This window comes from Carassius auratus, unplaced genomic scaffold, assembly GCF_003368295.1.
Source record: "Carassius auratus strain Wakin unplaced genomic scaffold, ASM336829v1 scaf_tig00043880, whole genome shotgun sequence".
NCBI classification, from domain to species: domain Eukaryota; kingdom Metazoa; phylum Chordata; class Actinopteri; order Cypriniformes; family Cyprinidae; genus Carassius; species Carassius auratus.
This window is the reverse complement of record NW_020526796.1, coordinates 20,424-92,379: the sequence shown is the minus strand read 5'-3', so window position 1 is coordinate 92,379 and position 71,956 is coordinate 20,424. Positions and strand designations below refer to the sequence as shown.

Below are 71,956 nucleotides of genomic sequence, written 5' to 3'. Positions count from 1 at the left end.
TTTGCCATCTAGTCATAGCCATATATAGCCAACACTTAAATAGCCTGTGCATACAGTAGCATTTAATCTATTATAAATGCGATTTTGGCCAAATGGAAAAACTGAGCGCTCCGTCTATATAGCTACAAAAACTAGTTTGTAACCTGTAGATGAAAATGTAATGTCATGCCGGCTGCGGCAGGCGCTGTCGCCGTTTTAATGACGGACAAAAAAATATTCACATTTGCACACATTTGCTGGTCAAAAACTATATATTGATAAGTAATACAAACAACATATAATTTTGTTTTTACCATCGGGAAATCATAACAGGTGCGCCCCCGCGCTGTTTCGTACTGGAACTTACACAAAGCGACGAGTGATCCCTCGTCACCTACATAACATATATTTCTGAGAAATTTCTTCTTTGATTTATGATTGCTGATACACTTAATTTATTAACATTTCGGCTAATCATGTTATGGTATACTCTCCGCTCGTCCTCACATGTATAAAATGTAGTAAAACATGGTTTTACTACAGTAATGTAGTAGTAACTAAAAAAAAAATTACAGAAGATCACTGTGAAATCTTTATATTTTATCATGCAGAATGTAATTCATGATTCATTCCAAGGCTTCATTTATTTGATCCAAAATACAGCAAAAACAGTAATATTGTGTAATATTTTTACAATTTTAAATAACTGTTTTCTATTTGAATATATTTTAAAATGTAATTTATTTTTGTGATCAAAGCTGAATTTTCAGCATCATTACGACAGTTCAGTACTCTTCAGTGTCACGTGATCCTTCAGAAATGCTTTTCACTGCAACTGTACTTTTCACACTATTTTTATTTATTTTTTCATTGCTGGCTTATTTTAGGGAAAGTGTAGTGAATAAGAGATCTTCAAGAGACCAACATCCCTGGTCCACCACAGTATCAAATTTTTGCCAGGTAGGCGGATACATGTTGAATATGTGTAGTGAATAAGAGATCTTCAAGAGACCAACATCCCTGGTCCACCACAGTATCAAATTTTTGCCAGGTAGGCGGATACAGGTAGGCGGATACATGTTGAATATGTTATAACATATTCAACATGTATCCGCCTACCTGGCAAAAATTTGATACTGTGGTGGACCAGGGATGTTGGTCTCTTGAAGATCTCTTATTCACTACACATATTCAACATGTATCCGCCTACCTGGCAAAAATTTGATACTGTGGTGGACCAGGGATGTTGGGTCTCTTGAAGATCTCTTATTCACTACACTTTCCCTAAAATAAGCCAGCAATGAAAAAATAAATAAAAATAGTGTGAAAAGTACAGTTGCAGTGAAAAGCATTTCTGAAGGATCACGTGACACTGAAGAGTACTGAACTGTCGTAATGATGCTGAAAATTCAGCTTTGATCACAAAAATAAATTACATTTTAAAATATATTCAAATAGAAAACAGTTATTTAAAATTGTAAAAATATTACACAATATTACTGTTTTTGCTGTATTTTGGATCAAATAAATGAAGCCTTGGAATGAATCATGAATTACATTCTGCATGATAAAATATAAAGATTTCACAGTGATCTTCTGTAATTTTTTTTTAGTTACTACTACATTACTGTAGTAAAACCATGTTTTACTACATTTTATACATGTGAGGACGAGCGGAGAGTATACCATAACATGATTAGCCGAAATGTTAATAAAAAAATTATATATATATATTCTATTTTTTAGCTATTCTGTTTGGTTTTATAAGCTAATTTGTATGTTTATGTATGAGTCAAGTATTTTTTTTCTCTATAAATGCAATTTAAAAAAAGAGGGAGTACACAAGAGCAATTCACAAACACAGGACCCTACAAATAATACTGACAAAAAAACTTACTAAATAATCTTGATATAAAACAAGGGTGGGGGGTGCCCTTTTTCAGTTTCAGCACATGCCCCTCAAAAGGTCTGTGCACGGCCCTGATGCCTGGTGTTAAAATTATGACTAGCACTACTATACAAAAGTTGACAGTACAATACACTTGGAACTCTCGACACTAAAATATTGCTTAATGTTCTCATTGCATTCTCAAAATATTAATCATTCTATTACAGTTCAGAGTAATTTGTGCAGCTCTATTCTGGACTAACTGTAATATTTCTAAGTCTTTATGTACTCGATCACACCACTGGACAGTAGTCTAAATAAGTAAGAACCATTAAGAACCATTGCATAATTTGAGAAATGCAATACTGTGGTTAAAAATTGTGCACATCTCTTAATAACTGATAGACCTCTTCCCATAGCTATTACCATATTTTATATCTGTTTTGACCACTTCAGCCTACTGTCTAAACATAACTCCAAGAACTCTGATTTCCTCTGCCAGTTCAAGTTAAATTAAGCTAACATAACCTGCTTTCTGGAATATCCCCCCAGGATTATTAGGAATGTGTTGAATGTGTATGTTGACTGGTCAGGGTTTATTCTGGCAAACTGTTATTTCTCAATTGGCAAAGCAATATGTGGTACACGCCTCTACCAACACGCGATGAGTGACTCGCGAAGCATTATGTTCCTCCGTGTTTTCTCAGCACATAGAAAATACGAGGTTTGAGAAGTAGAAGGCAGGGCAACAGTTAAAACATTTTAAAGTTCATGCAAACAGATTTTAATAGACAAGTTTCAGTCAAATATTTATGTTTTATGCCTATAACAAAACCCAGTGTTAAAGCAGAGCGCAAACAATTATATCTGGAACATTATATACTGTAGACTATCCAATATGCGCTCACTTCCGCGTATTCATCGGCATAGTTACAGGCATAGTTACAGTATGTCCAATAACAATACAACACGCTATAATAAAAATCAGAGATGGTTTAAATGTCCTTTGAAATCACGCTAACCACTTGTTATGGTATGTAGGACATTTTAAGTATATATTAATTAAAACATTTATATTAACAGATTATTTTATTACTAATGAGATCAATAAAAGCAGTCAAAACTAACAAAAGAGCAATAAAATGCAAATGCTATTATAAGTCTCGTTTAGCCCAATGCAGTTAAAGTAGCAAGATTTTTTTTATATATATAGATTATATAAATAAATTACAATATCACATTTTGGATTTAGGTTTTAGGACAGCTTTGATTAAAGGATTTGATCCACTTCAAACGTTGACTACTGTACACACACACACACACACACAAAGAAAACAAGTAGTTAGAATATAAATATATAGAATATGGAAAGAAAGTGTTTTTTTTTTTTTTTTTAATGAAAAACAAGTAGCCTAGATAGAAAACGATCAGAGAGCAGGTAGAGGGTCAATTGTTTTCTTTATTTAAATGCAAACATGTAAACAAATACGTACAGAATTATGTGAAGTTACATATTTACATTATTTTTAGTTACATTGTGTGACATAGGTAAGTATAGTTTTCAGATGTGAATGGGTGGGGGGTATTATATTGACGTCATCAAACCAAAGTCACAGTAAGCGTAGACTATTGAGAATGAGGAGTTGTCGTCATAGCACAAAGCCCCTCCCTCGATATCACGGTCTCCGCCATGTTGGAAGGATACCGGCGGCGAAACAGGATTGTTTACATGTGTTGTTAAGAGGAGGTTCTCGCAATTCTGCACTGTTTTACCATACCTGGAAGTTACTGCTCCGTTAAAACTGCTCCAGTACCTCACACGATACATATGGAAAACATAGGAACAATGGAGTACAGTTTTTTTAGGTTACACCAAGCGCAAAACAGCGGTATTTGGAGAAGCCCTCAAGCGGCACAGAGACCTGGACCATTTACCTCCATGCACACATATGGACATTGGGAATTATATTGTTTTTGGTTTAAGTTACTACACAATGCAGGAGTTTAAAAGCCACAAGTCTTTGGAAAGTTACGAGGCTTTCTGCTGCTGCGGTGATGAAAACAGTGTTGTACTGGCCAAAGTAAGTTTATTCACATGCGTTTCAGCGTGTTGTAATTACATTGCATTTAGAATGCACTTCTTGACCAAAACGACAAAGTAATTAACTGCGACTGAACACTAGATTGTAACGATATGTTCAATGTATACGAACGTTTCCAACATATTTTGATGTAGGCTAAAGCTGTGTATGTTTAGTTATAATTTGATTTTAACCCAATGACACATACTGTACCAGGTTTTTGTGTTGGGGGCTGCAAAGTGGACAAACCAGTTCTGGGTTGTCTAGGGTAGTTAAATGTGTGATTGCGAGATGTAAATGTCCGGGTTAGATTAAAGCCATTAACAGCGTGAATGCAAAGTGACTTACATCGTAAACAATATAATTCCCAATGTCCATATGTGTGCACAGAGGTAAATGGTACAGGTCTCTGTGCCGCTGCAGGGAGCTCGTATGGGTCGATATTTTGGATGCCTGAGAGCTTCTCCAAACACCGCTGTTTTGCGCTTGATGTGAGCTTGTTCCTGTAAGGTCCCCTTTCTTTCGCCTTATGTTTTTGCCTTGCTTTACTTTCTTCCTTTTCTTTCTCATATTCGTAGATCCGTCTTGATCTGTTCCGCCGACAAAATAAATGCGCAAAAATGAAAGCGCTCTGAAATGTTTAGTCGCGCCTCTGTGAAGTTCTGAAGACATTGCCCCTGGCAACAGATAGCGTATCCTGCCATCAGGGCCGACCAGCTCAGACCCCTCCCATATCAACCCAAATCGGCACGTGACTCCTCAATCTCAATAGAGTGATGTGCAAAGGATCACCAATTCCCCCAATGCTGTGGTGAAAAAAATAGTGGAGCAATATCAGAAAGGAGTTTCTCAGAGAAAAATTGCAAAGAGTTTGAAGTTATCAGCATCTACAGTGCATAATATCATCCAAAGATTCAGAGAATCTGGAACAATCTCTGTGCGAAAGGGTCAAGGCCGGAAAACCATACTGGATGCCCGTGATCTTCGGGCCCTTAGACGGCACTGCATCACATACAGGAATGATACTGTAATGGAAATCACTACATGGGCTCAAGAATACTTCCAGAAAACATTGTCGGTGACCACAATCAATCGTGCCATTCACCGTCGCTGGTTAAAACATGATCCAGAAGCGCAGGTGTTTTCTCTGGGCCAAGGCTCATTTAAAATGGACTGTGGCAAAGTGGAAAACTGTTCTGTGGTCGGACGCAGGGCTTAATTTGTGCCAGAACAAGCTGGATCCGGAACCCTTCTGAAATCCGATCCGGCACCTCATTTTGGCGGATCCCCCTCCTCCAGGGGCGGCGTTTCCTTATGGCAGACAGAGAATAGCCAGATATGTGCAGTGAAAAACTATCCAAAATTCAAAAATTTTTGCCATCTAGCCAATATACTTTTGTACGTTTAAAATATCCTGTGCATAAGTGTTTAATCGTTTATATCATGAGAATTTGGGCAAGTGTATTAAACAGCAAAAAATAAAAAATAAAAAAAATAAACGTTATATCCTAACCTGTAAACGGTGATAGTGGCATATAATGCGCTGCACTTGCCTCAGATGCAGACAAAACACAGATCTCCTCATTCGCCGGCCAAAAACCTTGTTAACTCCATTTGAGCTTGTTTTTCATATAGCCTGATGTTAATTGCAAGTGTCTGATACAACACTAACACTGACCCCCCCCCAAACCCCCCCCCCCCCCGCCCCCCCGCCCCCCGCCGCCCTGTATTTTAGTAGAGTGTGCCATGAAACGGTTTTATTTGTCAACACCCATCAGACATCATATTGTTTGTATTTGGTTGCTTAAACTCAACAAACTACGGAAATAACTCTTATATAATACTCGCGAGTAAGCTTTATACGCACAAGCATTGGATGTGACTGTGAGGATAATAATATAGCCTTTGGAGCGCGTGAGTAACAAATGGCTTAAAATTCTTAAAAAGGTGTGCAAATTACTATCCATTTTTTTTGACTATGCAACAATGACCCGATTAGTCAAGTGACAGTTCTGTCAGCTGTCCTGAAATGCGAGTGAGTCTTGTATCGCAGCGTGCAGGTCACTGATGCGCTGATGAGAAGCGCGCTCTGAGAGAGGTCATGGATTCAAATGAGTGATTTAATCTTAGACTTTGTGTGGATTTATTTTATTATTCAAACTTACAAGCTAGGTTGAATAAATGCAGGAATTTTCCTCATTCTAAACTTGAAAGCTGCGAGATTTATTAAAAACATGCGACACATAGTGCCCCTCAGAAAAGTTTTTAGGCCTGGAAATTGTTGTTTTAAAATCGCATGGCATTTCCATGTTATTCATAACATTACAGACCCTATAAAAGCAACTGATGCACGCTCTTATTGCGCGAGTGCTCCGTTACCTCTCCCTTCTGTAATCGCGTGCAGGATCCGTTGCCCTGTTTTGTGATCCGGTACCTCGCAATTTACAAATTAGGCACTGCAGAAAACTAACAAGAAGATAAGTCACTGGAACTAGCACGATCAGAAAACGAACATGATAAAAGCATTCGTTTGTTTGCATGCTTTGTTAAATAGGCTAAACTCTCGAGACGAGACTTATGACAGATAAAATATGTTACTAAATAAATGCAAGATTGTGATAGAGAAGCTGACGTCTGATTTATCCAAGCGGTCATATTTACCATGTTTACTATGGTAATGTTAATGCCTAGCGTGCATATAGTCTTTTGCATCGGTTATAAATATTTCTGCCTTGAATGGTGATCACATTGGATCAAGTTATTTCAAACACTCACTGCTGACTGAAAGTGAGTTTTGAGCTCAATTTATTTTAAAAGACTTTAAATCCTGCTGTTATAGCTGTTATCTTTCTGAAATGATCCGAGGCGCTGAGCTCTCCAGACGCAGAGAAACTCCTCTTTGTTCATAACCCCTCCTCTAGCCCCAGCTCGACCGCTTTGGCCCAAGGTTTTCGTCGGGCCAAAAAACCCTGGCCGTTGGCCCCGAGGAAGCCCCTACAACTTTATGTATTTACATACCTCTATGCATGGGCGTGGTAGTGGGGGGAAAAGTGGACCTGACTACTCAGGGCCCCGTCTAGGGAGAGAGCCTTTGAAATCCCATCAATTTCTTTTTTTTTTTTTTTTTTTATTATTATTATTATTTTTTTTTTGTAGCCTAATTCGAATTAATTGGGCCCTCCAATTGATGTCATTATTCATTTCAAAATATATTGATGATAACACCAACTGAGAGAATGAACTCAGTGCCAGACACTCTGGACCCCCCCCCCCCCCCCAACCCAATGGTTTAGTCCGCCCATAGACGGCAGCCGGCGGCAAACAAGTAACGCAGTGAGTCTAGAGCTTTGGAGCCTGATCATGCTGCGCAAAAAGCCCAAATCGGCCTTTCAAAAAAAGAAAGACAGGAAGGAAAAAGAAAGGAGGCAGAAAGAGGGGAAGCAGCTGATGACTGCTTTCTTTCCAAAAGGTGAACTGAGTTTGCTTGTTATGCACCTATATCCAATTAAAGTTAACGTAGTCAACTCCAGACAGCTGCTGCTAATGTATGTATGCTAATGTTAAATCTTTAGCTTAGTTTGTCAACCAGGCTGCTTGTTGCTGTAAGTATATTATGGGCCAGGCAAGCTAACGTCAGGTTGCCAACATTAACCAGTTTCAAAAACAAGCAGTGGTTCTGACACACCAGCAGAAGCAGAACTGGCCAGTCCTGGCTGCTGTTCTGGAGATGAGGCTGAGACTGAGAGCAGAAATGAGGAAAGACAAGGAGAGATCATTGCTCAAAGGGCGAGCTCCTCCCTTGCTTTCTAATTGTGAGTTGTTTACCTTAAATAAGTTAGCCTTTTGATTTAATGTGTGTGCTATTGCCTAGTGCTATTGGAGTGGCGGAAAGAGTGGCAGCACAGTGTAAAGTTACTAGCCCTACTATTGCTTATAATGTGTGATATATTCTCAAACTCCTTAATAAATTATCTGCCTATATTTCTGCACATGTAGATGTGCCTACCAATATAACTGTGTTCTCAAGTGCACACAGGTAATATTGATTTGAGCAATAAAGCAAATTATCATTTTTGTTTGGTGAAAAGCAAGTTAAAACTGGTAAAAAAAACTACCTGAGATCAACAATGGGCCAGGATAGACTAAACAGCCTCGCCATTCTGTCAATTGAAAGCCAATTGGCCAAACAGTTGGACTGATCTCATCACTGATGGAGATCATGCCTCTGTGCTCTACTGCTATTCCTGCAGCTCCCGGATGTGAAAGGGCGAATTATCTGCCGAATTTTAACCACTGAATTCGTGGAAGCGAATTTGGAAAGTGAAATAAAATGGACCGAAATTTGCCTGTCGAATATTATACATCGTATTTTTAAACCGATTGAATATTTTGGAAGTGAATTCTGGAACGTGAATATGAATTATTGATTTTTTTAATTATGAAAAGGTGTGTGAAATATTTTTAATAGAAATATTCACAGCTTAAACGAACAACTATGTTAAATTTCAGGACCTAAAAATGCAATCCTTGGAAATACAAGGCATTAAAATGCAAGTACTGTTAATGCAATGCATTATTTTTCAGTTAGTGCTATTCAGCATGCTTTTTTTGTTTCAAAGACATTTGTCATTATTTTACTTCCATATACAAGCTTTTTACAGACAGGAAGTCAGTAATCATACCTCAGAACTGGTCATTAACATTTAAGGTTGGTGCACACTTGTACACTGAAGCATGTATTTGTATCTGCCTGACACTGACATGTGTTACTCAGGAAGAAACATCAGAGACTGTATCAGGAGGATGCTGGACAGGTGAAAACTTGCCACATTAATCCAACACTGTGCTGTCCATACTCAATAACTCTTGTAAGTATTGTAATATTGTAAAAGTGTGTGTGTGTGTATATATATATATATATATATACAAAAAAACTTAATTTATGTCATGTCAGTATTTGTTACATATTGTACATCTTTTTATTACTATTATTATTATTATTATTTTATTTATTTTTTTAATGTTTTAAGGTTTTGCAAAACTGTTTCATGTCCTCTTTTAACATGAAGGGGTGGTGCACTGCAGAAGACCATTCTGTTCTCATCATTAACGGTATGTGCGTGTGTCAGAGAACATTATGTCTGTCTTTAAGCTTAAAGGTGATATATTATATCATTATTGTAATGATTTAATGTCTTTTCTTTATGACATCAGTCTGTGTTGATATAAACATATTTTCCAGATCAGTATATACTGAGACTGTATTTGTCAGCTCTATATTAGCGATTATCATCAAAGAAGAATAGAAAGACACTCCGTCAAAATTAATGTCATTAAAGTAAAACATGATGACATCCAAATAGCGTTTTATCAAGCTTATTTTATTTTCTTTTTTCTTGGCAGATTTTTTCTAAAGAAGTTAAAAGCTTACTTTTTTAAATGTAATTACATTGTTTATATTTTATTATTGTCACAAATATATTATTTCTTATGTTTTTCATTTTGTATTCAATATTGTTTAAAATAATGTTTCATGTTTTCATTATTAAAAATGTTGCTTTTATTAATAAAAGCTTTATATTTCATCTGTTTGTTTTAATTGCTATTTATGAGAAGAACATTTTATATTAAGTTAACAAAAAATATTTTAGGTATTGTTTTGTTATCTATTATGTAGGCATTCATAATCTGTCTATTAGATGATTATGGTTAGACATCTATTGTAATGTCTTGTTAATGTCAGTGAGTACCTGCAAAAAGTTGAAATGGACCTGTCACAAGCACATGAGTTCATTACATCACTGAGAGACTTCATCTCTGGCCTTCGTGATCAGTTTAGCATGTAAGAACTGTCACAAAGTGTCAAACATAACTACAAGGCAGACACGCAAGACAAGCAGATGAGTCAATGAGCCCAGATTGTGAAATTGCAATGTCAGGCAGACATACATTTGTTGTCAATGTTTGTAATGTTGTCATTGATAAGCTTGTTGCAGAGGTAAGCAAGAGAAGTGAGTCCTACAAAGGATGGACAACATGTTGGGATTTTTAAACAAGATTACTGAACTCTCGCCACAACAAATTCGCTCATTTGCTTTTTTTTTTACTTTGCCAGACACTAATGCCTCTGGAGAACATTCTTTTTCTAAACTGTCTTTAGTAAAAAAACAGACTGCGCTCAACAATGCAACAAGAAAGACTTAATCATCTGACACGCATGTCAATTGAAAGTGATGTTCTGAGGGAGTTGAACTTTTCATGCGTCATACAGTAAGTGATTTTTCTTCCCATAAGAGTAGAAGGAAACCTTTGTATTAAGGTAGTCCCCATGATCAAATGTTTAGCATCATAAGAAACATGTTCAGACAATAACATTATTTATAATTTAATTTAAACAATATACACAGAGTAAAATTGTATGAAAGTTTAGATACTTTATTGCATTATTTCTGAAAGACTAAAGGCTGATGTAGAGAGTTCTAATTCTGAATATGTCAGACTATGTGTTGTTCATGCAGTGATACCCAAGTGAAAAAGTACAGTTGTACACAAAGTTCTATATTTTTGTGCACTTTATACTCTTTACTTTATATACTAAAATTCTTCTTTAGTACTACGATAATCTTAAGAACATCTAAGTGTACTCAAGGTTCTCTGTATTTAAAAAAATGTAATTAAAAGCACATTTTAGTTCCTATTCATGGTGTCTTTAAGTGCATTATGGAAGTGTACTTTTTCACTTGGGTATATTTGTGTATTTTATATGACAGACCTATAGATTTGGATGTTTTTAATACCATTTATTCACGTAAAATAAAAGGCTTTGTAATTAAGAAGAGTGAGTTAAATTGAGAATGATTCCATGACAAATGCATTTTTAACAGTCACTTGTTGCCACCTGAGCCCCTTTCACACTGCACGTCGGACCCGCAATATTTCTGGAACATTGCCGGGTCGCCTTCTGTGTGAAAGCAACAGGGACGAGCGCTGTGTGAACAAAAGCCAGATCTAATGCCGTATCGAAGTGATGATGCGCGTTATCGCGCGACTCTTTTACCGGCTGTTTTGAAGGAAGATCAACGTTCACGACGAAAACATATGTGCAAACTGTAATGAAGCAGAGATCAGTAAGTTCCTCACTTTCCACGCTGACGCAGAGATCGTTTGCTTGCTTCAGTGAAAGTATGGTGGAACCATAACTTTTAACGATTAATTATGCAGTTCCAATGGATGAAGCCAGGTTACAACCCCGGTGGACAAAAAATGAATAAAAGTAAAAGACAAGAAAACGGGCCTATAAAACAAGCATAGATGTTGTTTTCATTGTCTTTGTTACATTTAACCTCAATAATAGGTTAATTACAGCAAACGCTACTAGATTAACTTATATTTTAAATATTGTTAGACAAATAAACAGTAAGTAATAAAATAGTTACAAATAATCAAATTACGAATAATAGCACAAATAAATACAACAGAACAAACATAAATGAAATACATTTTAAAGTTTTTAATGTAGGTTTAAACAAGATATTTTCAGGTACAGAAGTTGTAATCTAATGTATAACTATAGAATAGATTAAACTTTATACTGTGAAATTATATTTAAAAAATGAAGACACTTTAAAGCTGATATTAAACCCGCCAGTAGGTGGAAGGGAATCACTGTTAATGAGCAAATCATTGAGATTCAACCGATTCATTCAAGCGGCTGATTCACTCAGGAAGTGTTGCTCAGAGACGCAAAACAATTCTGTGGACTTTGGAACCATTTTCGTTGCGAAATACAGCGAAACAGACGATTTGGTGTCTAATAAGTCACTTGATATTAAGTTCTTGTTTATTAAACTGTACGCTGAATAAAATCATCACATTTGTAATCATGCTAATATTTGAAGAAAAACAGCACTCTTTGTGTAATATTGGTTAACATAGATATTAAATTATATATGAAATATATACAGGGGCATAATTGAATTCTGAGGCATTAAGACTAAATCACGTACACAAGTCTAACCTACTAGACTACGTCATGTAGTGCATGCGTGCACAGAATGGATGTGTTTTTGTGTGTTTTTTTGTAAAGTGAGATGCATACTCGATAATATCAGATCGTTAAATCAACAATTACGATATCATAGACTAGATATAACGCACACCCTACAGCACTGGCTTGATCGGGCAAGTGACTGTTCCATCTGCTGTCCCGAGCGTCATTCACATTAGCCTCGGGCAATCGCGCAGTCCTTATTGTCGAGCCCTGGAAGGGCCCCTCAAGAGGTAAAGCCCAGGGGCCCCTTATAGTCTTAATGCGGTCCTGGGCACCACTGCATGTAGGCTGCTAATAAAATCTGTGTATAGTACAGGGTTGAGCGAGAGGATTTAACATCAAACAGGGATTCTGTCCAGGCACGTGCACAGGTAGGGCTCAACCTGTGCAGAGCACATGCCCTTTTTGCCCTTACACTCCGAAGTGCCCTGTTTTTAGTGGTGTTTTTTTTTTTTTTTTTAATCAATGCTATTGGTCACCCTTTACGTCTGTCTGTCTGTTTAACTAATATTTAGCAAATGAAAGTTCTTAAAACGAGCTTGTGTAAATCTAATTCGATCCTCAAGCTGTCAGTAAGCTGATAACTCCGCCCCTCTATATTAATAGAATCAACTGAAGTTCCACAGCAGCCGCACAGTAGACAACAGCTGAGCTGAACAAAGTTTTGCGAAGGGTAAATAAATATCTTGTTGTTTGCATAAGTACTACTAAACACTATGTCTATAAAGGCTCATATTTTATTTATTGGATGTCTGTCTGACTCACTGACTGAGACATGTGGGACGTCGCCTGAGAGAGAGGGCTAGCATTTGCCATCTAGTCATAGCCAATATATAGCCAACACTTAAATAGCCTGTGCATACAGTAGCATTTCATCTTTTATAAAATGCGATTTTGGCCGAATGCATTTTACCACAGGAAAAACTGAGCGCTCCGTCTATATAGCTACAAAAACTCGTTTGTAACCTGTAGATGAAAATGTAATGTGATGCCGGCAGCGGCAGGCGCCGTCGCCGTTTTAATGACGAAAAAAAAAAAAATTCACATTTGCACACATTCGCTGGTCAAAAACTATATATTGATAAGTAATAGAACAACATATAATTAGTTTTTACCATCGGGAAATCATAACAGGTGCGCCCCCGCGCTGTTTCGTACTGGAACTTACACAAAGAGACGAGTGATCCTCGTCACCTAGATAACTATATTTCTAAGAAATTTCTTCTATGATTTATGATTGCTGATACACTCAATTTATTAACATTTAGGCTAATCATGTTATGGTATACTCTCCGATCGTCCTCACATGTATAAAATGTAGTAAAACATGGTTTTACTAGAAATGCTTTTCACTGCAACTGTACTTTTTACACCATTTTTATTTATTTTTTCATTGCTGGATTATTTTAGGGAAAGTGTAGTGAATAAGAGACCTTCAAGAGACCAACATCCCTGGTCCACCACAGTATAAATTTTTTGTCAGGTAGGCGGATACATGTTGGATATGTTATAGTAACGGTATGGCTATAGTTTCTTATAATCTGGAATTGAGTTGGACATAATTACTTAAATTATATTTAAAAAAAGTTTGTCAAAAATACTTGACTCATTGCTCACCTTCCCCTCTTCTCAATGTCATTCATAATCATGTTAACCAAATAATACAAATTAGCTTATAAAACCAAACAGAATAGCTAAAAAAGAGAATATATATAATTTTTTCTTTGCAAAGTTCATAAAAAAGTGCATAAAGTTCAATAAAAAAAGATTTTGGTTTTCTGTTTGGTTTTATAAGCTAATTTGTATTATTTGGTTAACATGTTTATGTATGAGCCAAGTATTGTTTTTCTCTATAAATGCAATTTAAAAAAAGAGGGAGTACACAAGAGCAATTCACAAACACAGGACCCTACAAATATTTATGTTTATCTATATTATCGAATTATCTAATATTATTATTATTGTTGTTATTAATCGTGAATAAATCTAAAGCTTTTAAGACTATTATTTTGTGTTATTGAATTTGTCATGAAGATTTGACCATTTCTTCCTTTTATGCAGGCTTACTAAACAGGGGCGGATCTAGAAAAATATTGATGGGGTGGCGAGAAGGGGGCAGGAATTTTTGAGGGGTGGCAACATATGGCAGACGTATATATACTGAATTTAGTCACAGTTATCACAGATTGATGATAAATATATGTGCACACTACAAAAGGGCACAGGCTATCATTTACAAACTTAATCTCATGCAATCAATGTCTTGCATTTGAAACAGTTCATATAAGGAATAAGTGACCATCCCCATAAGCACCACACACTCACTAATGCATACAGTATGCATCGACATGTAATTAAGAGCATTATAAAAGGTTCAGTGTTATCAATATGTCAATTTATTATAAGAAACACAAGATTTTAACAGCCAATGACATTTCCAGCTGGGGAGACTCAACTGATTTTCTACAGTTTAGTGTTAATCATCATCTAACTCAACCAGTCAAGAGATAGATTTAGCCTTAGATGTTATATGAATATGGTCCCTGAGGTATAGGTTTTATTAGCTGACAATAATAATAAATAAATAAACATTATAGGCACAAATACAAATGTACTTTTAGAAATTGTTTTTGAAAAATATGGTGTTATTGTTTTGGCAAGCTTAAATTAAAACTTCTATGAAAACTTGTGTGATATTTCTTTAAAATAATGTTTTATTATATCTTTTTTTAAGTATATTTTACTAAGCAATTTCTTACATAATTTCTTTGAGTTAGACAAAACTTTTATTTTGGTGGGTTGTAACCTGAGTTTCTGTGTTTTTTAATTAACTATTATTATTAGCTAATAGGAAGTATAGCATATCAAGTATGCTAATACTTTAAGTATAGCATACTCTACTGTGCAATAGTACTATATTTCTGTTTAAGTTTCTTCAAGTTATACCGAGATTTTATTTTGACAGGTTGTCATAAAGACATTGCCATTTCTGTCAGTCTGTGTAGACCAGTAATTCTCAAAGTGTGGTCCGCGGACCACTAGTGGTCCGCCATCGCCCCCTAGTGGTCCGCGAAACGATGACCTAAACTAGGCAAGTGTTTGGAGCCAGACATTGATGTGTGATAAGCAGCACCACCCGTCTCATTAATATTCACGTTAAGTTTTAGATGGAAATCTCAAAATCTAGAATCCACAGATCTATTAGTTTTGTAATGTACTACTTTTTGTTTCATGTGTAAAATCCCAGTAATTTCAGTGATATTGGACATTAAGGGGAACATTCTTTTCAGCATTTTATTGTTACCATAGTTACAACCATAGACTTCCTATACCCACCACCTCAGTTTTAAACTAATGGCTCTTTGGAATGGCATTAAGTGGGACCTAGGCTGTTACAGTATGTTTAATTGCAGTTTTTTTTCCACATGTGCAGTTTGTTGTTCATATTAAGCTGCAACTCATTTCACATTTACTTTTTCAAATTAAATAAAAATGTATATAATAATTTCTGATCATATTATTGCATTTGTGTTTGAATAATTAGTTTTTTACTTGAAACAGTTGCATATTAAACTTAAATTTAGCTTATCCTTCCTATTTTGTTGGTTTTTGGGGGCGTGTTAGAGTGGGATTCTGTTAGGTGGTCCTCAGAAAAAAATAGGAAGATAAAGTGGTCCTTGTGCTGAAAAAGTTTGAGAAACACTGGTGTAGACGATACGAATGAATGATGATAGTTTTATCAAATGAAATGGTGAAATCCTCTCATAGCGCACTGACGTGCACATGTGTAGCATACATCATGCATCAATATAGTGAAGAGCTGAAAACACCACGCGTGCTTCAGTGTGTGTGTGTGTGTGTGTGTGTGTGTGTGTGTGTGTGTGTAGTAGAGCACACATTCCCAGAGACGTGTATAACAACACCTTAAGGGTTCCCATAAGCAGGATTTATTGTTGTGCCCCCCTTCCTCAAATATGATGATGGAAAAAAACCTACTACAGGGGTGAAAAAATAACTTTAATCAAATAAAAAACTAAATGAATAAATTGTATTATTTACAAATCACAATTGTAGCTCTCGACATTTACCTGTGGCTATAACTTTATTATGACTCTAATTTATTGTATAGTCTCAAGCATTCAGAAATCATGCAAAAAGAAACTAAGCAGTTTTACTATGATAAAACCATGTTTTTTTTTTTTTTAGTAAGGGTTGTGATATGCACATTTTTGTTGAATAAATTATAAAGTCTGTGTCATCTATAGCAAAAAGGTGGCCAAAAATTAAACATTAAGTGAATATTTGAATGAAATGTTTGGTCAGTAGCCTAAACAAGGATTTGATTGTCCTGTAAGTGTAACAGCAGCAATCACATGGCATTTGTAATAACTGTACATAAATTGTTTATTTTGTATTTGCCTACATTATGTATTTTAACATTGTTATTATTAACCAATCATTATTGCCTCATTATTTTTTTATTTAATGCATTTTAAGCCATTTTAAAGATTATTGATGGCTTAGGTCTGTTTTTATAGCAACAACAACAACAACAACAAAAATATTACGGTATATTAATACTTTGTAAATTATTAGAGTTTGGGGATCGCAAATCATTGAATCAATTCGGGAGTTCGGAGCGGTTTCGCGAATCATTTGAGTCAGTTCGGGAGTTCAAAGCGGATTCGCGAATCATTTGAGTCAGTTATGGGGATCGCGAATCATTTGAGTCAGTTTGGGAGTTCGTAGCGGGATCGCGAATCATTTGAGTCAGTTATGGGGATCGCGAATCATTTGAGTCAGTTTGGGAGTTCGGGGCGGGATCGCGAATCATTTGAGTCAGTTTGGGAGTTCGTAGCGGGATTGCGAATCATTTGAGTCAGTTATGGGGATCGCGAATCATTTGAGTCCGTTTGGGAGTTCGGAGCGGTGTCGCGAATCATTTGAATCAGTTCGAGAGTTCGGAGCGGCTTCGCGGATCATTTGAATCAATTCGAGAGTTCAAAGCCGGTTCGCGAATCATTTGAGTCAGTTCGGGAGTTCGAAGCGGGTTCGCGAATCATTTGAGTCAGTTTGGGGATCGCAAATCATTTGAATCAGTTCGGGAGGTCGGAGCGGGATCACGAATCACAAAAGATTCGCGCTCGTAAAATTTTCAAATTGGCCATAACCTTTAGCCTAATTCGTTGCTGCCAACTGGGGTGGCAGCAGGGGTGGCAAGGCTTCACCCCAGTAGATCCGCCCCTGTTACTAAATAATCTTGATATAAAAAAGGGAGGGGGTGCCCCTTTTCAATTTCAGCACATGCCCCTCAAAAGGTCTGTGCACGGCCCTGATTCTGTCACTGATCTGGATTTGAGGAAACCAGGAAAGTGTTCTGGAGACACAGAGACAGATGAGACCCTGGGAATCTGATATAGGGAAGAGTTTCACATTTATGAAGAATTATAATCATTAATAATATTATCCCTCCTCCATACCTTTTTTTTTTTTTTTTTTTTTCTTCATGTTCATTTGGGAAGAATAGCTAATATGACTGCACAACACCAACGTAGGGTGACCACCCGTCCCGCGTAGCGCGTGCGCGCACAGCGTTTGAAGCCCAATTCATGCGTCCCGCAAATTGAGACTGTGTCACGCATAATCAATGCTTGCTCAAAAAAAGTTGATGGCTCTATATCCTCGAGCCCCAGGCAACCAAACGAACATTACTTGAAGTGCTACTGCGAGAGCGAGAGCGAGTGAGTTTGAATGAGAGATGAAGTTTACATCTTTATTATTTCTGTTTTAACGTTTTTCCTACATTATTTATATTAAAATATGTTATGTAGGCAATAACTCAGTTTACTATTTGACTAATTTACTGAGGTGGCATCGTTGTTAACTTACAAAAATGATGATAATTTGGTGGATAATTTACATTTTTCCGTTAATAACAGGTAGTGTATTCTGATGTAAAATTAACAGTCGCCTGAGGACGCTTTAACCATCTTATCTGAGCTCAAAACACTGCTTGAGTGGGTGTCAAGATACTAAAAATAATAAATACATAATTATGAACGTTTATGTGTGTTTATTTTTGTTCTCAGTACGTTATTTTAATAGCAATTAATGATTATGAACATAAAAACATTACAATATATATATATATATATATATATATATATATATATATATATATATATATATATATATATATATATATATATATATTTATTATTATTATTATTATTGCTATATAACATCGATGAAACCACAAAGCTGACGCGGGAGGTATGTATAACTGCAATATAAAGTAATCCGTTCACTTATTTATTTTTTTCACTCCTTCCTTATATAGTGAACTCAACTGCCATACACTATATAGGGATTAGTGAATGAGTGAATTCCCTTCCCTTGAGTTGTGATATTAGACTTTTTTTTTTTTAACTGTTCCTGTGGTGTTGAGCAACTACAATTCATTTTAATCCTATACATTTATATTATAATTTATTTAAAGTGAATAAATTGTAATGAAAAATAAATAAAATAGCTAAAGTAAATCGTAAGTGGAAGTGCATCTGTCAATTCTGTCATGAGCATACATCAGCAATTACACGTTTAGGGGAATAGGGCATTATTAATATACCATGTAAGGTGTTATGTGCTAGAAATGGGTAAACCACTATCAGTAAGTCTGCCCATGGGGTGTCCCACATTGTCCCTCAGAAACATACCCCTTGTCCCCCCTTGGGATTATTAGCAGGTGGTCACCCTACACCAACGTGATGTAGGTGGAGCTATACATTTCTATATTGTTATGCGCCAAAAAAAAAAAAAAAAAAACACGCTGCATGCGCGAATGAATGAATCACTCCCGAGACGACTCGTTCTTCCCGAGTCACTTCAAAGATTCGTTCAAAATGAACGAATCGTTCAAGTACGACCCATCACTGTCCAGCAGTGGGCGTGTCTGTTCATTATCTCGCTCGGTGTTCATCTTCAGTTCTCTCTTCACAGCAGTTCAGTGTACTGTTTGAGTAAATACTCCGGGATATTGGTTTGTTTGAACTCAGAAGTTAACAGCTTAAGTCATTTGTGGATTAATGCGTATTGGAGACGCGAACCGTTTAAAACGATTCAGTTCGATTTGGTGAACTGGTTCAACCGGTCCACTAAGAAGAACCGGTTAAATATAATGATTCGTTCGCAACCCGGATATCACTAGTTTCAAAAGCGGCCATCACTACTTGAAAAAATCGCCTCTTTTTAGAGCTGCGCAGTTGTTTTTCAACATGGCGTCTTCAAGCGCTTCAAAAGAAACAAAGGGTAACTTTTTGTCCTCATTTTAAGATTATTTTTGGTCATAATAATTATACGGACAATAATTTGTGTAATCTTTTTAGGGCACACAAGTGTTTAACCACGTAATCTCGTACTGTTTTGCTTTCGATTTGCAGCGTACGCGTTATGTAAAGCGTTTACTTCTGAAAACGGGCTACATTAAAGACATGGAGGCTAATTTATATCGTAGGTCATTTTATTTAAGATATCAGTGAGGGTCAAAGTACTTTAACGCACTTTGAACAAAAGAACACAGTGTGAAACTAAGCTGTTGAAATGGCAAAATGCAGGATTTAAATCTGCCCATTTCCCACTTGCTTCATGTTAAACCATAGTTTGAGTAGCGCCTAGTAAGGATCATCTTTTCAGGATTATTGATTTGCATGGCTTTATATGTTGCTAGATCAACAATATAACAACACATATTTTTAGACCTGGATCAATTTGCTTTGATGTAACAGCCATTACATTTGTTATGTAAAATGTTACTTTTACGAGCTAAAAAAAAACTGTTTTTAAAGTAAATGGGTGCCTCCACTCCTCCTGTGTTTCACTTTTCACAGTCTGGCAGAAATAATGGATGGTTCCAAATTATATGGTCACATGACAATAAAAGTGTACAGTTGCCAAAATAGAGAGGGTGGCTTAACTTACCCCTATCTATTCAACCTTTAGTCATCTCAAATGAGACCGCATCATTGCATTGCATTTGAAGTGTTTTGTAGATTTTAATTGAAAGAGTATGTATGCTATGCTGTGGATATGTGTGTGGATATGTGCATATGATGGTAAAAAATAACTAATATGTGTTATTACTGTTTTTAATACAAGTCAGACACAAACCTTTTTAGTATCCCTCAATCTTATTATAAAGAATATAACAAGACAGAAATATTAAACTCTAAAGCTTGTTTTGTAAGTAGTCTATAGGGTATCTATAGTGATCTGAGCTATGAAATGGTGTATGTATTTCTTTTTCCTCAAGCTGGCAATGTGTGTGTGAAGCACTATGATGGCATGGCGTTTCCCCAGTAATTACTGCAGGCATAAAACATGAAATGGTTCAGCGGTTTACTGCAGAGCAAGTTCTCAATGCAGTCAGATATCAGTGTCACCGATGGTGGATCTGAGCTCAATCTGATCAGAATTTGTCTTGCAATTTTTATCAAACACCCTTGCAAAACAGTCACTAAATTTTCCCAAGACATGTATGATATAAAAATAAAATCTAGATTAAAGTTTGATAAAATCTAAAATTGTTCCGCCAAACTACAAAACTAAAATATAGAAATAACTGAATATCTACTTTTTTGTACATCTATCTACATGAATATCTACATGTTTTGTTTTGTAGAAAGAAGGGGAAGCTTTGATTTAGGTCATCCAAATTGTGAGTATACATGCACAGATGTTTAAAATATATGCATTTGCTTAATTTATGACTGAAAATATTTTGCAGTCAATTAATCTGCTTGTTAGCTGGACTCTGTTTCATTTGAATGCACATGATCATATCCTCTCACTCTCTTTCAGTCTCCCAGACAAGGATGGTGTTGGTTGGCATCACTGGAGCAGGTAAAAGCTCTTCTGGAAACACCATCCTGGGCAGAAGTGTCTTCAGAGCTGCAGAAAGTGGTTCATCTGTAACCAAAGAGTGTAGTAAAGTGACTGAAAATGTGGCAGGGAGGGAAATCACTCTGGTAGATACACCAGGCATGTTTGACACAGATATTTCAGAGGAAGAGGTTCTAACACAGAAGATCAGTAAGTGTTTAAATATGACGGCACCTGGACCTCACGCCATCCTCCTGACCATTCAGATCGGTCCATTTACTGAAGAGGAGAAACTCTCTGTGGAGAAGATCAGAGCCATATTCGGAGAAGAAGCAGATAAACACACAATCGTCCTCTTCACTCACGGTGATAAACTGGAACGCTCTATTGAGGAACACATCAGTGAAGCCGGCGAGGACCTGAAAGAAATCCTGAGATGCTGTGGGGGAAGATATCACGTCTTCAACAATGAAGACATGGAGGATCGTAATCAGGTTGTGGAGCTGCTGGAGAAGGTAGACGCCATGGTCACAGCTAATGGAGGACAATATTACACCAATGAATCTTACCAGGATGTGGAGCGCATGCTGAAAACTAAAGAAGAGGAACAGAGACGAGAATATGAGAACAAATTACAAGAGAAAGAAAGAGTGCTGGAGGGCTTATTTCCTCAACAGAAGCCGAAGCGGTGGAAAAGATTGAACGAGTTCAAGCGTTATTATGAGGCAAAGCTTCGAGAGTTCAGACTGAAGGCAGAACAGACTTATACTAATGATAATATACTGATAAAGATCATTCAAAAGTTAAAAGGTCTCAAAGTCAAATTTTAGTCAAATGTGGGTTATATTTTCAGGCTTAAAAGGACTATGCAGAGTGTATAATATGTAAATAAACATTTGCTGAATTGAATTATGAAACTTAATTATGTACAAAATATTTGAATCCGGACCGTTGAATTATTAGAAAAATACTGCACACCCGAGGTGATGATACGGTCACGACGCGAAGCGGAGTTACACCTCAGGTGTGCATTATTTTTCTAATAATTCAACGGTCCGGATTCAATTATTCCGCTTATACTACGGTTACCACACCTCAAGACATCGATCTGATGATATATTTAAAGGGATTCGTCTGGTTTCTGTACTTAAATCGCTATTGTTAGTAGGACTATTTCTTCCGAATCTCATTCAGTGCCTCTTTTGCTAGTACCAAAATGTCATTTTAAAGCTGGTAATGGAGGCTTGAGCCGTTGATAGCAATCTAATGCAGTTATTAATTAAGTTATTAGAAAGAAAGCGAGAGCGACAGACACACACACACACACACACACAGAGAGAGAGAGAGAAAGAGAGAGAGAGAGAGAGAGAGAGAGAGAGCTTGTGTGAATTAAGCAAACGTACCGTGCGTCTCTAAACACTCTTCTGCTGCAGCGTCTGTAAACAGCGCTTTTATTACCCGCTAGTGAGAAATGTCATGTGTAATCTTTAAATTGCTGCACTATAAATGTATAACTGATAAAATCATCAGGGCAGTGCTGACGACACCTTCTTCCGCAAACTGCGTGACCGTTATTACTGTTAACTAAGCGAAGTGATATGTAATGCGGTCAACAGAGCTGCCTGGAACTACGTTCGCCGTGCGTTTCCCAGAAAATAATTGCACACCTCAGAACATTCATCAGCCAATCAGATTCAAGCATTCAACGGACCCGTAGTAATAAGTGAGAATATTTGATGTCTTTACAGATGGGAATCACTAATCAGTTTTATGATACTGTTATACAACTGAACATTACTGTTGTCATTTAAACAAGACAACACATTTTATATTCTTGTAGTGACAACAAATATCAAGTTTGAAATAAAATTTGTTTCATCTGTATTGTTTTTATAATAACGATTTGCTTTCATGAGTATTGTAACTATTGAAACAGGTCTGCGCAGTCATTTCCAGAAGCAGATTGCCAACAAATATTGTGCAGGCCTATGCTTCATCTGCTCCTGGCCAGGGTTTATATTTATCTACTGCTTTTTTCTTTCTCTCTTGCAATGTGCTAGTGAATTATCAGATTAATCTAAATGGACATGAAGATAATCATCAATATTGCACACCAGCTGGGAGAGGGGGAGAGAACAGAAGTTGGATAGCTATATGCACCAGAAACAGTTCAAAACCATATTTATTCATATCTGTGTCCTGAATCAGGACAGTACTAACACCAAGGACTAGTGTTCACTATACAGCACCACGTCTTAATATAATACTACCCTCTGTATTATGACTTTTATTATGATCCATCACATAGCTACATCAGCCTGAAGAAGATCAGCGTAACTGCTCGCTGCACATAATTAATTCATCCCTGTTTTATTATTGTAAATTCTTCTGATTTAATTATATAATTGTGTTGTAATTCTTCCCATTTTTCGGTACTCTTTAATTCTTAATCTTAACGATAAGTTATTTAGTTTCATCTCTGTACAGTCTCTTGCCAGGTACCCAATAGTCAACAGTTTGCAAAAATGACAATACCCAGTAGGATAGGGGACAATTAAGATAAAATTGATTTGGATTCCTGCTCAAAGAGGCATTGTGATATATATATGTATGTATGTATGTATGTATTTAAGATGCCATTCAAATTAAAGTCAGTGCTGTGAAGTATAAGGGAGATAAGAAATAGTCACGGCCAGAATAAGAATAGGACACACTACATTATACGGAAATGCTTCTTTCCAACTATAGATTGTGTTAATTAGACTTATTTGCTGATAATAAGAGCTACAGAGGAAAACATGATGGAAGAATCTGAAACATCATGTTTGTTTTGTTTTTGTCTTTTTTTTTTTTTTTACTTTCACTTTCTCAGTCTCCTGTCATTGGTTAACGCCACACCATGTGATTCTCGGTAGTCTGTTCAGCCATCTATTCTAAAAGAGGAAGAGATTTAGACATGTTTGCAGTCTTGCTTCCGCCATTTTACAATACTTGGAATTTCGAGTTCAAGATGTAAAACTTTTCTCGAGGGTTCTTTTTCGTGTAAGGTAAGTCTTTTGAGGTTTGTGTGTCCAATCTGTCCAAAAATAATTTCTTGTCGCAGGAAGTAACGATACTCTTTACTGTTAAGGTAAAATTATGCATAAAAGATTCGCATGCGCAGGGTAAGATTCGTGAAAGTGTAAATTGCGTTTCAAATGTAAGACACAAAATGTGTCTTTTAGTGATTTTGTTTGTGTAATTCAGTCGCTGACTCTCGATTTACTCTCATTTGATTGGTTCAATAATCACTACAGACACAAGAACACGTCGTTCTATTAATTTGGCTCAGCATCATTTTTTTTTAGCACACGAATACCTTTTTTTTTTTTTTTTACTTTCCAACTCAAGATTGTGTTTATTAGGCCTATTTGCTGATAATATGAAGTACAGTGGTAAAGCATGATGGAAGAATAATAATTTTTAGTTTTTCTTCTAGTCTTTTTGAGTCTTTCTTATATTTTTACTTTAACTTTCTCAGTGCCCTGCCATTGGCGCTATGAAACATTTTGATTGTAAAGTCTAAAATCAGTTCAGTGCTGTAAAAAGATTATACAATATCTAAAATGTCAATGAAATATGAAACAAATCACTCTAGATTAAAAATCAGTTTATGAGCACATGTTAGTCAGCCTTATGCTACACAGTTGATAAAGGATCATGCTTTTTATTTCTGTATTTTAATTTTTTAAGCACATATTGAGTTATTTGGGGAACTTTTTGTAAGAGTTTATTTTTTACACAATGGTTTTACACGGTCAATCCATTTAGCAGTTCTTGAAATTATTGTTTTAGCTTGTAAAAATCTGTTCACATGTTTGCAATGCATTTGGCCATACTTTGACAAAAGAAATATGCCAAAAGTGTATGCACTGAAAAATGGAAGTCAAAATGATTATATTTATTTTGTGTTAGCATGATGCTGCAGCTTCACCATACATGAATTACACTAACAAGAACAGTAAAATGTAGCAAATATCTCTCTTATGTTGCTTCTACCATCTGTTTATTGCTGTAGGTACAAATCAGAGATACTTATGCTACACTCTATTCTGAATACCAATATTACATTTTGCAAAAAGGGGCTTAATAAGTTCCCTTTGAATAGTAAATCAAAACAGTAGGCCAACTGCAACACCCTTATTATTGTGCTATAGCTATGGATGAACAATAATGACAAATGTCTGTGAAACAACAAAAACGTTTTTGAATTGCACTCATCTGAAATCATAATGCATTACATTAAAAGTGCTTCCATTTTCATGCTTTGTATGTTCAGGGCTTGCATTTTTAGGGACTGCAAAATGAAAATTTTGTCATTAATCACTTATCCCCATGTCGTTCAAAACCCGTAAAAGCTTAGTTCATCTTCGGAACACAGTTTAAGATATTTTGGATGAAAACCTGGAGGCCTGAGACTGTCCCATAAACTGCCAAGTAAATTACACTGTCAAGGTCCAGGAAAGTATGAAAAGGATCGCCAGAATAGTCCATCTGCCATCAGTGATTCAACTGGAACATTATGAAGCGACAGGAATACTTTTTGTACACAAAGAAAACAAAAATAACAACTTTATTCAACAATTCCTCTCCTCTGTGTCTCTCCAAATCAGCGTAGCCGCATTTTGGCAAAGCTGAGCTGTGCGTAGACCAGTGTTGTAGTCGAGTCACAAACTGTCGAGTCCGAGTCGAGTCTCGAGTCCCAGTGTTCGAGTCCGAGTCCAAGTCCGAGTCACCAAAGAAGAGTCCGAGTCGAGTCCAAGTCGAGTCACCATTACCAGAGTTCGAGTCCGAGTCGAGTCTCGAGTCCCGTATTGGATACATTTTTTTGTTTTTTGAGGAAACAATAGCAGCCAACTGAGTTGGTAGGCATTGAAGTCCATTATATGAAGAAAACATCCTGAAATGTTGGGAGGAGTAAATGATTAGGAAATGTTCATTTTTGTGTGAACTAATCCTTTAACACTGTATTACAGAAATACACTAGGCGAAAAAAAGAAAAGTGCATTTTACAGGACACTGTATTTTAAAGATACTTAAAACATAAAAATCAATACGATATGCTGAGAGAGAGTGTGAGAGAGCGAGCGTTTGTGTGTGAGTGACCGAGTGATTTAGTGTGAGTGCATTTGTATGTGTTCAAGTGAATGTGTGTGTGTGTGTGTGTGTGACGGCACGCGACTGGTCAGAAAGCAACTTGTAACGATAAGGGCCGTTCACATATCGCGTCTTTTGCGCGTTCAAGTTCGTCATTTCCAATGTAGGCGCGTGCTATGCGCGCTCATAATGGAAGCGACGTGCTCGTTTTTTCCAGGTGCGTCTGCACTGCATCAAGTTAAAAACATCTCAACTCTTCAGAATGCAACAAGTGCACCGCGGGTCATTTGACAAGAACTAACCAGTCAGCTTCATCTTTTCCCGCAAGTGCCCGAGCGCTTTGGAAAAAAAGTCAAGTGAAAATAAAGTGAGTGACGTCAGTGAGTGTGTTGTCAAGCAAAGAGAGCGAGCGGTAGCAGTGTCTGTGAGGGAAAAAAATAGATCCCGGCCGGTCTTGGGCACGAAACATGAAAAGTAAAACACCTCATATATTTTTTTAAAATAACATTTTTAGTCAAAAACAACGTGATGAATGCTCAAGTCCGATTTTATATATCCTCGAGTCCAAGTCCAAGTACGAGTCATCAGTCCACGAGTCCAAGTCGAGTCACGAGTCCAGAGAATGGAGTGTCGAGTCGGACTCGAGTCCAAAGAATAGTGACTCGAGTCCGAGTCCAGGACTCGAGTACTCCATCACTGGCGTAGACACAATAAAGCCTGTACAATAAAGTTATTTTTGTTTCGTAAAAAAAACAACCAATGGGAATTGATTCAGCATGGTTACGTAGCAAAATATAGTTTTATTGTTTGTAATGATAATGATAATAATTACATTTTAACATACATTTTAGAATAGGTTTCATGATCAAAATATTGTAAAATCGTCCCCTTGGAATTATAAGGTTCTATCTGCATTCCGAGTAGTTTTGAGATATTGAGCTTCAAAGTTTTTGTGTTCCATTCGACTGTGTAGATAGAACCTTATTGTTTTTTAAATAAAAAGTCCCATAATGTACACAACATAAAAAAATCTATCACATAATGTAAATACGTTGACACAGAATAAGAATATGTGAATAACTCAATTTTGACAAAAATGTCAGATAGAACCTTATAATTCCAAGGGGACAAAATGATAAAAATATTAATTTATAAATTTGCCCACCGCTCCAAGTGTGTGTGTGTGTGTGTGCCCTTGAATGAAATAAATGCAGAGCACAAATTCAGAAGATGTGTTACTTACACTTACTTAATCACTTAACTCCTCGGCAAGGGGTGGGCGATATGATAAAAATATAACAATTAATTTGATTTTATGTGTTATTTTTTTTTTTTATATCATGATTTTATCAGGATTCTTTGTCATGTTGGTTTTTCTATTTAGCAAGCTGTTTGAGCATCACAGCCAAACTAATTTCCCTATTATAAAGCCTTTTAAGGTAACACAATAGGAAAAAGTGTGGCGGATATTTAAGCCAAAGTGCATGGGTGAAGATAAAAATCTTTGTCATTATTTTATCTTTTTTATTAAAAAATGAGAACAAAGTTACACATTACAAATACAGATATTATACAAATAAAGTGTTTTATTTTCAGGTACAAGAGGTGTATTTAGCAGGAGCATTAAAAACATTTAATGAACAAATATAAAAATAAAACATTATATACACTGATTCCTATTAAAGCAACTGAATTAAAGTTTTTCAGTCAGGAGTATTGAGTGATTTTTCTCTTTGTGTTTGGTGTTTTATTAACGTTAAAGGAATAATTCACCCAAAAATTAAAATAGTGTTTTTTTTTCACTCAAAAGTTGTTTTAAACCTGATTGAGTTTCCTTTTTCTGCTAAACATAAACTCTATTTTGAAGATTGAAAACCAAACAGTTGCTGGTTCACAGTGACTTCCAGAGTATTTCCCCCTACTATCAAAGTCAATGTGGACCAGCAACTGTTTGGTTATCAGCTTCTTCAAAATATCTTCTTTTGTGTTCAGCACAAGAAATAATTAATATAGATTTGGGACAACATGACAGTGAGTAAATAACGACAGAAATTACATTTTAGGGTGAACTATTCCTTTAATTCACACTGCAGCATGTAGCCTACTGTCCCTTTAAGACCTGCACCATCTAACATACAGATATGCATCTGTTTCTTTAGACATAATCAACATAAACCTTGTGTGTTTTGACAGTATTAAAATAAAACATAACTTAGTTCAGTAATCAGGTACAGTTTGAAGGACTTTTTTCATTTTCGTGCAGCACTTTGAATGTGCTCAGAAAAACCATACGTCAGAACAGCAGGCAAATTAAACATTTAATTAACCAGTAAAGCTTTAAACCAGATATATTAGTGCAGTTTCCCATGAGAGTAACTCTACCGCTGAGTTAACTCTGATGTTAATGTATGTTGCAGTATATTGATTCCGCGTCTCCAGAACTGCAGCTGATAATGTGCGCAGCAGCACAATACAACCATATTTCTTCAAAAGCAGATCGTGGAGACATTTTTATCGTCCACGATCAAAAATATTAATTTCCTACCCTTGGTGAAAATCGCGGACTGGGGACAGAGTGGACCACAAAGGAACATTAGCCTCGGCCACTGCAATGAAGCACCAAAGAAAAAACAAAACAACACAGAATGCCTTCAGCCGCTCTACAGTATTTTAAACTTGTCTCAGTATGTAGTCCTTACAGAAGCATCCTCATTTACTGTACACTGAATGAAATGCCTGTAAGATGTTAAGTGTTAATTTTCTCCTTTGTGTTTCTACCACAGGCCACTTGTTAAAAATGGCAGAAAAGAAAAAATATCTGATTTTGGTGTTACTGGGAAATACAGGAACTGGGAAAAGTGCATCAGGAAACACGATTCTGGGACGACAAGCTTTTGAATCAAGAGAAAGTTTCACTTCTGTCACACAATATGTAGTTGCTCAATCCGGGACTGGCTGTGGACAACTGGTAACTGTTTATGACACACCAGGATTATTTAACACAACTTTGAGTGAAGAAGAAATTCAACAAATGCATACAAATGTTCTTCAGAAATGCAAATCAGGTCCATGTGTGTTTCTGCTGGTTATCAAAGTTGGCAGATTCACTGAAAAAGAGAGAAAAACCGTGGAGAAGATTGAAAAGCTGCTGGGTGAAAAACACTTGAAGAAAACCTGGATTCTCTTCACTGGAAGAGACAAATTGGAAAAAGTAAATATGACAATAGAAAAATTCATCAGTGAAACTGAACCACTGAAGGAACTCGTACAGAAATATGATCAGAGATACCATGTGTTCAACAACAAGAACACAGAACATACTCCACAAGTTCAAGAACTGCTTACAAAAATATATAGGCAGTCAACATACAACATAGGTGAGTCTTTATTATAAATATTTAGATAATATATTATTATAAATAATTTTTGTAACACATTGGCAGGCCTGGACTGGCCATAAGGAGCACTGGGAGAATTCCATGTGCGCCACTGGCCTGTTTTTATTTATTTAGGCCTATTTATTTAAAGTGAAGTGACACACAGCCAAGTATGGTGACCCTTACTCCAAATTTGTGCTCTGCATTTAATTTAATTTGTGCTCTGCATTTAATCCAAAGTGCACACACAGACACACACACACAGTGAACACACACCCGGAGCAGTGAATACACACACAGTGAACACTAGGGTTGCCACCTTCAATAAAGAAAAATAAGGGACGCCTGGGGGGGGCCCTCTGCTTTTGTCGATTGTCACATCACTTTATCTGAGACTTTTTCCTTTGATGATGAACCAGCAGACCGACGGCCGTTGGATGGACACTTCTCAAGAATAATCCGTCCCCGGTGGACTGTGAGTATTTTTGATTACATTGTTAACTTGAGGATGTTTGCTGAGGGAGAATTCAAAAAAGTTTAATTTAATTAACAAAAGCTCCAAATGTTACGTTATCTGAACAACATGAATTATCTTAGTTTATTTTTCAAAATAAAAACAGTTGCAATAACAAATCATAGAAATAATTTAATGGTCTCAAAATATAATTTATGCGGAAATGAACGGTAAACTCCTCACCAATGATCATTAAATTGATTGCCTTGTTTCCATTTCTCATATTGAAACTATCTGCTTAATTATTTACCTAGTATCCTTGTGTACAACAATTTCTACAGAAAGCAAAAGTAAAAGAACATGGCTACACTCTGGTGAAGGAACAGGAGAATAAGATCCTGGTGAAAGATAACGCTGGTGATCAGTTTGTCATTAAAAAGCTGAGCAATTACCAGGTAAGTTAGATGGTTTAATTACAATGAAAAATGAGCGTTAATTGAGGAGAAAGTTAAGTTTCTATAGTCCATGCATGGATATTAATACTTAAGGGGATAGCTCACCCCAAGATGAAAATTATGATTTACTAACCCTCAAGCCATCCTAGGTGTACATGACTTTGGCCCCACTTTATATTAGGTGGCCTTAACTCATGGGCGCTGTATTGAGGGGGGGGGGGGGGGGGGGGGGGGGGGGGGAGGGGTGGAGTTAGGACAATTCCAAGGGCCCCTGATTTACAGGGGGCCCAATAGGTAAAAACTAATTTAAAATGTTATTATATTATTATACACTATATAAACCATCATCATTAAGTATATTTCAAATAATAATAAAATGAATGATATATTTGATTTTACTTATTTTGGCAATAAAAATTAAATATCACCATTGACCATAAAATAAAACATCCATATTGACCGACCACCCTCCTGTATCTGCATGAAATGGTTTGGTCCTGCCTTAGCGCACTCATCAGTGGCGGTGTTTAGTTAGTTGCAGACAGTCAATCAATGCACGGCGCGCTAGCGTTAACGAAGACAACGACGAAAAATATTCGTTAATGAACATTTTTTTATGTGACTAAGACGAGACGTTGAGGAGCTAAACATGATATCTGATGACGAAATTATGACGACATTTATGCAGCGTTTTCGTTTTCTAGACGAGACTGGACTATAATTTTATTTGGGGACTACCGGACATTCAAAATGCCTCCTATAGAGGCTATTGTCCTTCAAAATGTGCGTCCCTGTCATTGGATTGCGATCGGATAAAGGCCGTTTGCATATATAGTCAGTATAACAGCCGCAGTCGATGGATTTATATATGTATATATATATTTTATGTTGCTCCTTTTTCACTTCTGTTAAATGGACAGTTCACCCAAAAATTTAAATTGTCATACTTTATTCAAGATTTTCCAAATGTATTCCTTGATTAAAATTTCTCATAAGCTTTATTAATTTGGTCTAAAGAGAGAATAATTAATGATTATTTTGATTTGAAAACTACATATAAATTAGCTACCACTGTGTTAATGTTAGCGTCATTCCAGTGAGGCATAAGTACCTTTCACCCTGTTACGACTAGATGAACCACTGAAACAATTTTGGAATTTTTATTGTGGCTTTTAATCTTGCATCATATAGTGAACTGCATACTGTATGCGGATTTGCATTTACAAATCACCAGCAGTAAATATTGTGCTAGTACTAGTACTGAACTACAAGAAGCAAGACAGTTGCAAGCCTTTGATTAGAGTTATGTGAAGCTTTTGATGGGACAGTTAGGTCCTAGAGATGTGGTGACAACAGCTGTGCAGAGGGGGCCCAATTAGATTTTTTTTTGTCATGGGGCTCAAAATTCCTTTGTGTACTTACATTTAAATTAATCATTTGATACAATGCAATTATTGTGTACATACAATACATGTTTTTACATTGTACTTATATATAAAAAAAATAACTGCATCCAATTAACTAATGTAATTACATATTATGTTGGTAACGCTTTAGATTACAGCCAGCAATGTACCATGTAATTAAATAGAATTTATAGCATACCTATTTGTAATATAGATATATTACAACATTTTTCTAAACTACTATGCAAACCTACAGCCTTGTTATGTGTAGTTACTGTGTAAGTGTAACATCAGCGGGCTGTAATTTAAAGTCAACCCTTGTTACCCACTTGTTACGTGTAGTATCTTAGAATAGTTAAACCTTACTTGTAAAATATTTACAGTATAAATACTTTTAATTTTGCAAGTCATTTGCCCCTTATCCCCCAAACATTGCACATTGATTATGTTTACCTACACCTACGTACAGCTGTAAGTTATTTTGATCAAAATTTTAATCTGCGTGTCATATGTACCAAGTAATTTCAGAATAGGTGGCCTTTAGTTATAAAATACTTATAAATACTTTATAATTTTGCAGGTTATTACCCCTTATTCCCCAAATGTTGCATATTAACCCCTTATACCTTCCAGTAGGTACTGTTGAGGTACTCATAGTTACAAATAGGTACGCTGTAAATTCTGTTTAATTACTCGGTACATTGCTGGCTGTAATCTAAAGTGTAACCATTATGTTAATACAATTTTCTTAAAATGCACCCCCCACATTGCCTCATAAGGCCTTTATTAACCCCCCATATATATATATATATATATATATATACACACACACATGCGTGTGTGTTGGGCAATATGGTCATTTTTCATATCGTCAGCCCGTGAGATCGATGATTCACGATATTATCGTGCATGTGTGGAGCAAGAGAGAGACTCTTTGTTCTTGTCATAGCAGAACTATTTGGTGTTTTAAACTGCTCAGGTGCACGAGAGAGAGCCTGTGGAATCACCAATAATCAAAAAGATATACTTTCAAACATACTGATAAACTAACGTTAAATATAAAAATACTGTATTTAAAACAGCTAGTTCATATATAGTCTGACGAAACTGTCATATCGCGGGTCCTGTGACAAATCTGCCGCATCTGCACACAGAAGTTATCAGTCTAAATGTTCTGTAAAATAAGTCAACTTCAACGACTACAGGCTCTAATCCTCTTTTGCGTGCGTGCTGTGTGTGTGAGAAATGCTGTGCTGAAGTGAAATAGCTGGGCAGTTTGATAGCCGAATTATAATAGGCAGCCTAATAAAAATTAAAATAATAATAGGTATTATTATTATAATTTAATACATTAATAGGAGAATGAGCCTAAAATCGTCTTGACTATCGACAGAGAAATCTGCTTCCATCGATGTATATGTGCTTTTCATTTTGTGGTGAACTACACCTTTAAGCAACATTTACCAATAACTGTTATTTTCCTCTTTATTACTGTACAGCTGCTTTGAAACAATATGTATTGAATGAAGTGCTATAAATAAATGTAACTCTTTAAGTTCTGTTTTTAGGATGAATCAGAGTTGCTCCCACATCTCAATCACCCACACATCGTCCAGCACAAGGAATTGATCAAAGGTTGAGAGAAAATTCTGAATTCATTCTGTTCATCTACATTAGCTGCAGGCAAGAATAAATTAATTATTAAATAATAGTGTGTTTTTAAATTATTTTAAACTTTAATTAATCTGTTTCAGATTATGACTGGCCTTATATTGTACTTGAGCACTGTGAAGGTGGAGATCTCGCTCAGAAAATCAAAAACAAAAAGAAGGAAAATGTAATGTTTTCTGAGAACGAGGTATGATTGTGGATTCATGGTGAGGCTTAACTCAATAGCACAGGCATTATATTCTTCAGAATCACTTAAAAATTCAAGCAAGTGTACTTGATTAATTTTGGAGCTAAAAGATTTTGGTTCTCCAGGAGCAGAGATCCATCCATACGTTAGAATGATTTATTAAACTGGAGCAGTGTTGTGTGACTTCAACCCTATTGAAACTAATCTAGGTCATTAGGTTTAATAGAAAATTCTAGACAGATAATGTTGGATCAGGCTGGAGCAAGGCGATGTCACTCCTAGAGCAGGATTGAGCAACCGTGATCTATAGGATCTTTTATAGCAACACAACCCTATATAATGGCATGCATAAGTTTATCTTGAGATGTATGTCAGAGAACACCTGAGCAACCAGCTTCCCACATTTAAAACAATGCTGTTTCTCATAATAAACAGTGCCTTGTGAAAGTATTCATACCCCATATGTTGGTCACAGTTTTGTTTTTGCTCTGGTATGCACTTTCAGCTGTTAGACCTCTTATAGACAGGTGTGTGCCATTCCAAACAATTTTAACCTCTTGCCATCAATAGTAAATATTGCAATTTAACAAAATAAAATAGGTATATTCACATTTGACTGAATTACAGATTCTGGACTTGATTGTGAAGATCTGCATGGCTTTAAAGTACCTGCATGATCAACAGATCCTGCATAAAAACCTGCGACCCGAGGTAAAGATTTAATTCAGTTAATCTATACACATCATCTAAATGGGAACAAGAGAGTGCTGGAGCCGTATTTAACCCTTGTTTCCTGATGGAGGGAATGGAGACGTTATGTTGAACGACATATGGAGTCTCACTTGAGAGGCCAATCATCTCTGAGTTTAAGAGAAAACGCCAATTAAAATAGTTCTAGGCTAGTGAATTTAACATACCTGAGCCACTCCCTGTGCCTACAGGTATAAATAGGCGACAGGTGCATCCACTCATTCAGGTTTTATGCTGAGGAGCCAAGAATGTGTCCCGTTCCTAACCATCAGGGAACGAGGGTTACGTAAGTAACCGAGACGTTCCCTGTCTGTCGGTCACTACGAGTTATGTTGAGCGAAATATAGGGGGGTCCTATGGAAAATGCCACAACCTGAACACCATCACAACCCTGTGGCACTGCAATTGTCGACAAGCCGCGGCATGTCACAAAAGCTACGCTTAAAGGGTTAGTTCACCCAATAATCAAAATTATGTAATTAATAACTCACCCTCATGTCGTTCCAAACCCGTGAGACCTCCGTTTATCTTCGGAACACAGTTTAAGATATTTTATATTTAGTCCGAGAGCTCCATGTGACAACAGAGTGTCAGTTAGAATTTTTAAAGCATCAAAAATGCATTTTGGTCCAAAAATAGCAAAAACTACGACTTTATTCATCATTGTCTTCTCTTCCGTGTCTGTTGTGAGAGAGAGTTCAAAACAAGCAGTTTGTTATATCCGCTTCTCGAACGAATCATTCAATGTAACCAGATATTCTTGAACCAGTTCACCAAATCAAACTGAATCCTTTAAAACGGTTCACGTCTCCAATAAGCATTAATCCACAAATGACTTAAGCTGTTAACTTTTTTAATGTGGCTGACACTCCCTCTGAGTTAAAACAAACCAATACCGGTGAACCGTTTTCTTCAACCGGTGTATTGAATCGAACTGTCCGAAAGAATTACTGGTGATCCGAAAACCGATGCAAGTGGTTCTTGACTCGAGAACGAGTCAATCTTTCATTCGTTATCTGGCTCGGCTCGGTGTTCATCTTCAGTTCTCTCTTCACAGCAGTTCAGTCAGTGTACTGTCTGAGTACATTAATTACTCCAGGATATTGGTTTGTTTTAACTCAGAGGGAGTGTCAGCCACATTAAAAAAGTTAACAGCTTAAGTCATTTACGGATTAATGCTTATTGGAGACGTGAACCATTTTAAACGATTCAGTTCGATTTGGTGAACTGGTTCAAGAAGATCCAGTTACATCGAATGATTGTAACCGGAAAGCACTCCACTGCAGAGTTTTGAACTCTCTTGCAACAGACACGGAAGAGAAGACAATGATGAATAAAGTTGTAGTTTTTGCTATTTTTGGACCAAAATGTATTTTCGATGCTTCAAAAAATTCTAACTGACCCTCTGATGTCACATGGACTACTTTGATGATGTTTTATTACGTTTCTGGACATGGACAGTATACCGTGCACACAGTTTCAATGGAGGGACTGAGAGCTCTCAGACTAAATCTACAATATATTAAACTGTGTTCCGAAGATAAACGGAGGTCTCGCGGGTTTGGAACGACATGAGGATGAGTTATTAATTACATTATTTTGATTACTGGGTGAATTAACCCTTTAAGGCCATAACCTTCCCAAAGCCCCAGTGCACTGACCTTGGTACTGAAGGGGCGAAAGGGTGAGTACATCTCTGCTGGAGAAGGCCATGCTGCTGTTCCATCCACAAAAAGTTAGTGGAAGGGATTTCAACCTTCACTGAAAGATGCTTCAAATCTTCCCTATTTGTTATTTCAGCTTGGCAGAATGATGGGGAAGCAACCTTAGGAAAAGGTTGCTACAGGGACCACATCCTACCCGTAGGGAGGCAACATGTGGAGATACTGATATGGACTGGCCAAGGGTGCAGTACTACATATGGAATGGGTCTTTGAGGCAGGTCCTACCTTAAAGTAGGGATGGAACAGCTGGCAGAAGAGACTGACAGAGCGGGGTTGACCAGAACTCCGGGCATGCTAACACCAGTCCTGGGCCTGCTCTGCCAAGTCTGACCACTGAGGGTGCTGGAGGATGCTCGACCAGGGTACGCCAACTGGGGTACTCTACTGGGAGAAGAAAGGTGCTTGCATCCCTGTGTTAGGGGGAATAGCGCAGCAAGCGAGACACCGAGCCAGTCCTTCCAGCCAATTACCTGTTACCCAACACACGGGAAGAAACTGGCTCTACACGAAGGTTCTCAAACCTCGCGAAGGTGTTAGATGTCACCCAGCCCGCAGCTCGACAGATGTGTGCCAGAGAGGTGCCGTGCGCCAGCACATAGGAGGAGATCACACACCATGTGGAGTGAGCCCTCATCCCCAGGGGCACGGCTCACCTTGGGAATGGTACGCCAAGGCGATGACATCCACTATCCAGTGGATCAACCTCTGCTTGGAGACAGTCCTCCTTTTCTGCTGACCTCCAAAGCAGACCAGGAGCTGCTAAGAGCTTCTGAAGCTCTTGGTACGGTCCATGTATATGTGAAGTACTCTTATGGGACACAGCAATGTCAAGGCTGGATCTGCCTCCTCCAGGGGCAGTGCTTGCAGGCTCACCGCCTGGTCTCAGAAGGTAGTGGTGGGAACCTTGCGCACGTATCCTGGCCAGGGTCTCAAGACAATGTGAGAGTAAGCTGGTCCGAATACAAGACCCTGTGCACTTAGCAAAAATGTTTGGAGGTCCCCAACCCTCTTGATGGAAGTGAGCATTATCAGGAACATTGTCTTAAGAGATAGAAACTTGAGCCTCAAAGGGACCCCTCTGAAGTACAGCCAGAACTATAGAGAGGTCCCAGGAGGGTATCAGGGGTATCCTAGGAGGATTTAACCTTCTGGCACCCCTCAGGAAACTAACGATCAAGCCATGCCTCCCCAGGGATCGGCCGTCCACTGCATCATGTTGGGCTCAAACGCTCCAACCTTTCTTGCAGGAAAGAAAGCATGACTCTGACCGAGCATCTCCGGGTCTTCTCGGTGAGAAGAACACCAATTCCTGAACAGACTCCACTTCATAGCATAGGCCTGCCTTGTGGAGGGGGCTCTATCCTGAGTGATTGTGTCTACCACTGCCGGTGGCAGATCACTTAGGTCTGCCACGTCCCATCCAGAAGCCACACGTGGAGGTTCCAAGGATACAAAAAGAAGTACTTCCAAAGAAGTACAGCTGGCAGTGGGAGGACTCATGGAAAGTAAACAGGTCTACCTGGGTTTCCCTGAATCGACTCCAGATCAGCTGGACCATCTGGGGATGGAGTCACAATTCACCGGGGAAAGTGAAAGCGCATTGGCTGCACGATTGAGCTCTACCTCGATGTGGACATCGCGCAGTGACTTGAGCCATGTCTGACTCCAGAGGAGGAAATGGCGGCGAGTTGAGACATGCAACAGGATCGAAGACCGTCCTGTCTGTTGATGTATGAAACAGCTGCATTGTTGTAAATGTCCGTAAATGTACGAAACCGCCATAAAGCTAGAAGCACTACCAGCAACTCCAGACAATTGATGTAACAAAGCAGTCGAGGTCCTGCCCAGAACCCTGAAGCTGCCTGCCCATTGCATGTCGTACCCCAGCGTGTGTTGGAGGCATTTGTCGTGACAATGATGCCCACTCCCGCAACCTCTCTCTCCACCTGGGGAATGTCCATGTACCCCCTGGCTGCTCACCCATCAGGGGTGGTGAGGATTGAAAAGGGAGACGAGTGGCTTCTGACCATAAAAGGGGCTGTGTACAACTTTGTCACCTCTTCATGCACCTCCGGGAAGAAAGGAACCGGAGCAGAATGCGGTTGTGATCCGCGCTCCATGCCGAGAAACCAATCATCCATCATATGTCGTTCGACATAACTCGTAGTGACTGACACCTAGGGAATGTAAATTCTCATGCTCATGCCTATTACATTTTTGCAGGGTGTGTCTTGACTAAGTGACGTCGCCAACTACTGACCTGGCAGGAGAATACAAAATATATAACAAAATATATCTGTTTTCTTATGATAGAGTATATTCTTCACTACATTAGGAACCATCCGTCTTGGAGAGTTTGGAGTGGTCCATCAACGGTATTGTTTAATTTAAAACATAACTTGTCAGGAAAGCTTCTATGCATAATACAAAAAATACATATACAGTACATATGTGCTTTATGATTTGTATTCTGTACCATATTTTCCCTGTTTCTATCAGAACCACTGAAGGACGAACAGCTGAAAATGAACCTTCTTCATATGTTGCACCTGAGATTTTGAATGACAAACCTTATGAGGAAAAAACGTACAAAAAAAAAAACTTTAAAAAGTGTAATGATGACTGGCTATACATAATATGTTTCAAACTGAATACTAATACTATTCTGTTAATAACTTTCACAGTGAAATATGGAGCCTGGGATGTGTCATCTATGAGTTGTGCATGCTGAAATGTGCGGTGAGATTTTCCTTTCATCAGATTGAATGAGTTAAAACAATGATATTCAAATTTATTGCAGGGAATTTAATATAATGTATTAAGAAATATCAATGCAGTCTCAAGACAAAAATGGAATCAGTTCATCAGTTAAAGGGTTGTCACCCAAAATTTAAAATTCTGTTATACTCTCCTGTCATTCCACACCTGTACCTTCATTCACCTTCAGAACACAGATGAAGATATTTTTAATGAAATCTGAGTGGTTTCCTTCCCTCTATAGAGGTCCAGTGTAACTGTGACTCCAGTGGTTTAACATTTTGTAAACATTTACAAAATTATATACAAAGCATGTTCAAATGTAACTAAACACCCTGGCTGCTCTCCCTCTCCCTCTATCTCTGTTTGCACTGCTTTACAAATGTGTTTGCTTAACTGTTCTGTCTCAGTGGGAATACAACTTTTTGGAAAACAAAGATTTTGACAACTGATTCTTATTTTTTATCCCCATTTAGTTTCCTGCAATACTCACAGTTGAGAATGTTAAAAAGATACTCACATCCTCCTATAAAGCTCTTCCTAAGACCTTATCTGAGGATCTTCGTCAGCTGGTAGCAGACACACTTCAGCCCGATCCGGCAAAACGCCCGTCTGTCAGCGAGATCTTGACCAGACCTTTCATCTTTAAATATCTTCATGAAAAGGTGAGTTACCTTCTTAAAAAACTGAAACAATCATAGAATTCGCTTAAAAAAATATACACATTGACACAACATGGGGAAAAACATTGAACATACACAAATTTGATTTGATGAAATTTGCCTTTTTTTCAGAACATGCAAACTATTCAGACACTTTATGGGACGCTAGAGGAACTGAGAGCCCTGGCTGATGGTTTGGAAAGAGTCCATTTCAACACAACTGTAGGCAGTCTCACAGGAGGTGTCATAGGACTGGCTGGAGGAATCGCATCTGTAGTTGGACTTATTCTCGCTCCGTTCACACTTGGAGCATCTCTGATAGTAACAGGGGTGGGAATCGGTACGGCAGTAGCTGGAGGAGTAACAGCTGGTGCCAGCAACATAACAAACATGGTTAACCATAAAACAAACCGGCAAAAGATCAAAATGCTCATAAAAGAGTTCCAAGAAAAAATCACCTCCACAGTTTGCTGCATCAAAAACATCCAAATAGCTGTGGAAACTTTAGAAAGACAGTTTTCCACAAGTGATCAGTCGTCTATCAATGCACAGCCTGGGCTAAATGCTGGAGCTCGACTTGGACGAGGACTGGGAGGCATTCCAGAGCTTCTCCGTTTTAATTGAAGTCGTAAATGTTGGGAAGGTTGCAGCTCAGGCTGCGAGAGCCGTTCGTGTGGCTGAAGCAGCTACTGGAGTTTTGACTGCACTTTTTGTAGCTGTTGACATCTTCTTTGTTTTTCTCGACTCCAGAGAAATTCACAAGATTCGCCAAGATTACGCTTTAAGAGAGAGTCAACGAAAATCAGATTCTACCAGCAACCAAAGCACTGAGTCAACTAACGAGACTTCAGATAACAGTGACACAAACCTGGTCAACAAACAGGCAGAAGAGCTTAAGTCTGAGACCATGAAATTTGTGACAAAAATAAAGGAGACGACAGAGGAGCTTCAGAAGATTCTGGATACACTGCGAGATGTACTGCAGCCATTCTCTGAGCTGCCAAACAATGACAAAAAAACTTGTTAGTAAAGTTCTCCAGTCATAGATTAATTATAGTCATATCAAAGTTAGGTGATGAATATGTATCTATTCTGGAATTATTCTGAATTTTTATGATGAAATATCAAAATGAATATTGCTAGATTCAATAATGCTTAGAAACATTTTGAGAAGCAATAAAGTTTGCTGCACTTCCATCTTAAGAATGTATGTTTGGAATTTTCTTCTAAATTTCTTCGATGTTTTAGAAATCAGAAAACATAAGAATATATATATACAGTGGGGATCGAAAGTTTGGGCACCCCTTGCAGAATCTGTGAAAATATGAGTAATTTTCAAAAAATAAGAGAGATCATACTAAATGCATGTTATTTTTTATTTAGTACTGTCCTGAGTAAGATATTGTGCATAAAATATTTTAACATGTATTCCACAAGACAAAAAAAATGCTGAAATTATTAAAATAACCCCACTCAAAAGTTTGGGAACCCTTGGTTCTTAATACTGTGTTCTGTTACCTGATGATCCTCGACTGTCTTTCTGTTTTGTGATGGTTGTGCATGAGTCCCTTGTTTGTTCTGAACAGTTAAACTGAGCAGCGTTCTTCAGAAAAATCTTTAAGGTCCTGCAGATTCTTCAGTTTTCCAGCATCTTTGCATATTTGAACCCTTTCAAGCAGTGACTTTATGATTTTGAGATGCACCTTATCACACTGAGGACATTTGAGGGACTCAAACACAACTATTTAAAAAGATTCAAACATTAACTGATGCTCCAGAAGGAAACAAGATGCATTAAGAGCTGGGGGGTGAAAACTTTTGGAATTTGAAGATCAAGGTAAATTGTACTTAATTTGTGTACCGGGAAACATACAAGTATCTTCTGTTGCTTACGAAGGGCAGAACTAAATGGAAAAAAATTATATTTCAACAAAATAAGACAAATTTGGCCATCTTCATCGTGTTCAAAAGTTTTCACCCCCCAGCTCTTAATGCATCTTGTTTCCTTCTGGAGCATCAGTGAATGTTTGAATCTTTTTAAATAGTTGTGTTTGAGTCCCTCAAATGTCCTCAGTGTGATAAGGTGCATCTCAAAATCATAAAGTCACTGCTGGAAAGGGTTCAAATATGCAAAGATGCTGGAAAACTGAAGAATCTGCAGGACCTTAAAGATTTTTCTGAAGAACGCTGCTCAGTTTAACTGTTCAGAACAAACAAGGGACTCGTGCACAACCATCACAAAACAGAAAGACAGTCGAGGATCATCAGGTAACAGAACACAGTACTACGAACCAAGGGTTCCCAAACTTTTGAGTAGGGTTATTTTAATAATTTCAGCATTTTTTTTTGTCTTGTGGAATAAATGTTAATATCTTTTATTGCACAATATCTTACTCAGGACAGTACTAAATAAAAAATAACATGCATTTAGTATGATCTCTCTTATTTTTTGAAAATTACTCATATTTTCACAGATTCTGCAAGGGGTGCCCAAACTTTCGATCCCCACTGTATATTTTTTCTGTATACAGTGGCTACTTATTATAGTTTTCCTTCACTTGTAGAGAAATGACACAGTGGAGTGTGCCAAAGTCCTTTTAGGCAAGTCGTGCCACTCGGCCGCCATCTTGGCAACGCCTCCGTGCAGCTATTTAAGACTTAACAAGACCAGGCTCCTATCTAAATGAATGGGCATAGAGTCAGAACTGCACTTTCACTGGTCACCGGGACATAAAAACTGCATGTATAGAAACAGCAGTAGAATATAATAAAAATCACTGAACATTTTTTATGACTTTGCCCCAAAATAAGGTTTAAAACGCCTTTTCCCCCACAAGTTATACTTTTACTACGCATGTGCAAGGGTTCCTCTATGGAAGCATATGGGTAGCATTATTCAATTTGGAATGTAATATGCAAAATGACAATGCAATATGTAAAATGGCAATGCATTTCTGTATTTACATTTACATTTTCCAATACATTTGTGCAACGTATGGTGCAAAATGAAAATTAAAAATAAATTACATAATTTTCATTTGCCATTTCACACACTAGAAAGAATGAAAAGACCGAGCTGAAAGTTGAGCGATTCGGCCAATCAGATGAAAGCGTTTCAGCTCCGCCCACAAGTGCGAATGAAATATTGAAGCCATAAACCGAAATGATCAAAACGTACACGCATAGATATATATATACCTATGACGTACACGGACCAACTGTCTTGTCCATGTTCTCTCACTTAAATGCTCTCGAGTCTTGAGTCTCTTGACCTTCTGCAAGCCCTGCCTTGTTCACTTAGTGATTGAAGTAACGCGAGGGGGCGGAGACGTGATCGGCTCGGAATGCATTTTCAATGTGCACACTGAATTTTGCTACATTCATTGTGGGACATTGAATGAAAATGCAATCGTAAGTGTCTTGACTGTGAGTGTTAATGCAATTAAGAAAAATAGCATTTGAATGATAATTTTGCCACAGTTTTTGCTTGAAACATTTTATACATATCTAATTATTTCTGTAATACATTTTCATTTTAATTTTGCAACTTATAAAGCGTTAAAATTAGTATTCATTTTACAGATTAAAACTAGTGTGTGAAATGGCAAATGAAAATTATGTAATTTATTTTTAATTTTCATTTTGCACCATACGTTGCACAAATGTATTGGAAAATGTAAATGTAAATACAGAAATGCATTGCCATTTTATATATTGCATTGTCATTTTGCATATTACATTCCAAATTGAATAATGCTACCCATATGCTTCCATATTCTTCAACTGTGCGCATACATCAGTGGAACCAGACAATAGGCTTAAATGTTTTCCGTCTTGACTGTTAAAAGCAGATGATTGGCTTTCCAGTGGGAGGGGCGGGACATGTGCATACAACCGCCATCTTTGCCGTTACGGGTTTTCCTTATATAGTTGTATTGAGGATTGAGGAAGTGGCATGTCTCTTATAAATTGTCTCTGACTGTGCACGTCTCTGGCCATCTAGTGGTCGCAGGTGTTATGTGGCTCAGCTGTTTGTGTGTCAAAATTTAAATGAATCAAATAGAATTGACTCGGAAGAGATGTCAATGAATGCAGGTGTGCCACTGGATCCATAAATGCACATCTTCCTTGTTGCATGTGCTAATTCTGATACACCAATGCAAAAGAAATCATCTGAATTCACAAACATGTTTCTATTTGTACAAACCACTGCTATGCTAGTTCTGAATTTCACAGACACATGTTTGGTTGTGGATAGTAAGACACATTTGCAAGATTTAAGTTAATGGATTGTTGTGCATGCATTTGTTTGTACCCGTCATCCCATAATAAGGACCCCTAAGAGGCAGTGGTGATGCCTGAGGAAGTGGTGATACCAAGAGGAAGTGGTGATGCCTGTCTGCAAAATAAAATATATTATGCTCAGTACCGCCACTCCCTATATGCAGAGTACGCAGTCTGTGTAGGGCACCAACTCCCAGAGGGGGCATCATCCCAGTTGCTCAAAACAAACAAAAAAAAGGCATAAAGTTGGCTTGATTTTGGACGTTCGAGAGTCTCAAATTTAGGGACCGTGCGATATTGGTATACACTTTTCTAACGTCAGTAGCATTTGAGGTGTATAGGTGTCAGCTATAATGCACAATTGAATTGAATGTTTGATATTTATTAATATAAACTGTATCCAACGACTAAGGGTCTGCTTAAAGGCAGGGAAACCCTTTTTAGGAGGACTGTAGCAAACAAGCAATTGGTCAGTTTTTCTCCACAGGGCAGCTCTGTGGACGTATGTGTCCAGCGCTCGAAATGGACACATACAGTTTAGCTTCTCCTGGTCTGGCTCCCGAAAGGGAGGAGGGCAGAAGGCCTGCAGTACTACAGGTTGTGGTGAAACAGAGGGAACTTTAGGAACATAACCCGCTCGAGGGTATAAGAATGCTTTGGCCATACCAGGGGCAAAGTCTAAGTAGTTAGGGGCCACCGAGAGGGCCTGAAGATCTCCAACTCTCTTTAGAGACGTAATAGCCAGTAATAGGGCAGTCTTAAGGGTCAGATGTCTATCTGATATATCTTGTATTGGCTCAAATGGAGCTTTACAAAGAGCCTCTAACACCACAACCAAGTCCCACGGGGGAATACGGGACCGTACTGGAGGTCTCAGCCTCAGTGCACCGCGGAGGAAACGTGTAACTAGGGGGTGTCTACCCACTGACTGACCGTTGAAAGGGACGTGGTAAGCAGCTATGGCCACCACGTACACCTTTAAGGTGGAGTGAGTTAACCCTGCAGAGAGCTTAGCTTGGAGAAACTCAAGAACTGTACCAAGTGGGCAGTTAACAGGGTCAAGCTGGTGGTCTCTGCACCATGAGGGGAAGAGTTTCCACCTCAGGGCGTACAGTTTCCTTGTAGGGGGCTCTGGATTGGAGAAGGGTCTCAACAACCTCAGTTTAGAGACCGGAAGCTATGAACTGTGCCCCCTCAGGGGTCACACCCACAACTTCCACAGCTCCGGGCGAGGGTGGATTATTTTGCCCTGCACCTGAGAGAGTAGATCTGTCCTGATCGGAATCTCCCATGGACAGCCGTCGAGGAGAGAGACCAGATCTGCGAACCATACTCGGCCCGGCCAGAACGGGGCTACTAGCAACAGACGGACCCCGTCCTGACGTACTCTCACCAGAACTCCCGAGAGCAGAGGGATGGGGGGAAAGGCGTACAGACGAAGCCTCGGCCAGGTCTGTGTCATGGCATCTAGTCCCAGTGGAGCTGGCCTCCTCTGGGGATTCGTGAATGGCCACTGCTGCCACTTCATGGAAGCTGGACGCAAACCCCTCTGCCTCGCAGGGAACATCCTGGGTAGGCATTCCCACCCTGACAGCTGAGCCGCTCACCTGCAGAGGCAGGTTGATGTAGTCCTCCAGAGTCTCCCCGGGGTGCCAGAATGGCATAAGGGACCTGAAGGGCTCGGCTAGGCCTCCCAAGAAGCACACCATAAGGCAGGTCCTCTCCGTAGCCGACAACTGAGCCGCCCCCACGAAGTCCCTGGCATAATCCTCGATGGCCGATCTCCATGGTGGACATTGAGAAACCTTCCTGCTGGACCCATGTTTGCTGGCTGTATTCTGTCGGGGCGCAATGGGACGCACAGGAAGAAATAGGGTCTGGGTCCAAATGCAGGGAAGAAATTACTTTAATATAAATTAAACAAAAAAAGCAAACAAGACAAAAAACAAACCAAACAGATATCCTGGACAAGTAACAATAATACAGCCAGACAGAGTGGTGTGTGAGAAGATAATATATAGTCCATGACAATGAGCAACAGCTGTGTGTGACAGAGGCAGGTGTTCAGAGTGAAGGTAATGAGTCAGGGAGCAAGGGAAAAACACAGGTGTAGCAACTAAACAGTAATGAGATGACAAGATGGGCAGGGTCAGAAAAGGACAGGAGAGAGCACATGGCACCAAACAAACACAACACTCACAGAAGACAGTAACAGAAATACAGAAGACTGTGACAATACCATTCCCTGTCTGCTCTAGGTTTAATCTAGGCCGGTTTTTCCTTTCCAAATAGCCATAATTGAAAGAATAGATTCTGTTACATATGCCTTGTCTCGATATAAGCCCAGAAAGATATTCAAGAAGTAACTTTATCTCATACTGTTCATCTTCAAGCCAACACCTTCAAGGATATAGTGCATTATATCAGGAGCATAATTGTCACAAATATGAAAAGATTGCAAGTCATTTAGCAGACATGTAATCCAAACCCCAAAAGATTAAGTAATGTTAGAGTCAGCTAACAAATCTGCATAGTGTTTTTCTTGCAAATCATTGTTTCGTAATACAACATGTATATCGTAAATGAATATTCATTAAACTTGAATTGATTTTTGGTGGAAAGTTTCTGAAAATGAAGTAAATGGCTCCAATTTTGTGAATACCTTGCTTGGAACCCAGTGGATTAGCAGATTCAAAGTCATAAAATAACTGTAACTGAAGTGCATTTTGTTGTTTACTGAAAAGTGGGTGGTTTGAAAAAAAAAAAAAATCCATCACAAAAATCATTATAGACAGTTGTACTCCCACTTGGTTTTGACATATCTCTGCATTCCTAAATATAAACTGCAATGTGTCCAACAGGGGAATGTAAGCAGGGACGGACTGGGACAAAAAAACGGCCCTGGACTTTGACTAGGCCCGGCCCAAAGCAATCACCGCTCGTAAACTCGACAACAACAACAATAACGCCTGGCATGAGTGTCACGAGACTTTAATTGTGGTAGATTTTGAGCTGGAATGGGTGTCTTTCTCTGCTCTTGGTCTAAGCTCAACCAGAATAAACAAACGATGGAATGGATAAAAAATAAAAAAGGTTTTATTCCATGCTGTCTTAAAATGAATTTATTACTTAATAATCTTAATTTATGCAGTAATTAATCTTACTGCACAGATAATAATACCACATCTAAATAAAAATACACCATTACAAATGTAACTTCTGTATTCAAAATCGGAATCCAGCTAGGCCTATATGAAATAGATTGTAAGCATTAACTGTAATGTTACCAACATTTTTAAAAGTAAAAGCACAACATATTTTTTTAATATTAGCTAAGTACTGCATGTTTCATTTTACAGCTAAAATGTTGAAGTTTAGCTGTTTAAACTACTGTAATCATTAAAAATGTAGCAACCTGAATATCACTTCCTAACATCATCCCTACCTAGCAAGTAACTCTCTTTCTCCTCTCATGTTCCATACCTGGGTCTGGATCCGCCTGTGGAACCCGCTCATCTTTCTGTTCCTCATCATCATCACTGGTGGCATGTTGCTGCATAGCTGTCTGGCTCACTTCACTGCTGCTAATATTTAACTGCGAGGTGCTGCTGCTGGAAAAAATTTCTATATATTTCAGTTCGTTTGGGACATTTAGCGGCCTCAGTTTTTTACCCGCGGCCGTGTTATGCATATTGTTTGTTTGTTTGTTTCTATGCTTCTTCTATCTAACGTTAACGTCTTTGCTGTTCGTTTCTTCCTACTCTTCCACTTCTTCTTCTTCTTACTTGGCGGCCTCGGCCAGTGCAGCTGGCATCCAACTTAAAGGTGCATTGCTGCCACCTGCAGTACTGGAGTGTAAAACAGATTAGTGGGGGAAAAAAACGGTGATGACTGCATGCTTGGCGGGTGGTGGGCCTTCCAAATCCGATACTACAGAAGTTACAACACTGGTTGCTACTCCACTAGTTTGCAATCTAGCAATAATGGATGCACACATTTCTTGATTGTCAGTCACCCCCCCCTCCCATCACAGAGTGATGTCTCTGTTAGTTCAATGTGATCATTTAAATCTGATGGTTCATTCTCGCCATTGATTTGATTTTCAGTCTCTGTTCGGTCTAGAAAGTCATTTCTATGAACACTACTCAAGTCCTTTCAAAATCTGACAAAGGTCATGAAGCTATGTTTACAATTGTTTTGTGCACATTTCAATTTCTGTTTTTTTTCCCAGGATAGTAAGCATGGATAAGTTTTAGATGTTGTAAAGGCCTTTAGAGCAGTTACTATGGTTTTTGAACAATAGTACCACTACCATGCTCTAGGGGGCTCTCCAGACGATTCTTTTTCTGGATAAAAGGCAGGAAGAAGTGGAGTAGGAGTATTGTTTGGTTGGAGAGAAGCATGGCCTCCTTCTGCTAACCTTATGTATAGAGTCCGCGTTGAGAAACTGTGGTTTTAAGCTCATCCAAGTAAGTGTTTTCATTGTTTTGCTGGGTTACATTTATTTCATGTAATATGTTTGGTGTTAATGTTAGCCTGTATGTTTTTATTTAGAAGGACTTCTCATAGATACCTCATCTACAGAGTTATCCTTCTTATTCTACTTGATGCTTCCATCCTATGTTGTACTGGTTCTTAATGGATACTAATTAGTCATGCCGGTATCATCATTTGATGACTTGGATCAACTGAGATTTGAGATGGTTACAAGGACACCATTATTGCAATGTAAGCTGAACTGAAGCCTGGATTGACTGAAGTTAGAATCTAAAATCAACTACTGGACTTTTTTGCTCTTTTCTTGTCTGACAAATCCCCTATCTTCATCTGCACTTGTGGTATGGACAATGACCAGATATGTTTGTTACCATTTATCCTTTTTCACTATGTCAACTCAGAAACCATGCAGATCTTCAATTGTTGATTCACTGTTTTGATGGTTTTGTGGGACATATTTAATATAAACATTTATGCAATTACTTAGATGTTTGTACTTGGTTAGTGTTTCTGAGTCTGGTTAATTCCATAATAGTCAATGAAGTCCTCCCTTATAAATGTATTTGTGATGAGTCCTTCTGAGAGTTCTCGGTTGGAAGGTTACAATGTTGAAGGTCATTAACAGTTAAATGCACCTCTCTGCAAACAAAACAGCGGCACATTTTAGTCCAAGACAGTTCAGCTAATTCAAAAGTTTGCTCGCAGGTCCTTAACTCTAGGGGTTTCAAGCAGTAGCGTAGCCAGAAAAGAGACTCTGGGTGTGCATATGAAAATCTGGGTGTGCCACATTTATTGTCAGATTACTGTGCAAAATTATGGGATAGTATTTTTGTCGCACTGCTTCCGTCCAACCATACTCCTAGTGGTAATTTTAACCCTTTCGCACGTACGATCACACATTCACACATGTGATTAGAACGGTCAGTGCATCACGTGATCAACTGCTAAATTCAAATGTGCTTTCGCGTTGGCTGGCACTGAGCCAGAGACAGGCGCGCTCAGAGCTGTCATACATCACAACTTTTCTGTGTTTTCAGCCACATAATGTTTATTTTAGGTTTCAGACATATAAGTACTAAAAAAAAAAAACAATACATTTAGAGTTTGCAAAATACACACTGATGTCAAAGGAAGAGGCAATAATAATCCTTTCCATTATAATTTGTTTTATTCATATCAGATACACATTGTGTAAGTAACTTTAAAGTTTACTCTATTCTTCTCCCAGTTCACCTGCCACTTACTTTTATGTATTTTGGGAGAAGCGGATGAATTCACGTGTTCATCTGTTTCCTGTGGTCTTGTCCTGGTGGTCCTCTGAGACAAGGTATTTACAGGGGGATCTGTATCTGGGGCTCTAGTTGTCCTGGTCTCCGCTGTCTTTCAGGGATGTAGAGGTCCTTTCTAGGTGCTGATCCACCATCTGGTTTGGATATGTACTGGATCCGGGTGACTGCAGTGACCCTCTGAATAAGAGAGAAACAGACTAATGTTAGCATAGATGCATCATAAGAACAAGTACATGAGGTTTTATGAATTTCCATGTCTGTTTTTTCACTGTGTCGCACATGTTACCTGCCAAAACTCAAATGGAATTGCAATTACTTTAGCATCTGAATTTCCAATGCCTCACATTAAAAGCTGTCAATTTTTGTCAGAGGTGGGACCATACTATGGAGAGTGTTTGTATTGGGAGGTGACGTCACTCAAAGACAATTGTGCAAAATGCTTTTCACCTGATGAATAAAATATAGGGTAAGATGCAAATAGGTCAATCAGAGTAGAACTGCAATGTTGTTTTGCTGACGTGTATCAGAGTGCAAACAGTGAGAGATTTGGGGTAAAAACTACAAAATATCTCCCAATACAAACATGCCCCATAGTATAGTCCCACCCTTGACACAAATTGACAGCTTTCTGTGTAAGGCATCTGAAATTCAAATGCGTTTCAATTGCGTTTGGACTGTCACAATGTATGCGTCCACATGTGGAAAAATGCAATTAAATATACAATTTGCAATTCCTTTTGAAAATGGTCCAGAATATCCTTACCTGTCCTTTAATTATGATCAATGTCTGAGAGATCTGCTGGCATTTTTAAACCGCCACGACAATTGGATGGGGTTTTGTGGACTCTGCTCGGTTAAAGAATTCCATGTTTGTTCCAACCTATAAAATAAAGTAAAAGAAAATACAAAGTGTTTTAATTTGTTAATAACAGTGATTCAGTTCAATTAACTGTGTGAAGTTCATCATGAAATTGAGTCCATCATGTTTATGAGTTAAATTCACCTATGAGTTGGTCTACAGAATCAGAATATGCTCTAGTGGTTGGCTGAAAGGTGTGCTTTCAAACTGTCAATGGGATGTTCCAGTCATTATAAATCACAGTTTTATGTTAATATCCTGGCTTTATCAAACACACACAGTCACTGGCACAGTGAGGGAGATCACACTGAATGCGCGCACACAGACATTTCTATGACAAGTCACGTAGGTACTGGGTTACTCCCCAGCTTTAAAGCAGTCCATATACACTTATAGGTGTACCAAAGTGATAAGGACAAGTCAAAAACACGATCTGGAAAATGGGTATATGAAGTTTACGCTCATAAATTATGTAATCTGAACATAAAGTTACATAAAGTGCAGCTTTATGCACGAAATAAAAATGTATGTGCGTTTAAGTTAAGTGAGGGTTAACGTTAGTTGATTATAACAGACAAACAATTATGTAAAATGTATAATAAACATGAACTTACCGTTAGATGCCTCAATAAGACTGCACTCGAAGAGTTTTTCTCTCACAAGTGTATCCATGTGCTTTTCTGAAAGGAAAAAACAACATTTTGAATTATAACTTGTATGTAAAAAGTCTTTATAAACCACACAAGCATTAAATCATTACTAACTCACTAACTCGGCCTACGTCCGCTGTGCGTGCGCGCACTTTGAAAAGCCCTGAGACGTCGATTATTTTCCGGGAAACACTTTGTTCGAGAATTACTTAACCGGTTTATTTGAACCCATGTCGATATGGACAACTGCAGGCGTTTACATTAGAGCAGATAGTCGTATTCACTTATTTGAACTCATTTGACTCACTTAAATGTTAAATGAGCTTTTCAGTGTCACAAACTAATTTTTCCTCTATTTTCACAGGTATTCGCATATTTCAGCCATCCGTCACGGTCTGAAACTTAATAAAACTGTATTAATCTGTCGTCTTAGATACCTTAGCACGATTATGTGAGTAACGTTACGTAGGTTGCCCGTTTGAGGTAAACTGTTCATCATTTAACGTAAATAATGTTGGCCTAAAGTTTAACAGTAATGTTGCCGCAAAAAAAGTTATAATTCTGCCAATTTAAATTAATTATTAAAGAAAACATTAAATAAACTTACCTTAAAACCGTTGAAAGCCGTGGCTTTGCCCCGTTGTTCTTCCAAAATGACAGTTGGGGAGCGATCTTCAAGGCGCGTTAAATAACCGCAGCGCTGACCTGAAACAACCCAGCAGGTTTAACCCAACACGTGGTAAATTTGAAACTACCCAAAAGTGTTTAAAAAGAAATAAAATAACCCAACAAAATGACCCAACCGTTTCTAGAGTGTATATTCATCGATGGTAACTGATTTAACTATGATCAGCGCAGCATTTTATACGTGCAGATACATTTAATGTATATTAGAAAACTCATTCTAATTCATTCCCACTCTTCTTCGGTGGTAACTTAACCCAACTCCGTGCTTCCTGTAATGAGAGCTGTCAATCAAGGTACAAGGATGTCCCTGTGTGAAAGCGACCAATCATAAGAGGGTCAGTGCCCTCCTTGGTTTCCGCCCCCAAATTGTCAAAAGTCATGTAGACTCGAGCGAGCAGAAATCAGCTGAGCGAGCAGAAATCCACCGCGCGAGCAAAACAGCACTCCGCGAGCAGAAGCCCGCTGCACAAGCAGAGTTAACCTATGCGAGTATGCCAGGCGCTCGCTCGCAGCTACATGTACAACTCTCGGTTGTTGGATTTGTGCGCGAGTACTTTTATCATGCCAGCTGAAGGTTCATTTTTGCGCGTGTGAAATAACATAATGTGCTCGAGTCGTGAGCATGTCTTACACGCTCATAACTTTTGACTAAAATGTAACGCCATAGACGCGCTCAGCGCTTGTCATATATTACAATTAATATGCTGTGTTTTCAACCACATAGTGTTTATTTTAGGTTTCATACATTTAAATATATATAATCACTAGTAAAACAATACATTGGTAGTTTGTAAAATACACACTGATGTCTATGGAAGCAGCAAAAACTATCTAATCAAATGTAATTTGCCGACATGTTTTATTCATATATCAGACAGACATAGCAGAAAAATAAAGTTTACTCTATTCTTCGTCCAGTTCAACAGCCACTTACTTTCATGTATTTTGGGAGAAACTGGGGAATTCAAGGAGGAGCGTCTCGCTGCAGCTTGCGGTGGACATCCAACCCCGCCCACATCCAAGTGTGACGTCAGATGCCACGCCTATGCCATACGTAAAAATACGTCATCGGGTGATGCCAGATGAACACCCATGTGTTGTGCGCATGTGCAAAAATGGCGGAAGTATGTTGTTTCGGGGATCAAATTAAATAATGTTATCTTTCGTTTTACTAATACAGGTTAAATAACTTGTATTAAATAAATTTAAATAGTACAAATTAAACCTAGGCCACATTTCTAATGTATGAAAGCAAATTCATCCAAACAGCTGGTAAAACGCCTGCATTGGTTGATTATACTTAGGCAATTAATAAAATATTTATATCTTTCGCTGTTCGATTATGTAATGACAAATTTACATATTTTATGATCGATTGTAACATACCTTAGACAATATCAAAGTTAAGTAGACAATTTTGTTTAAGGGATTTTAAAATATCTAATTATCTAAAAATGTTTCACTTATAAGGTGGGAACGTTAGTGATCATATCACTATTTTAAGGATAAATATGGGTGTTATGCAATAACTGGAATCCTCCCCTCTTTATTTATTTATTTTTTTTAATGTTTATTTTTCATATTTCTTTCATTTTAAATAAAAAAAAAAATGTTCCTGACTTTGGCAAATTTATATACTTTATTTGGTTTTAAGTATTTTTATTTTCCTTTTAATTATATACAAGAACAATTATGATCTACACACTAATATTGTTTATATGTGCATGGAAAAAAAGTTTATCACCTATCAAAAAAGTGCAACAACATTTGCATGATAGGATTGATGGTTCTCTATATAGACTAAGCTACACATACATAGGCTTAAGTCATTGGTTGCTTTGATAGATTATGTAAGTAACATGGCATTGACTTTTGGGCCTTTTTCCATCAACACAAATATATATAAAAATGTGTCCAAGTCCTACGGATGCATAAAGATCAATACAAAGACATCCCTTGTTTCACTGGGTATTGTTATATTTATTTCACAAAACAATAATATTCAACAATGTAGAGTAAATAAATTATTATAAATTAAATTACTCCCAGAAACATGGTATTGACTTTCAGCCCCTGTTCATCAACACATTTTAATAAGAATGTTTCCATATCCTCGCGATTGTCAAAGACAAACACACAGGCATCCCTTGCTTTCTCAGTCTCTCCTTTCAGGTAGTCTTTGATTATATTAGACTGTTTTTCTTCGTCCATCTGGAGAAATTCAGGCTCTGTCACCTCTCCATGGAACAGCTCACAGTGGTCCTGAACCCAGCACCATGCTACACCAATGTCCCTTATGTTCCTCTTCAGTTCCTCTTCAGCTCCTCTTCGATCTTCTGTTGAAAGTACAAAATAAACTGTGTTTGTGGGGTAAATCTAAAATTACTATAATTATTTTCACACAAAAAAAAACGTTTTTACCTCATCACTGTCATCTTGACCCATCACAGTTTCCGTACTAGCTGGCTGTTTGGTGATGGTGGACTCTGACAACCTAAAGACAGACTCAAAGGTTAGGTAAATGGATGATTTGTAGAGCATCTTTTTAGTATTTCCAACCACTCAAAGCATTCAACACATTTCTAAACATTCAACATTGTGGCCTCTCCAAAGTTTTGTTACTGCTTCACATTCTAGGAGGAAACATTAAGAGTGTCTGGGTATGTTTGAATGCAGAAGAATTCATTTCATTTCATTAACCAGTTGTGTGTACCTTGGATGTGACATGTTTTGCAAGAGCAAACAACACCACCCCCTTCGGAGCTGAGGGATGTCATCCTAACAGATAAAACACAAAATAAAAAACTGAGAATGCATTTGAAAAACTTCTGGAAACAATAAATATATAAAAAAGGAAAACCTTCCAAAAGAAAATTTGAGGTCATCACCTGGCTAAAGTCAAATGTCCAGTCCAGGGCTATATATAGTGCATACTGAAACAGACAGCAAATACCATTGAGAAAATTCAAATATTAAAATTTACTGACACCAATTTACTGTACTGTACCGTACAGATAACACTAGACCGTATTCATCTAAATACTGCATGTAAACTAAACTAAACTTTTGCCATCATGATAACTGCTCAGAATCTGTAATTCACAGCTTACCTTCAGCATGAACAGACCACAATCCACAATCCAATTATTGTTTTAATACATAAAACTACAGAACAAGGACTGAAAAAAAAACTGATGATTGCATTCTTGTACCTTGTTTTTAATGATCTTCCATGGGCCATTCATTTTAAGATGAAGTAACCTGTAGGATTGTAGAAAAAAAAAATTAACAAAAGTGTAGTGTACACAGCAAGTTACAAAACACACATAGATAAATAACAACAATATTCTCATCACTTTAGTGGTTCCCAAGAAACTACAGTTCATCTTGTTGTTCTTTGAGATTCACATACATATTTAGATTATACAACATACATATACATGCATATATGATTTAAAAACACAAAAACCAATATCTAAAGACATGCTCTCACCATACCTCCATGCTCCACTGCATGACTTATGTGTTTCTCTAGGTGAAGTTTAAGAGAGATCTTCTCTTCAGTGGTGAAACTGCAGCAGGGACATTCAAACCCCCCATCACGGCAGAACTGTTCTGGATCAAGTTTGGACTGCAGATGTGTGGGATACTGTAAAACATAATACATATTATGTGTATTAATATAGAAGGATACAAAGATCTGCCACGAACAGAGAGTTATCAAGTAAGAAAGAAATGATGTGGTTGCTCAAACAAGTTATTGTGCAAGAGTTGTCAGTGTATATCATTAAATATATTCTATGTGTTTTGCGTGGGGCCAGTGGAGTACATGTATGTGAGAGAGGTGAAGTCAAAGTCTCCTTTATTTATATAGCGCTTCAAAAGCAACTGAACAACATTCATTAGGAAAACAGTGTGTCAATAATGCAGAATGATAGTTAAAGGCAGTTCATCATTGAATTCAGTGATGTCATCTCTGTTTGGTATAGTATCGTGCATTTATTTGCAATCAAGTCAATGATATTGCTGTAGATGAAGTGACCCCAACTAAGCAAGCCAGAGGCGACAGCGGCAAGGAACCGAAACTCCATCGGTGACAGAATGGAGAAAAAAACCTTGGGAGAAACCAGGCTCAGTTGGGGGGCCAGTTCTTCTCTGACCAGACGAAACCAGTAGTTCAGTTCCAGACTGCAGCAAATTCAGATTGTGCAGAAGAATCATCTGTTTCCTGTGGTCTTGTCCTGGTGGTCCTCTGAGACAAGGTCTTTACAGGGGATCTGTATCTGGGGCTCTAGTTGTCCTGGTCTCCGCTGTCTTTCAGGGATGTAGAGGTCCTTTCTGGGTGCTGATCAGTGATGCGCGGGTTCATCCAAAATGAGCGGGTGGCTGTGGTCACCCGCGGTTATGAGTCATCCAAAAATATTTTTTATTATATTCAAATCGCGGTCGGTCGGGTCGTTTGAAAAGATGCCAATTAAACCTTTGTAATTTACATAGTACTAGACACAATTTTGAAATACATTGGCCTACACTTTATTGGCTGAATAACTGGCGCAAATAGTGACCACCTGTCCCGCTTTATGTTATACAGCAATTTTACCCTTTGTCCCGCCTCACGCAAATTGAGCATCTGTCCCGCTTTTTCATTCGACCCTGCCTAATAAATACATGGATACGTCCATAGATGTACTGTTAACTTATGTCCAATAGTTCAGAGGAGAGCAATAAAAGCGTTAGTCGATAGGCTGAGTCGTACGTCAATCAAACTGTTGACAGGTGCATGAACGCTTCCTCAACATTCAACAATTTCAAATTGGACAGCGCACGCGCTGTTCGGTCAGGTTAGGGGCCGTTCACATATCGCGCCTAAAAACAGCTATGATCAGCTGTTCCTACATCTTGGCTGAGCTTTCAGTGTTGTTACGGAAAAGGTGAGGAAGCAACATGACCTGCGGTGCGCTTGCGGCATTCTGAAAGTTGAGATGTTTTTAACTCGATGCGGTGCGGATGCGCCTGGAAAAAACGAGCGCGTCACCCCGTCAGCGGCAAGGGGCAAGGAACCGAAACTCCATCGGTGACAGAATGGAGAAAAAACCTTGGGAGAAACCAGGCTCAGTTGGGGGGCCAGTTCTTCTCTGACCAGACGAAACCAGTAGTTCAATTCCAGGCTGCAGCAAAGTCAGATTGTGCAGAAGAATCATCTGTTTCCTGTGGTCTTGTCCTGGTGGTCCTCTGAGACAAGGTCTTTACAGGGGATCTGTATCTGGGGCTCTAGTTGTCCTGGTCTCCGCTGTCTTTCAGGACTGTAGAGGTCCTTTCTAGGTACTGATCCACCATCTGGTCTGGATACGTACTGGATCCGGGTGACTGCAGTGACCCTCTGATCTGGATACAGACTGGATCTGGTGGCCACGGTGACCTCGGAATAAGAGAGAACAGACTAATATTAACGTAGATGCCATTCTTCTAATGATGTAGAAAGTACGGTGTTATGTGAACTGCCCCTTAAGCAGCCATGACCTCGAAAAAGAGAAGATGCACTTTTAATCAATCGTGTACATCTGCAGACTGCAAGACGGGGGCATAACTTGAAGTAGGAGGCGTAACTTGAAGTTGTCCAAATCACACAGGACCACGCGAGATCTCATAACGATAAGTTGTTCGCAATATGGCGGCTTTAATTATGGCACAGAGTAGAATACTGATTACGTTTTAAAGGAAGGCAGGGGTTTTAGGCAGGATTTGATGCATGATGTGTGTGTAGATATTAATGTTAGGGGACAATGTGAGAGATGTGTACGTTTAGTAGGAAAACATATTGTCTTATCCACACTCCGGAACAGAAGAGGGCGGTATTGCACCAATAAACTGGATGCCAACCGCCGTTAAACTGGAAAGAAGACGAAAATAACAGCTTGCTGTGAGAGACAGCGGTGAGAATATATATATTTTTCCCCCCTGAAATAATTATTTAAATTGAAGTGTGTAAGTCATTTTCATACAGTGGTATTGTTTTCGGAGTTGATCATTTATTAAAACGAAGGCGTAAAGTAAGCAACATATAAGCAAAAGGTCTAAAGACGCTATTCCCAGGTTTCACAGGCTTAAATCTAAGTACACTACTCAATAGTGGATTTACATAAACCATATATACTTCTTGAAGACTATTACTAAAATGTCTATTTATCATCTGTCTGGATAATGTTTGATAAGTATTGTAGATGAGCACATCTAACAGACATGAAACAGGTGTCTGAGTGATGTGTGTGTGGTTATTGTGTAGAATTCACTTTTGTCAACAATGCTATAGATGAGTGTAAGTCATGTAAACAAACAAATCTACTTAAAGTAACTAAACATAAGTTATCTATTTTATTTGTCCATTTGCAATGTTGATAATTTAAGGAACATTTGTGTTGGATAAAAAGTGAGTTACATCAGTTATTAGTTCAACATGTAAATGCAGTATATCACAGATATATGACAGAGGAGACTGACTCTTGTCTGGATGTTACAGGGACAGATGAGACACATATGTGTTTATCTGCTGCAGAGACACTGAGGATTTCTGTAAGTACACTACAAAAATAAATGAAACATTTTAAATCTTAAGTTGTATTTTATTTTAATTAATGTAATTTTAAACAACTATTAAACCTCTTTTCTTATTCTTGATTTCTGTGCATTTGCTGCAGATCTTTTGTGGTGGAGCAGGACCTGCAAGGAAAGATGAAAAAGAGGGAAAACCTGAAACAAAAGAATAATGTAATGTCTTTTTGTGTTGTGTATGTATATTTTTGTAGGACATGAAAATGTCTGTAGACTGGTGTGTGTTGTGAGGATGGAGAAGACCACAGCATCATCCTGGAAATGATCGAGAGTCACAGATGAGACACTCCCTCACTCCAACTGCTCTTTAGTGTCTCATCAGGACCAGATGATAGGCTCCATCACTCCAGCTCTTACTGTCTCATCAGTACCAGATGCTGCTGTGGTGTCTTCATCCTCAGTTTGAATACCAGGGAACACATGTTAGGTAAAAACTGTTAGTCTGAATGCACTGTAAGTCGCTTTGGATAAATGTATAATTTATTTATATATTTGAACCACTTCAGTGGTTTAGCCCACTACAAAAGTAATAAATCAATGCATATACTTGTAAACTCTGTGTAAATTTTTTTCAGATAGTCGTGATCATGGGGAGCAGGCACATGAAAGTTTGGAGCAGACACAGCAGTCAGATTGTCCTACACATGTTCTTCTGCTCTTGCTTCAAGGTTGTGTGGTAAAAAAAAAACAAAAAACAAAAGATGTTTTCATCATAGTATGAGATACTATACAAGAAAAATATTTTCCACGTAAAATAATTGAAAAAAAATATGCAAGAGATAATGATTTTGGGTTTTCTAATAATAAAAAAAATAATTTAAGGATAACACTTGATCACATTAGTGGAGTTAAAAAAAATCAACAGTATTGGCTGTACTACAATCACAAAATAAAAAGTCAGCCGTTTCTTCAAGAAGACCACAACATGGGCAATGTTCTTCATTATCAAGATACAAATACATTAATTAAACCTGTCACTTATATCTTTAAAGTTTTTGTGCTTGTTTTAACTTTGTAGGTCACATGATCAACATAGGGGATGATGATATACAAATTGCATTCATACTTCATACGCATTTAGGCCATAGAGTATGTACTCTTAGCGCACGTTAAGTTAGTACTTATTGAAATTAAAGGGGGGGGTGAAATGCTATTTCATGCATACTGAGTTTTTTACACTGTTAAAGAGTTGGATTCCCATGCTAAACATGGACAAAGTTTCAAAAATTAAGTTGTACGTTTGAAGGAGTATTTCTGTTCCAAAAATACTACTTCCGGTTTGTCACAAGTTTCGGAAAGTTTTTTTCGAGTATGGCTCTGTGTGACGTTAGATGGAGCGTAATTTCCTTATATGGGTCCTAAGGGCACTTCTGCCGGAAGAGCGCGCTCCCGTAGAGCAGAGCACTGAGAGCACAGACATTCACTGATCAGAGCGAGAGCGTCGCGAAATGTCACAAAAGAAGTGTGTTTTTGGTTGCCAGGGCAAGACAACCCTGCACAGATTACCAAAAGAGAAACAGCATTAAGGGACCAGTGGATGGAGTTTATTTTTACAGAGCATCAACGGAGTTGTGCAAGTGTTTGTGTTTGTTCCCTGCATTTCGAAGATGCTTGTTTTACAAACAAGGCCCAGTTTGACGCCGGATTTGCACATTGTTTATTTCTTAAGGATGATGCAATCCCAACGAAAAAGGGTCACGATCGTGTGTTGGAACCGCATGCGGTGAGTAAAACTGCTTCAAATATCTCTGTGTTGTTAACTTAAATAAACGGCTGAATCTGACTGTTAGCCATGGTTTGTTTTGGATGATGTTTTTTTCCTCACGGTAATGTCACAGCTTCCAAACGCTCTCAACGCAAAAGCCTACTCGCGCTCGTTATTCTTTAGCTCCGCCCACACGTCACGCCTCCAGCCGCTCGTGTTTTTCCGGGAAAAATCGGTACAGACTATCTTTCTCTTATGAATATAATAAAACTAAGACTTTTTGGAGTTATGAAGGATGCAGTACTACTCTATAGGTACTCAAGATTAACAGGATATTGAGTGAAAACGAGCATTTCACACCCCCTTTAAGTGCATAATTAAAGGGTATGTATGGCGTTATTTTTGTGCCTCAATCCTGAGCGAGTAATTGTACGTTTTGAGCACAGAGAACTATATTTTGTAAGCACATTACATTATATTTTGAACAGAAATTAACAATCGCAAAAAAAATAAAAAATTCATTTGAGCAACGAAAAAAACGATTCCGTGCTCAATAAATGTATTTGCTTGTTTGCTATTATCCATATTCACTTGCAGTAATAACCCCTCTCACGCAGTTTACTCAGGTGCTCTCTCACAAACTTATTCTCTGCTCTCCTGTCAAATCCCCCCCCCCCTCTCTCTCTCTCTCTCTCTCTCTCTCAACCTCTTAATTCTGTGCACGCTCAACTCTTGACCGAGCAGCAACCTCGCGCTCTCTCTCGTGAAGCCAATAAGGAAGTGACTAAAACTGCAATTCATCGACTGGGCGCTTGAGGCTGGCTGCAGAAGAGAGTCAGTCCCATAGACTCCCCATGTTAAAATGCCCAACTTTACAGCAGAAAAAAAAAACATGTTTACAGCCTGGTTCAAAAAATGATTTTGGTCTATATTGCTAATTTGGCCCTTCATGACAACTGTGAGGGGGGGTGAAATTTTTTTTTTTTTTTTTTTATAACTCATCCGTTTAAATTATATTAAGCCTTAAAGTTCTGCATAATTAAGGGCGTGGCAACTTGAGTGACAGGTGGATTGCCACTGCTGACAATGCAGTCGCGCTAGGTGGGCGTGGCTTCAGCAATCAGCTTCCGCCTTTTTGCCCATTTTCGATTATCCGGGAGAGTCGCCCGGTGACGCGCTGCCAAGATGTCGCTGGCCAACTCTGTACACTTTAGGCTTCAAAACCGCTATTGAGGAGTCTATGGGCGACGTCACAGACACTACGTCCATATTTTTTTACAGTCTATGCTCTTGACACAGAAGAAACAGTCGAGCAACATAGAAGGACAGCTGCTTGTGAGTGTTTTTGTCTTGTTTTCTCTTCAGACTAGTGTGTGATCATAATTGCTAGGAAAGTTTTTGGTTTAAATTGTGTGTGTCTTACCCTGGTTAAATACGTGCTGAAAGTGGCGCTTAGTTTTGCGTTTGCCTATCGCGGGACTGCCTGGTTTCGATCTGCTAAATAGTGAGGCGTGGCCAAAGCCAGTGAAAGTACTTAATTAGCTGTTTGTAAAACACTTGTCAGAAGAAACAGTCGAGCAACATAGAAGGACAGCAGCTTGTGAGTGTTTTTGTCTTGTTTTCTCTTCAGACTAGTGTGTGATCATAATTGCTAGGAAAGTTTTTGGTTTAAATTGTGTGTGTCTTACCCTGGTTAAATACGTGCTGAAAGTGGCGCTTGGTTTTGCGTTTGCCTATCGCGGGACTGCCTGGTTTCGATCTGCTAAATAGTGAGGCGTGGCCAGCTGACTTCAATCACAGGTTATCAGGCTAATACAAAGCACTAGGTTTCACCGCGGCAGCGGTCGCGGCAACCCTCGTGTGAACCCTCCTCGTGTGAAGACCGAGTGTAAAGACAATCGACTCTACCTGCGCGACTCCACCGAGCAAGGACACCGACTGGGCACTTGAGTATTGCTTTTCTCTTTCTTTACCTTTTGTATAGCTTGTTCTCAAATATATCATACACTTGTAGTCACTATGTGCTTTCAGATCTCTACTTTCACTACTAACACTCGGAGAGCACGCTATGTATGTCGCAGGAAGGCCTGTCTGACAAACCTACGCCATGTCCCTCTGACCTCTACTACTATGCTCTCTATTCCAGTTGGTCTCTGGAACTGCCAGTCTGCAGTTAACAAAGCAGACTTCATTTCTTCTATTGCTACTCATTCCGGTCTCAACCTCATGGCACTGACAGAGACTTGGATCAAACCTGAAGATACTGCCACCCCTGCAGCCCTCTCCACTAATTTCAGTTGTTCCCACACTCCTCGTACCACTGGGAGGGGTGGAGGTACGGGTCTCCTTATATCCAAAGATTGGAAATTTGATCTTCAGCCATCACCTACAGGTACTGGTTCATTTGAATCACATGCCATTACTGTAACCCACCCTGTTAAAATACACTTTGTGGTCATTTATCGTCCCCCAGGTCAACTGGGAAACTTCTTGGAGGAGTTGGATGTGCTGCTATCAAACTTTCCTGAAGATGGTACTCCTCTGGTACTGCTTGGTGACTTCAACATCCACCTAGATAAACCCCAGGCTGCTGACTTCAAAACTCTGCTCACCTCATTTGATCTCAAGCTAGTGTCTACTACAGCGACTCACAAATCGGGCAACCAACTGGACCTCATCTACACACGCTGTTGCTCTGTGGACACCTCTTCAGTTGCTCCACTGCACACCTCTGATCACTTCCTCATTACTGCTAACCTAGCACTTACTCCTGAAGTGGCACACACTCCAACGCAGGTCACCTTTCGACGGAACCTACGCTCACTCTCTCCATCTCGCCTATCTGCTGTGGTTTCATCCTCCCTTCCACCACTCTCTCAGTTTTCTGCTCTGGACACGAACAGTGCTACGGACACTCTTTGCTCCACTTTAACATCTTGCTTGGACAACTTTTGCCCACTGTTGTCTAGACCAGCACGCACTGCCCCATCTGCCCCCTGGCTGTCCGAGGTTCTCCGTGAACATCGCTCTAAACTCAGGGCTGCAGAGAGGAAATGGCAGAAATCAAAAAACTTTACGGACCTCAGTGTGTATCAATCTCTCCTCTCTTCCTTCTCTGCAAATGTCTTCACAGCTAAAACATCCTACTACCACAACAAAATTAACAGCTGCAGTGATGCTCGGACACTCTTCAAAACTTTCTCTTCTCTTCTTAATCCGCCGCCTCCACCTCCTCCATCGACTCTTACAGCGGACGACTTTGCAGCTTTCTTCACAAATAAGACAAGATCCATCAGTGACCAATTCTCCACACTGCAGACTGAGGACAACTTCACAATGACCGATGCACACTCTTTATCCTCCTTCTCCCCACTCTCAGAGATGGACGTCTCCAAAATTCTCCTGTCCAATCATCCTACTACTTGTCCACTTGATCCGATCCCCACTCACCTCCTTCAAGCGATCTCTTCTTCAGTCATACCTTCCCTTACTCACATTATCAACTCCTCTCTTCACTCTGGAACATTTCCCTTAGCATTCAAGCAGGCTCGGGTAAGTCCACTGCTCAAGAAACCATCTCTAAATCCAGCACTTCTTGAAAACTACAGACCGGTATCCCTTCTTCCATTCATTGCAAAGACACTTGAGCGAGCTGTGTTCAACCAGCTTTCTATGTTCCTTGTACAGAACAATCTCCTGGACAGCAACCAATCTGGCTTCAAAAGTGGCCACTCAACTGAGACTGCTCTGCTCTCGGTTACTGAAGCCCTGCGACTAGCAAGAGCAGCTTCAAAATCCTCTGTACTCATCTTACTGGACCTGTCTGCTGCTTTTGACACTGTTAATCACCAGATTCTCCTGTCCACCCTCAGAAAGTTGGGCATCTCTGGAACTGCTCTCCTGTGGGTTAAGTCCTACCTCTCTGACAGATCCTTCAGTGTGTCTTGGAGGGGTGATGTTTCAAAGTCACACCACCTTGCTACTGGGGTTCCTCAAGGCTCAGTACTTGGACCACTTCTCTTCTCCATCTACATGACATCTTTAGGATCTGTCATTCAGAAGCATGGCTTTTCTTATCACTGCTATGCTGATGACACCCAACTCTACTTCTCATTCCAACCAGATGACCCGACGGTAGCTGCTCGCATTTCAGCATGTCTGAGTGACATTTCAAGCTGGATGAATGACCATCACCTTCAGCTTAACCTTACAAAGACTGAACTACTGGTGATTCCAGCTAACCCATTGATTCATCACAACTTCTCTATACAGCTGGGCTCGTCAACCATAACTCCTTCGAAGACAGCCAGAAACCTAGGTGTTGTGATGGATCATCAATTAAGCTTCACTGACCACATTGCTACAACGACCCGGTCCTGCAGGTTTGCCTTATACAACATTAGGAAGATTAGACCCTTCCTGTCAGAGCAAGCAACCCAACTTCTTGTCCAAGCTCTTGTTCTCTCCAGACTGGACTATTGTAATGCTCTCCTGGCGGGCCTTCCTGCATGCACGGTCAAGCCTCTGCAAATGATCCAGAATGCAGCAGCGAGGGTTGTCTTCAATGAGCCAAAAAAAGCTCATGTTACTCCTCTCCTCATCAGGTTACACTGGCTACCAGTAGCCGCTCGCATCAAATTCAAGGTACTGATGCTTGCCTACAAGACGACCACTGGCACGGCACCAACTTACCTAAACTCACTGGTTAAATCCTATGTGCCCTCCAGAAGTTTGCGCTCTGCAAGTGAACAACGCCTTGTGGTGCCATCCCAAAGAAATTCAAAATCACTCTCACGGACCTTTTCCTGGACTGTGCCCAGCTGGTGGAATGACCTCCCAATCTCAATTCGTACAGCTGAGTCTTTACTCATTTTCAAGAAACGTCTAAAGACTCATCTTTTTGCCTGCACTTAACCTACTAACACCAGTACTTTTCCTTTTCTTGTCTTTTTCATTTAATTAAAAAAAAAAAAAAAAAAAAAAAAAAAAAACCTGGCTATGCGTTCTATACTAGACTAACTGAGACTTGTCATGGCACTTGTATACTGTTGTTGTTCTCTTGTTGACCTGACTGCTTCTATTGTTCTCATTTGTAAGTCGCTTTGGATAAAAGCGTCTGCTAAATGATTAAATGTAAATGTAATGTAAATGACACATGCTCGCTCAACTTACCACAAAATCAACCAATCGGAAAATTAAAGGTCAATTGTGATTGGTTGTTGGTCTCCAATCAAATTGCTAGTAGAATCAAAGCCCTATCATTTCCTATTTAGAATTCAATAATGAGAAATGGGAAAATGGCTCGTTTATTCGTTTTTCCGTTTAGCTTAACAAACGAAAAATGAGTTTTTGGCTCTATATCTCATTTTGTCATTTGGGGTTTACAAATCAGTTTATGGCTTCAATATTTCATGTGCACTTGTGGGTGGTGCTGAAACGCTGCTTTCATCTGATTGGTCGAATCGCTCCACCTTCAGCTCGGTCTTTTCATTCTTTCAGCAGAATAAGAGTCAGCACGAGTGAAGCACTGTAATGTCTGAAACCACCGCTCACTGTTATTTAGCATAATATTTTAAACCGATGTGGCTGGGCACATAATTCTTGTTGCTGCGACTTGCAAGTGACCCCTTTAAATTATTTCTATAATTAAATTAAATATTATGTTATATTAAATATTGTCCCACTGAAAATACAGTGCAAATAGTTCTGTCTCCTTGGATAAAAGTGAAGTGGAAATCAAAATCAATATCAGACTGAACAGTTCCATATGTCTGAAGGGATAATATGTCTGTAACATTTATTACTTTCGTCTTTTAAGTCAAAAGGCACTAGGTATGTGTGTGTGTGACATTAATAAATTATTGTGAAAATTAATATAGTTAAATTTATTAAATATTAGTAATATTAGTTTTATTACATAATAAATTGAATGATGTTTCTCTTCTTAGGGTGTACTCACACTAGGCACGGTTGCCATGAACCGGGCCCGAGTACGATTGTCCCCCCTCCCCACTCCCCCCCTGGCCTGCACTCACATATAGGGTTTAGGCATTCGTGCCGGAGCACGCTTACGTCATTATGGTGCAACGGTTTCGGGATAAACAGGAAGAGCGGCGCTCTCTGAACACAATGGAGTCCATCACTCTGTTTTCTTTGTGGATAATTGTGTGTCGTTTGGTCCACAGCCCTCTCACAGCCTGTTGTTAAACAGATGTGTCGCCTTAGTGGCACGAAAATTTTCACGTAATCGTGCTGCTCGTATGAGGATGTAATCGTGCTGCTCGTTTGAGGATGTTTGCAAGGTACCAGCTGAAGTGCAGCAAGGACTTTGCAGTTTTTATTTTTTATGTGTTTTGCACCTCTGCCGTAGACCAAAGCGACCTTTTCCCTGCCATGTTGGTTTTGGAGCGTCGCAAAACCGTGATGCAACGCGTCCTTTTCCGTGCTCCGGCACGGTTAGTGCTCACACTGCATGCGAACCGCGCCCGAGTCCAACTGAACCGTGCCCTGGCCCACCTCTTCCAAGCGGGCCAGGGCCGGCTAATCGAGCCGCGCCCGGGCACGGTTTGGAGCACTCACACTAGTCAAACGAACCGCGCTTTGGTGGTCAAACGCACTCGGGCACGGTTCAAACTGGCTAGTGTGAGTACACCCTTAATCTTCTTTGTTGGGCTTGAGAAAGCCAACATATATTTAAACATTATTATTATTTATTATGAGAGTAATTGACACCGACTAGAACGACTAGAATCTTCACACTCGTCTGACTCGCGTTGCTGTATAACTGGTCAGACTTACCTTCCAAAATAATCCTAGTGACTTTTGTTACTCGAGCAATGAAGGCCTTAACACTTAATGTACACTAGAGGGGGCGACAGGATTTCTGTTTACAATAGTTTAAGTGAACAATAAATAAATGAATTTCATGTGTACTGCCATGAATATGCCATATCTGTGTACAAGAATAAACTTCACACTTCGAGCTGTACAACTACTTAAAACTTCCCAATCTGGCTTTTTCAACCTACCTCCAAATTTATTTTAGGTTTAGTTTATTCACACTGGTTTATGTTTGTCCATCTGGAACTTATTTTTCATGACCTGTATATTTTAAGATGTACTAGGTGTTTATAAATCACATGCAAAGAATTTAAAGAGCTTTAACATTTTTATTATTCTTTTTTTTTACATTTGTTATTTAATTCTAAATAGGAAATGAAATGATCAAAACGTACACGGACTAGACGAGCTTTGGTTCTACTAGCGATTTGATTGGAGACCAACAGCCAATCACAATTAACCTTTAATTTTGTGATTTTTGTTGATTTTGTGGCACACTTGTAAAGCTGTTGTAAGTTGAGCGAGCATGTGTCAAGAGTTGAGTGCGCACAGAAGAGGTTGAGAGAGAGAGAGAGAGAGAGAGAGAGAGAGAGAGAGAGAGAGGAGACGTTTGTGAGAGAGCACCTGAGTAAACTGCGTAAGAGGGGTTATTACTGCACGTGAATATGGATAATAGCAAACAAGCAAATACAATTATTGAGCACAGAATCGTTTTTTCTTTGCTCAAGCAATTTTTTTTTTTTTTTTTTTTTTTTTTTTTTGCGATTTGTTAATTTATGTTCAAAATATAATGTAATGTGTTTGCAAAATATAGTTCTCTGTGCTCAAAACGTACAATTACTCGCTCAGGATTGAGGCACAAAAATAACGCCATAGGGTATGCGGCATTCCGACAAAATCTCGTTTTGACATCTCGCGTGGTTCTGTGTGATTTGAACAACTTCAAGTTACGCCTCTTTCGTCAAGTTACACCCAGAGCCGTTAAATATGGCTCTGGTTACACCCATAGACATCATATAAGTAGACGCCCTATTGGCCACTGGGCGACGAGATTTGCGGCCGCCATCTTGAACCGGTCGTACTCCTAGTTTCGTTGCGTAGCAGCAGTTAAGATGCCAGAGCACTGTGCAGAATTTTCCTGTTCTAATCGGCGGACCATCGCAAGTACGGCTCGGGATTACTTTTCACAAGTAAGATTTAACATTACTATTATTACTACTATTGTTATTTGTGTTTGCGCACGTGATTTCAGGAAGTAATGTATATTAACCCTCTGATGGTCTTCGTTTCCTGTCCACACTCGTGTTTTTTGACAATAACATTTAATTTTGTAACAAGATAATAGTTTTTGTTTTTTTTTTACAAATGTAATTTTACTCTGTTTGTTAATGTTTTTACTCAACATTTGTGCAGTTTTTGGAGGATTTATGATATCTTCTAAATTTCTATAAACAAATATTTATTTAAATAGGCTTTTTACAAAAAAACTGCATTTTTATGTAAAATTCACTTTATAAAAGACACAGATTTCTAACTTTCATTCATGTGTATAACATGGATAATTTTAAATGATTTAATGTAACTTTTATACCCATTTTTTGGAAAATGCAGTTTAAAAAAAAAAAAATCACTTTAACCACTAAATGGCTATAGATCTCCACTATGTGCTATTTGACTACCTGAAAGATATCTTTTCACAAGTTGGATTTAGTTGGATTCATATCTAAATATTATAAAATCACATTTATAACAAAAATAAAATATTTTTTGTCGAATTTTAGTATTTTTTTACTGAAAGAATCCCAGTTTTTCAATGATGTTACATTACGATGCATTGCAGACAGTAAGCGTGGTAAACCGCATGACTTCTGTAGATGGGGTTGGAGCAGGTCTGTCTGTGTGTGTGTGTGTGTGTGCGTGCTAAATTGTTTTGTCTCATCCTGTCATCTCTCTCTCACTCCCTCTCTCTCCCTCTTTGGTGGTTCTGCATTTTGCATGATTTTTTTGAAATAATTATAAGAGAGCAGTTGTTTTATAACCTCACAAGTGTGTGTGAGTTTAGTGTGTTGAGACCGTGTGCTTTACCCGCCTAATTTTTTTACTGCTTTCTCCTTCAGAAAAGTATCACTTTTATCACTTTTACACTTTAATAAGAAGCTATTTTATATTGCTCTTCATTGCAGAGAAACACTCGCTGTATTACATTTACGTGGGTTTGTCCAAACCTGTCAATCTGCCGGGCATCTATCAGTTCAGTGCTATGGGTCTGCTAGATGACAGACAGATCGACTCTTACAATAGTGAGGAACAGAAGAAGATTCCCAGACAGCAGTGGATGAAAGACAAAATGACGGATGAGGATTACTGGGAAAAAGGCACCCAGTCCAGAAAGAGCAAAGAACAGTGGTTTAATGTGAATGTGATCTTTCTGATTAAACACATGAATCAAAGTGAATCAGGTGAGGAACATACAGTTTAAAGGGGACATTTGATGCTAAATTCACTTTTGTTGTTTGCATAAATGTATCTTAGCAGTGTTTGGACACAACCAACCTACAATGAAAAAAATCCATTCACTCCTTTTATTTTAATCCCCCAAAAACCTAAACTGTCTCAATTACGTAAACTGTCTCAATTACCAAGACATTTTGATGTTCTATGATGTCAACAATGTATCGTAAAGGGAGTCGCGCACCAGACGAGAAGCGCAGCGCCACACCCCGTTGTGCCTTGTCTTCAAAATTTGAACATATTGTTTTCTACGAGTGTATGCACACTGGTGGCACCATTCGGCTTCTGTCCGCGGCACCCAGCTACAACTCAGGATGCTGTTCAAATTCCTGCCGTGCCACAGAGCGCCATCTGCATAGTTTTATATTAACCCTTATGGGTTGTTGGGGACGTTTTCGTCCACTAGTGGGTAAAGTTGAGTCTTATTTTGGCCACAACTTTCTCTATGTTTTAGCTAATGGAATGATTTTTGGTGACAAACCTTATTTTGACCCATATTTTGGGAAAATGCTTTGAAATTTTTCAAAAACGCAACGGTATACTATGGGCAAATTCACTACCCTTTCCTTATGCTAGTGGATGAAAACATCAACTAAATTAAACTGGTGTAAAAATGTATCAGATAAATATTTTTTTTAATTTTTTTTGGCATAAATCTATTAATCAATCTCAGTCCTGATCAAAAGTAGTCCCTACCAAATGTTAAAAAAAAATCCAAGATTTTAACTCTTTAATTACCAAGTTCATAAATGATGTCACTGATTTGGGAAAAAAACACACACAAAAATTACTTATTTTCAATATAAAAAGTGATTGTGGATATTTTTTTTACCTTTTATCACAGTCTTGGGCATGTCAAAGATTAGTAACAAGATTGGCTTTGATGCATTGTTAGTTTTTGTGCAGCATTACATTTAAATTTTTTCTCCCTCATTTGTTGTTGGTGGCTGTTTTTGCCCCATTGACTTCCATTATAATCATAATCATGCATTCTTGATTGTTTTTGGTTTTCCCTTTTGGGAAGAGGTAAAATTTGTTATTTTTACAGTTGATCACTAGGTGGGACCATTAACCCTTTAGATAGGCGTGTGCAAAAAAAAGGCTTAGTTTCTGGCTTGTATATGGAGTTATATGGAGTATAATAGCAAATTATAGTGTGTGTGTGTGTGTGTGTGTGAGAGAGAGAGAGAGAGAGAGAGAGAGAGAGAGAGAGAAAGAGAAAGAGTGTGAGAGATACCTTTGTGCACTTACCTTGATGTATCTGAAAAAAATAAAAATATGCACCTCATGCTCTCAGAACTACATGGAGTAAACAATAAAAAAAGTGTGTTTATGCACCTGCTGCCTTTTGATGGTGAAAAGTACGGATGGCCTATGTGAGAAATGCTCGTGTTTTTTTTTTAAGGTAAAGCCAGTTTAAAACCTTAAAATCCTGTAAAACAATCTACTTTGCATCAAATTTATGAACATAATGTATTATGAACTAAAATGCAATACCAACTTCAAATAAGCTGCAGCTTGCTGGAGGGGTAAAGCTGTATAATCATTTCTAAAACTTCAGTAGCTGGCGACTCACTCTCATCACGCAGTGAAGACTGACTTTTTTCACGCAGCGAACGACTCCCTTTCCTCAGCTGGCGACTCCCTTTCCTCACGCAGCGGACAACTCCCTTTCCTCAGCTGGTGACTCACTTTCCTAACACAGCGAACAACTCACTTTCCTCAGCTGGCGACTTACTTTCCACACACAGCGAACGACTCACTTTCCTCACGCAGCGAACATCTCACTCTCCTCAGCTGGCGATTCACTTTCCTCACGCAGCGAATTACTCACTTTTCTCAACCGGTGACTCACTTTCCTCACGCAGCGAACAACTCACTCTCCTCACGCAGCGAACATCTCACTCTCCTCAGCTGGCGGCTCACTTTCCTCAGCTGGCGGCTCACTTTCCTCACGCAGCGAACAACTCACTCTCCTCACGCAGTGAACATCTCACTCTCCTCAGCTGGCGGCTCACTTTCCTCAGCTGGTGGCTCACTTTCCTCACGCAGCGAACGACTCACTTTTCGCAACCGGTGACTCACTTTCCTCATGCAGCAAACAACTCCCTTTCCTCACGCAACGGACCACTGACTCTCCTCAGCTGGCGACTCACTTTCCTCAGCTGGCGACTCACTTTCCTCACACAGCGAACGACTCACTTTTCTCAACCGGTGACTCACTTTCCTCACACAGCGAACGACTCACTTTTCTCAACCGGTGACTCACTTTCCTCATTCAGCAAACGACTCACTTTCCTCACGCAGCGGAACACTGACTCTCCTCAGCTGGTGACTCACTTTTCTCAACCGGTGACTCACTTTCCTCATTCAGCAAACGACTCACTTTCCTCATGCAGCGGACCACTGACTCTCCTCAGCTGGTGACTCACTTTCCTCACACAGCGGACCACTGACTCTCCTCAGCTGGCGACTCACTTTTCTCAACCGGTGACTCACTTTCCTCATTCAGCAAACGACTCACTTTCCTCATGCAGCGGACCACTGACTCTCCTCAGCTGGTGACTCACT

General features: G+C 38.7%; 2 protein-coding genes and 1 pseudogene across 2 annotated transcripts in view; all 3 read left to right on the top strand.

The window, feature by feature from the left end:
- The first annotated feature begins 19,153 nt into the window (after window positions 1–19,153).
- LOC113086690 (GTPase IMAP family member 7-like) lies at window positions 19,154–22,757 on the top strand. Its single transcript, XM_026255485.1, has 3 exons — window positions 19,154–19,306; window positions 20,676–20,711; window positions 20,855–22,757. The coding sequence occupies exons 1-3, from the start codon at window positions 19,273–19,275 to the stop codon at window positions 21,703–21,705; spliced, it is 921 nt and encodes a 306-aa protein (XP_026111270.1). The 5' UTR covers window positions 19,154–19,272; the 3' UTR covers window positions 21,706–22,757.
- Window positions 22,758–23,784: 1,027 nt separating this feature from the next.
- On the top strand, window positions 23,785–40,645 carry LOC113086688 (uncharacterized; annotated as a pseudogene).
- A 28,045-nt stretch (window positions 40,646–68,690) lies between these two features.
- The window catches only part of LOC113086687 (H-2 class I histocompatibility antigen, Q10 alpha chain-like), a 21,863-nt gene continuing 18,597 nt past the window's right edge, over window positions 68,691–71,956 (top strand). The window contains exons 1-2 of the mRNA XM_026255484.1: window positions 68,691–68,763; window positions 68,992–69,333. Coding sequence (XP_026111269.1) covers window positions 68,691–68,763; window positions 68,992–69,333 — 415 coding nt within the window. The remainder of the gene's footprint in view (window positions 68,764–68,991; window positions 69,334–71,956) is intronic.

Coding starts and splice junctions, on each gene's coding strand:
- LOC113086690 (XM_026255485.1), top strand. CDS start 19,273: ATGGCGTCTTCAAGCGCTTCAAAAGAAACAAAGG. Junction 19,307..20,675: donor CGCTTCAAAAGAAACAAAGG/GTAACTTTTTGT, acceptor TTTGTTTTGTAG/AAAGAAGGGGAAGCTTTGAT. Junction 20,712..20,854: donor TGATTTAGGTCATCCAAATT/GTGAGTATACAT, acceptor ACTCTCTTTCAG/TCTCCCAGACAAGGATGGTG.